This window comes from Phragmites australis, chromosome 2 (genome assembly GCF_958298935.1).
Source record: "Phragmites australis chromosome 2, lpPhrAust1.1, whole genome shotgun sequence".
NCBI lineage: Eukaryota > Viridiplantae > Streptophyta > Magnoliopsida > Poales > Poaceae > Phragmites > Phragmites australis.
Window position 1 is genome coordinate 1,049,431 of NC_084922.1, and position 71,623 is coordinate 1,121,053.

General features: G+C 45.0%; 4 protein-coding genes across 5 annotated transcripts; 2 read left to right on the forward strand and 2 right to left on the reverse strand.

The window, feature by feature from the left end:
- Positions 1 to 4,355: 4,355 nt before the first annotated feature.
- On the reverse strand, positions 4,356 to 7,742 carry LOC133892606 (indole-3-pyruvate monooxygenase YUCCA4-like). Its single transcript, XM_062333485.1, has 4 exons — positions 6,918 to 7,742; positions 5,463 to 5,711; positions 5,239 to 5,361; positions 4,356 to 5,042 (listed from the first exon to the last, which is right to left on the reverse strand). Exons 1-4 carry the CDS (start codon positions 7,656 to 7,658, stop codon positions 4,794 to 4,796), a joined length of 1,362 nt encoding a protein of 453 aa, XP_062189469.1. The 5' UTR covers positions 7,659 to 7,742; the 3' UTR covers positions 4,356 to 4,793.
- A 20,283-nt stretch (positions 7,743 to 28,025) lies between these two features.
- LOC133892613 (uncharacterized) lies at positions 28,026 to 29,988 on the forward strand. Its single transcript, XM_062333497.1, has 5 exons — positions 28,026 to 28,287; positions 28,429 to 28,543; positions 29,243 to 29,307; positions 29,383 to 29,469; positions 29,552 to 29,988. The coding sequence occupies exons 1-5, from the start codon at positions 28,153 to 28,155 to the stop codon at positions 29,789 to 29,791; spliced, it is 642 nt and encodes a 213-aa protein (XP_062189481.1). The 5' UTR covers positions 28,026 to 28,152; the 3' UTR covers positions 29,792 to 29,988.
- Positions 29,989 to 32,559: 2,571 nt separating this feature from the next.
- On the reverse strand, positions 32,560 to 37,140 carry LOC133892622 (mitochondrial carrier protein MTM1-like). Of its 2 annotated transcripts, none has more exons than XM_062333517.1 (10): positions 36,653 to 37,140; positions 36,383 to 36,424; positions 35,677 to 35,805; positions 35,532 to 35,591; positions 35,074 to 35,244; positions 34,772 to 34,871; positions 34,463 to 34,554; positions 34,195 to 34,344; positions 33,975 to 34,030; positions 32,560 to 33,473 (listed from the first exon to the last, which is right to left on the reverse strand). In XM_062333517.1, exons 1-10 carry the CDS (start codon positions 37,079 to 37,081, stop codon positions 33,341 to 33,343), a joined length of 1,362 nt encoding a protein of 453 aa, XP_062189501.1. In that variant the 5' UTR covers positions 37,082 to 37,140; the 3' UTR covers positions 32,560 to 33,340. The 2 variants fall into 2 exon arrangements, with proteins under 2 accessions (XP_062189501.1, XP_062189492.1); XM_062333508.1 differs by having other exon boundaries at positions 32,563 to 33,473; positions 33,975 to 34,033; positions 36,653 to 37,136.
- A 19,947-nt stretch (positions 37,141 to 57,087) lies between these two features.
- LOC133910276 (plastid division protein PDV1-like) lies at positions 57,088 to 57,698 on the forward strand. Its single transcript, XM_062352787.1, has one exon. It carries the CDS (start codon positions 57,088 to 57,090, stop codon positions 57,607 to 57,609), a length of 522 nt encoding a protein of 173 aa, XP_062208771.1. The 3' UTR covers positions 57,610 to 57,698.
- Positions 57,699 to 71,623: the final 13,925 nt, after the last annotated feature.

Here is a 71,623-nt window from a genome sequence, read left to right on the forward strand (position 1 = left end):
TCGCAAATCACAGCCCATCAGCCACCAGGCCGAGCACGATCCGATGATCCCAATACATGGACCGCGTCGTGCGGCTCCCCGGTGAAACGATGGGGGACCGATGAGACTTTTGACGCCAGCTAGCCGCCGAAACGCGAAAGCTGACGCCGCCGCCGCCGCACCAAAAATGCCCCCGCTTCCACGCGAAAACGCGAGCTTTTTCATCATTTCAGGTTGCGATCTCGACATGAACGCGATGGCGTGCGTTCGTTCGTTCGGTAGGCCATGCACAGACGCACTAGTAAGTTGCGTGCGCACATACCTGCGTACCGGCAGACACGAGCCCGTCCGGGCATCAGGGCGGCCGCGTCGTTGCCGCCCGCTGTGGCTGCTGGCCACTACGGCGTCGTCCCTGGATCTCGCTCCAGCTCCGGGGATGCACGTCCAGAGTGGGATTCTTTTCCTGAATCTGACATGGTTGCTGCCTAAATCCGAACGAACAGTACTGTTTGCGCTCACTCGATCGACACTCTTGTAGGACAAACCTCTACTGCGTCATCAGTATGTACCACTCGTCCTTGTGCGTGTGCTAGTGTAGCTGTTCGTGGAGGGTACGTACGTCACGTCCTCGTCAAGCAGGGGCGGTGGAGAGCTGGATCAGATCGGAGAGAGATGGAGGGTACTAGCTAGTGTAGGAGCATTGACCCTGAATTTCAGAAAGGACCTAAATGCGTGTAACAACTTCTAGAATTCATTATAGAAGTACTAGCAATCTGCACTAGCAGAGCAGGCCGAGGTATGCTTTCCATGCCATAACCTGACGTGACAGTGCGACACACCTGCGCACTGCATGCAGTGGGCCGGCCGGCCAGGTAGCCTAGCTAACTGTCCGCTGCAGGAAAAGGCACAGCGCGTGCATGTCTAGCTGCAGGACATTTCACAGCTTTGCAGGTTCTATTACTCATAGTCTGCCACTTCTCTCGAATATGCTGCGCATCATTATATTAAAAAAGGTAAAATTAGTATTTCTTACAAGGCAGTTAGGCAGCCACATATGAGCTGAACAACGCGAAGTACACTTGCACTCACATAAAAAGGATCCAGAGGTTGTACTTTATAAGAAGAGACACAACCGTTTGTACAAAAGACCGACGGGATTACTCGCAACGCAAGCTACCAAGATGACGCGCTCCGGCCAAGGCCAAGCTCCACAAGGTGAACTCCTGCTTTCCTTGGGGTCCCATTCGCACTCTCCTCCTTTATCCACATGGCATTACAGGACAGGAACAAGCTGCTCTCTGCGTAGCGTAGGTCCAGCAACCGTGACGCGTGCCTGCTGTTCCAGACGGGCCTACCGATCCAGTCCATCAACGTCGGCCAACGTGTCTCAAGCCCTCAGGCGAGCCGGCAGTCACAAGCTGAGCCAGTACTTGTTGGAAGATGCGCTTACAGCTAGAGCACGCATCGATGCGATGAGATGCTGCGATAATGCGTGCGCCGGGAGTGCGCGCAAGTGTCGCCCGCGCGCGCCACTGGAGGTGCCGGTGTCAGGTCGGCCCGCCATGCATTCTCTCTCCATCCTCGGTCACTACGCTTAGCTTCTAGCTGCTGAATCATGGAATCGATCGATGGAATTCGCGTTCCGTTTGTTCCCTCCTCTCTCGGCCACTGTTCATGGGTGTCAGCGTTCGATCGGGACCGCCACTCGCATGCACACTAGCTTGGTCCCTTCCCCGTGCTCGATCCATCGATGCTCCTTTTCTCAATCATTCAGGGCTCGGGTTCTCACAATTATGCATGGACAAATCAAAGACAGATTCCACGGCATGCAGATGCAAGTACTATTACTCTCTTCTATATATGCGAAACGATGCATGGCCAGTCAACTTCTAAGTACTACTACTTCACCTGCGACGGCGATGCATGGATTCCACCCGTCCATGCAGATGGAGATATGTATAGTGCGGCTCGTTGTCGCTTCAGAATCGAGTGCTCATGAAGTTTTTGACTTACCTCGTCTGCAGAAGAAGAACAAGCTTGCACGAATGTGCCCTATCCAGTTACTGGATCGATGTTACTTCTAGTGCCGATCTTAATCTAGATAAGGCTGGCTAGCTTCTTTTTTGCAAGGAGTCTGCAACTAGCGTGCTTTATCCATCCACAGTGATAACGGGTTTATACTACGGACGGATGCATTGCAGTCATGGAATTGAAATGCCTGATATTTTCCTGACCATGACTGTTGGCTCGCCACAAATATAGGAAGTGTCAAGGTTAATATGCTGCCGTGTCATCTTCCCCGGAACGAACGAAGCATCAAGCAGCTAGCTGTTGGCCCCCTGACGGGACTGATTAAAAGTACGTAGACCATCACTTCACTAAAATAAGATCCAAGAGAAGGAGACTTTTAGCCTCCTCATCCTGCATTCTGGGATGCCCCTCTTCGTATGCATGGTTCACTTGACCTCATGCACTGCATCTAGTTGGAAATGGGCTTGGCTCCTGGTCATCATTTCTTCTGAAACCAACAACTCATACTGAACATCATATACTGCCACGACCAAAGCATAGTCCTAAAAAATTGAAAAACAGTATGTAACTGCACAGGTACGTAACAGAAAAAAAGCTCATGAAATTATGCTAACATTGCTTCATCATGCAAGCCAAATACAACATGGGGTGCCACACCACCATGCTGCCACCCTCTTCTCTGAGCTTGCTCCCCTTGCAAAGTGGAAAGTAACTAAGGGGGCAAAAGTGACACTATAAAAAAACACATAAGTGTCGGTTCAAAAACATCATTAGTATCGGTTTCTGAACCGGCACTGAAAAGGTTCTAGAGCCCAACTCGAGAGCCGGCTCGGCCGCCGCTCGACGCTCCGCTGCCGGCAGTAAACAGATCAACTATCTCATCATCCAAATCCATACAATCAAATCCTCCGGCAGCGACGGTGGAGCCGCGCACCTCGCCGAGCGCGCTATGGCCCCGCCGCACGTGTTGGTGTAGAGCAGTCGGTCCTGGCTCCGGCGCCGCATATTGTCCGTCGCTCCGAGGATGTGGTCGAGGTACGCCAGGAGCAGCTTGTCCCTGTCCCCGCGATGGATGTGGAGCGTGAACCGGCGCTTCTCCTCTGGCGAGACCGAAGGTGAAGGAGGAGGCATTGAGCGGGCGCAACAGGATGAGTCGCGCCCCGGCTGCCGGCGCGGCGGTGCTACTGAGGTACAGTTGCACGGCGTCGTAGATCTCGTTGGTGTTCATCCCGTCCATCTGCGTGACGTCGAAGTAGCAATAGGGTGAGAAGGCCCGCATGACCCTCCCTAGCAGACGCACCACCGCTGCCCGCAGCTCCGTCGAGAACACCGCGTGCAGGACCCCTGCAGGAACGCGAACGCGCCCATCAGCGGCCGGGCCCGGGGAGGGACGGCTGGGGCCGAGAGCCTGGGGAGGGAGGGAGGAAGAGAGAGGGAGCCCGGGGAGGGAGAGGAGGATAAGGGAGAGCGAGAGCCGAATGTGAGGATGTGTGGTGGAGGAAAGAGATAAGGCTGAGGAGCGGAGCCGGACGTGAGGAGACTTGAGCCAAAATTGCAGCGGACCAAAATTTTGGTTTCGGACACTTATCAGTGCCGGTTCCAATTATGAATCGGCACTGATAGTCTGTTTCAATGCCGGTTTGTGGCTAGAACCGGTACTAAAATGAACTATCAGTGCCGGTTCTTAGCGCCTCACACATTGTTCGCACGCGGAAAATTAAGAACCGGTATTGATACACTTTCTGTCGTGGTTACGACTAAATCGGCACTGATAAACCCCTACTTTTGACCCATTCTATAGTAGTGTGGAGATATGAAATGGAATCATGGCTCCACAAAAAGCTATGGAGCAGGGTTTGCACACACTAAAGTATGTATGCGCGCAAGCTCAGGAATATTTTCCTGAGTAGAATAAGTACTAGTGGAGTATATATGTGTGTACATGATCAGGGACAGCACACAACAGTGACGCAGACGACTTCAACTAGGACATGGCATAGGTCTGAGAAACATCTTTGCATTTTATTCCTCTCTCAGCCGGTACCTGATGATTGAATGCAGATCCATGGGCTAACGTCACAAAGAGGTACGGTGTCTGATGGTGCTAGTGGCGGTGGTCCCTTAGAATACATAGTGATCGATCTAGAATGACGGACATATAATTATGAGCATTATACACAAAGAAAATGCCAAGTGTAATTTGAGATACGCATAAGAAAGACCACACTAAAATTATAGGTAACCATGCATGGATATTGAAGGATGGACACGCACCCTATCAACTTATTATCGGGAAAAAAAACCATATACTTTATTTGATATTTTAGATTGTCCCTGAGAAACATTGCTTAGTGAGGGCAGCTGTCACCCAACGAACCAGGGTGGATTCGCACCTCCAACATATTAATAATAGGTGAACATATCTACTCTTAGTCGAGTTTTAGAGAAAATAAGAATAAAAATAACACTTACATGACATACATGCATCATTTGCCAAAATAGTAAAATAAATATTATTTCATGAAAAAAAGGACGGAAGATAAAGAAATTAGCCCTCTCAAGTGCATGCCCTATTCCTATAAAGTTAGGGCAAAACTAAAATGCAACGAATGAATAACTATAGGATGGCTTATTTACATTATGGAAATAACGAGGAAAAAAATTCTACATGTACTAACCTAATTCAACTATACAGGTGTGCTGATAAATAAGCTAGCCTATTTTTTTAATTTCTAGCGTATCTATCAGTTAGAATGAAACATAAAGTAGACTAGTACACATATTCACAAAAAATTCAAATTAGAGGAGAAGGGGGCTTCATTCATTGGCTCTTCTGACATCATTTTCATCTTGTGCCTTCCATAGCCTATGTCACGCCAACGCTGCACAATGTCATCTACAACCTTGGTGGCGTCCATGGACACGCCCAGGAGGCCACGCCTCGAGAACCCAACAGCATAGAGGCCACGCTCCCCTTTCCATCCATTTGGTTTTTGTGGAAATCCATTTTTCTCCGAGAAGAATTCTTTCTCCTATGTATAAATAAACAAATTAAAGCTGATTAGATTGATATATAATTTCCACTATGCAACTATATGTACACATTTTCATTTAATTAACTACAGCACGTTCTCTTTTAACTCGATAATATACCACCAATTGCAACGGAGCCCATGGCATACGACAAAGAAAAGTGACATGTGCATGATATATTTATACTATATATACCTTTAACCAATATGGCACATTGCTTTTATAACCAGTGGCAAGGATGACAGCGTCAAAGTCTTCGATCCTGCCGTCAACGAACTCCACGCCATGCCCTAGGAAACGTTGTATTGCTGGGAACACCTGACAAATGCACAACAAACAATAGCACGAGGCTATCCAATTAGGGAAAAAGTTAAGTATAATCACAACAACATCTAATAAAGAGATTACTTAACAATTACTTTGATATCTCCAGACTTGATCTTAGCTATGGTTCCCACATCGAGCACCGGCGTTTTCCCGGAGACTCTCTTGAGCTCCATTGGGCCAAGGCTAGGACGAGTGATGCCGAGGGGCGCCAAGTCACCAAACACGAGGCGTGCCAGGAGGAGGAGGATCCGATCGACCGTCTGAATAGGTAGCCACCTGAGGAGCCACGCAGACAGCCCAAAAGTGGAGCACCCCATGATCTCCCTAGGCAGGACGTGCACCTGGAAGGATCACAAAAGATATCATCAGGTTTCCTCTATTTCAGAACGGAGCTGAGGTTGGTAGTGCACCAATTACAGTTACAATCAGTTGAAGAAATGATCATCTGTAAACTATAAACTAACACCGAAAGGGGAAGCAAATCAAAGTGGCTCTAGCTTGTTTTTTTGTCTGTGACACGGATTCAAGATAAACGAAGTAAGCAAAAGTGGGGAAAAAAAAGGCAGGTCTTGGGGCCCAAACACTTGGAGGCTGCCTTTCGCTGATATCTTGTTAGTTGCAAGCGCTGGCTTAGGTTGTAGCACTACAACTTTGCAAAGTGCGTGGGATCAACAACTTGGTGCAGCTTCCATATGCATATGCTTATCGGCATCAAAGTAGTTTGCGTAATGGTTAGTAAATCACATTCCAATAAGGAAAAAAAAGGGAGCACAAATATAGATCGAATAGTATATACATAAAGCATATAAGAGGGGCCAATCCCGACGACGCGAGTTTCTTGCTAGCCGTTAATAACATTCCAAACGGCTTATCAGTAGTACTCTAATTTATATGGCTAACGTACTGAAGCGGTTTGGAAATTCATACTGCTCTGGAGAAAATCTAGGTGGTATTGTTTTTCTGTTATCCTTGAAAAGGATCAAGCGCATGCTCATGAATCCCAAGAAAGTTCCTTAGAGAATCACAACGTCTTTCTTGGCATGGCATGGGCTCTAGGTAGCCTGTGTGCTTTTTTTTTTTACTGGAATAGAAAAAGAAAAGTGAGGTTAACACATGCAGTGAGATCAGAAACGGACTAGAAAATTATTGCGCTTCGAGAAGTGTATGAACACGTGAGGTAAGTGTGATGCCAACTAAGATCAAGCACTTGGTTATAATAATTACAGGTTTATGCGGCATTGTAACATGAACAAAAAGAAGAAGAAAAGTTGCACCGATGGAAAAGATGCAAATATCATCTTTGCTTAATCTGTTCATTTTGTGCGTGCATCTTTTCGCTAATGTTAGTATTAGCAAAACAAAACCTCAAATTATCGAATTCTTTCGCTAGTGATCATGCACAATTATTACTTAAATCCATATTCCATCTGAGCCAACCAAGGAATAAATTAAAGATGAAAAGTACCAGAAAATAGAGAATCACAAACATCGGAGACACGAAAACAAACGAAAGAGAAAACGATCATATCGATGACAACTTCTCTCACCCTGTCACGCACAACCATGGAGGTCTGCACATTGTGGTTGGAGAGGTCGAGGGACACCTCCATGCCGGAGTTGCCGCAACCGACGACGAGCACCTTCTTGCCTTTGTAGCCCTCGCCGCTGCGGTAGTCGCTGGAGTGCATGACCTGGCCCTTGAAGGTCTCGATGCCGTCGATCTCCGGCATGACAGGCTCGGCGTTCTCGCCGGTGGCGACGACTAGCCATTTGGACCGGTGCTCCGTTGTGGTGGTGCTCAGGACGGCCTCCTCGCCGTCGATTTCCGCCGTGATGACCTTCTCGGTGCGCACCCTCCAGAACTCCCCGTCGTACTCGGCGCTGACGACGGCCTGCCCGAACATCGGGAGGATGCCGTACGTGCGGCGATAGTCCTCGAGGTAGTCGAGGAACTGCTCCCTGGTCGGGTACGTGGGGAAGCTTGGCGGGAAGGGCATGAGCGGCAGCTCGCAGAAGCGCTTGGGCAGGTGCAGCCGCAGCCTGCGGTACGTGCGGTGGCGCCACAGCGAGGCGATACAGTCGTGCCGCTCCAGCACCAGGTACGGCACGCCGTTCACCGCGAGGGCCGCCGCCACAGCCAGCCCCGCCGGTCCTGCGCCCACGATCAGCGGCCCCGGGATCGGTTCACCGACGGTGAAGTCGCCGGTGGTCGTGGCCCTCGCCGCGCTGCGGGGGCTGTACAGCGGGTCGTGCGCGCTCTTCCCCTCGGTCTCGGCGAAGCGGTTCATCTCTCTTCACACACACGTACGTGCGAACTGAACGATGCGCGCGCGAATTGGATCTACTAGTACTACTCAGCTGGCTAAGCGGCGAGTGCAACGATACCTCCACCGAACCTCCTAAAATCCCTCATGCTCCTTTCGGATCGGCTCAAATAGTACCTATCTACAACTGCACCAACAAACGAGCATACACACACCACAACGAGCGAGATGCGATCGCGGCCCCGTTATTAAGGATGAAAACGGTTCCGAAACCATCGGTAAAACCTCAACCACTTTCATTTTCATATTTTCTCTCAGAAGTAAATACAATAATGAAAGTATCAGAAACAAATGCAACATCAGTATTATAGAAAAAAATCTAAAACGATATTATAGACATAAACATGCTGATATTGATCGAGAATCAATAATTTAGAATAGAAAAACATGAACTACGGCAGTACAATACCATATATTTGATCCACATTTCACAAATTACAGACATCATAAAAGATAAACGAAAATACACATGCTTTAGCACTACTACAGAACATGCTATAAGTAGCGTCCTATCAGTACCTGTTGTAAAAAATCATGACTGAAGATGTATCAGTGCCGGTTCTTAATCTCCCGCGCGCAAAAAATAAGTGAGCCGCTAAGAACCGGCAATGATACGGACGGACCTGAAATTTCTATCAAATGGCGTATTGGCTCGCGTCCGTCACTCAGTCACGAGCTCAAACAGCAGCACTCACAGCTGTGCATCAAAAAAAAAAAAGCTCAACCTTATCTCTTCCACCATCTCTCACTCTCTCTTCCTCTCGTTTCTCCTCTCTCTCTCATCTCTCCTCTGTGCGCTGCAGAACGGTGCAGTCCCGTTGCCTGTAGCTTCGATCCTCTTCTTGGTGGATGCCCGGGCCCTAGGAGAGGTGAAACGCTACTGGAGGAGATCGGCCAGGAGAGGTGCGCCACCGCCTCCGCCATCGGGGAGGTCAGCCTCGACCACGAGTTTGACGAGTTCATGGTACGCCATGCATCACCCGCGCGCGTGCACACACACTTGCTTTAGTTCTTGCGCACCTTGCTCTAGATCTGTGTGATTTGTTTTTTTTTCTCTGGTTCTGTTGTTCAGATGCTACTACTTTTGAGAGTTGCAAGGAGCTGAAGTCCATTTGAGGTTCAAGAACAGGGCAGCGATGGAGAGCTACCATCGGGTGCTGGCTCTGCTCTCCCAGCAACAGGACCCGACCTTGCTTAAGAGCATAGCTGCAGTAGACTAGTAGAGCTCATGCATCTTGTTTGTTCGCGCTGGTTTGCGCTGTAGTGTAGTGTTTTGTGTTCGAATATGGATGAGAGATGAGTCGATTTGATTGTATTATTGTGTTTGAGATGTGTTCTTATGTTTGAGATGAGTCGAGCGCGGCAATACAGAGCGCCGTCGGTGGTGCGGTCAGAGCTGGCGCGGTGGTACTAGTAGCCGAGCCGGCTCGTCGAGTTGGCTCATTTTCTTTCTTTTTTGGTTCCCGATGCACTTTCACGCCCACGAATCGACAGTGATGCTGAGTTTCTGTTCCGGTTCCAGAACTGGCACCGATAGTCATAGTCACTGACTATTAGTGCTGAGTAAAGAGTGCCGGTTGAAAAAACGGCACTGAAGCTGTTTTTGAACCGGCACTCTTATGCCTTTTTGTAGTAGTGTAATTTATAAGAGAGAATAGATAAGTACTTATGTTTAACACAAAACAAGTTTTCACAAAGCATCTCAAAGCATAACAAAGCATCATCACCACAGGATTCACAAGTTCTAACGAAGTTCATGACCACAGATGTTGTAGATGACGTGAACATACCATTTACACTAACACTTGCAGCTTCACTTGCACTTGCAGCAGGCATCACTTTGTTCTGACCAGTTCCTATCAAACAAAAATAACTATGAATCACATGTGTACTATGCAATCAAATGCGAATGATCAGCTACAGAATGACTAAGAGTTCACCATTACTGAATTGATCAGGTATAGATCAGCACCATTACTGAATATGCACAAGTGATCGGGGGATTAACTATCAAACACAAGAACCAAATCTATACTACTAAAGGCATTTCATAAGCACATTCATTCTGAGGACAAATTCTTAAATTGCAACTGAAATGCTGCCCAGTAGATCCAAGGAGTCACCAACATTTTAAGATTTTCCATCATTATTATTTGCAATAAGCTACAACCTACAGCATCTGAACAAAAAGACATCAAATAAAATTCTCGTAATGTATCAGACATTTGTATTCTTGTATATTTTCTCAAACCATGGATCCTCATGATAAAATCCAAAAGAGGTCGATCCATCCGACAATGGCAATTGTCAAGTTATTTGTAGACTGCAATTAAGTAGAAGAGATGTTCAGCTTACCTGCATTGCTCGTGGCCGGCGCGTTCGGAATGATGGGCAAGTCGAGAGGCGCAGGTGGTTCCTTGAGTCCTCGACATGGGTCTTCTCCACCCAGTGTCATCCTCGCGGGCCGGCATCCACGTCGGAAGGCGGTGATGAGTTAGAGCCGCTAGTGCATCAGAAGGCGACTGTCTGACTCAGAGTGAGTGCATGAAGTCGAGGCGGCCAGGCAGCGTCGACTGGGCAGAGCTGCGGAGGTGCCAAGGCCGAGGAGAGACAGCGTGCTGGTGCGGGCATGCAGTGGCTGGAACCCTAGGCGTCATTGAACTAGGAAGAGATGCGTCTGGCCATCTAGTGGTCTGGGCGTCTGGATGTCTGGGACCGGGAGCGGCTGAAACTAGGCCAGAATGGCGTGCAAAGTGTTGGAAGGCCATCTGGTAGGGAATTGGGCTAACTTCAGTGGGCCAACCATGACAAGAGAGACATAGATTGTAGATTGGGCTACAAACGGATAAATATCAGCAGAAATTTTTGACCCAAAACGGGAAAACTCGAAAACGATTGGAAAGGCCCAAAACTGTTTTTGTATCATCTCCTCTATCTTTTACTGTTTTCGTTTCCTCGGAATATCGTTTACGGGTTGCTTCTATCGGAAATTGTTGAAAATAAGCTCCAATTAATTAAGAATTATTAATTTTATTTACCGTTTCATTTTCATCCTTACTCATTATCCGCTACTCCCTCCTCTCCGTCTAGTGGTTAATCAGGAGGTAGCTACACTACTACAGAACAGCATATCACTGCCAGCTAACAACTCATGTCACCGTCAGTTTTGGAACCAGCAGTGGACAAACAATAATAATAGTCTGAGCACTATCAGTAGCGGGTTGCCAACCGACAGTGATGCCTCTTCTAGCCGATGAGCTGGCCTGTCTAGCCTCTTTTTATGCACCTGTTCCGGTCGGAGTCTTTGAAAAAAGATTCACATGACCACCAACCGCAGTCTTAGACCAACATGGAAGGGATGCTCTGTTTGGAAACAGAGCTCTAGAGGCAACACCTTTGGAGGCAACGCCTCCTTTGGTGCTGTCGACCTCGAGTGGCTATCATGTGGTCACCCTGCTCGATTTAGGTACGACTTGGATGGATTAGATCTAAACAACCTTCAAAATCATGCAACCCCTGACAAAGATGTTTCAGTAGAAAGGGTCACGTGATAGGACCACAAATACTCATGAGTAGAGGGACGCATCTACCACCAAAAGAGCAACAGTTTTTTTACTAAAATACATAACTCAGCAAGGGGGGAGCACAACGTTCCCCGACATCCTCGGAGCCATATGTGGTAGCCACGCTTCGTACCACACTCTGGTTGAGAAAGCGTTCCGATAAGGATTTTATTGGTCCACGACCCTTCAAGATGCTTGCGAGCTGGTGAAATAGTGCAGGTCATGTCAGAACCATGGTTGGCATACCAAACTGCTGGCACAAGCACAACAAACCATACCACTCTCTTGTCCTTTCACTGTCTGGGGGCTTGTTATTGTGGGAACATTCCCTAAAAGCCCCAGGCGGTTTTGAATTCCTGTTCGTGGTAGTCTTCAAATTCACTAAGAGGATCGAGGCTAAGCCTGTCAAGAAATTTGTCGCCACAGCAGCGATTAGGTTCACACGAGCAGTGATAGTGCGATTTGCCCATCCAAACTGCATAATTACGAATAAACGGGACTCAATTCTCCCATTGGAGAATGCACGTCAGTTGCCTCAAATGACCAACTACTCGCGCGATGACCAGGAATCGCGGCGAGAGGACAATACAAGCCCGAGCGAAGAATCCCGTAAACATGCTCAAAATTCGGGTAACCCGATACTAACAGGATCTCATGCGCTGCCATGACCATAGGGTGCTAGAGCGGCCACTGGTCATACATAACCTCGACCTCAGACGAGTCCAGGAATAGAGCATGTCATAAAAGGCTCATCCCCAAAGGGGAGGGGTCCTACAAATTGGTCTGCATTTCCTGACCTAACACGGTCAACTTAGCCACAGAAGCCGGCCACAAATTACACAAACTCGTGGAACACAAGTTCTATATTTAAGGTTGCTAGAAGACAAGCCTATTTTTCTATTTTGTATGATCATCTGGACTAGCAGAAAACATGGTTTGTGAGTTTTTTTTAAATTAAAAAACCAGACACTGTTTTGCAGGATAACCCGAGTATGAACAGTCTCACAAAATTGTAAGTTTTTTTCCGATTCATAGGCTTGACCAGACGGTCGGGGGCTAGAGCTTTTAGGTTTTGTAGTTTGTTTTTATGCAGCGTACAAGTTTTTTTCTACCCGATCCATCATATCGATTGAGTGTGAGTCAAAATTTGTTGTTCGCGCAGTGTCAAAGGTATAGGCGTCCAAGGGATGATGACCACGAGGCCACAAGTTCTAGATCGGATCGAGCGTTGGTCACCCCCAAAGGGCTTGTCGTGCTAAGGGCCATCCTAAGCACCATGAACCTTGCTAGCAAGCACCCCGAACCTACTCGCCACTTGAACACATGAGAAATTTACATGAAGACTAGTCCTTTCATTACAAAGTGACCACTCGGGCAGTTCCCAGGGGATATTTCTAAACAGTATATTCAGTATACATGGGACCCAAAAATATAGGGCAGTGGTTTGAACTGAACAGACAAAAGAAGGGAGCGGACTACAGGCAGATACGAATCGGCAAGGTCATGGAGCTCCTCTGTGGTCTTCATGGATCCTCCAAAATCCCCAGAGACCGACGAGATAAGGTAAATATCCGGAAAATGCTTGTGGATGCAGGCTAGGGCAAGACAGGCGCGGGTGGTTCTGACATCCAACAAGTGGTCACCCACCGTCACGCGTAAATTGTCCTCAAGGCCACTCGCCTCCTCGGAGGTCACCAAAAACCAGTCGATGTGACCAGTCACTGTGTCTCCGAGAGTGGGGCAAACCTGAACATCAGCGATCTACAGCAGTGAGTCGAAGGGTGCAAAAGCACGACTCAAGCAATCATAGAAATATACTTGCTGCTGGTCAGTGTCTCAAGTTATCTGCTCTAGGTCTCTCCATGCTGCGAACAGCTCCTCCCGATAAGATAGTCAAGGAACAAGTCACAACCTATGTAGGAGTCGGCTGATCGAGCCTCACTTTGCCAACCGAGGACTACACATGAATAAAGAGTGGTAGGACTGGTGCACCTCTGAGATCCATCTGCAAGATCTCTCGCTCGACCACAAACCCAAGCTTGCACTTAGCCATAACTTCCCAGACTACGCTGGTGAACAAGGCCATCGGTCGACGTGGTTGGGGGCTCTGTGCGGGTAAGTGGGCTAGTCAGTCTTGGCCGCACTCCATCTACAGGCGTGGTCGGGGGCTTGGAGCGACGAGGAGGCTTGGTCAACTGGATTTTACAACCACAACACTGGTGCAGTCTAATCAGAGAAGTTAAAAGTGTCATTCAGATATATTACAAAACCTAAGATATAGTCTAGTCTTTACTCCTCGGTGGCCTCCACCTGAAAAACAGACTCCACGTAATCCACTGCTCCTCAGCACTACTCCTGCAGCCTCTCCTCCACTTCTGGTCCGATGACCGCAGCCCCCTCCTAAATGAGGTCGAGGTTGAAGTTGGGATCGCGGCTGCGGTAGCACCGGAGAATGCACCCTGCCACGTCCCTCACTGCCTGCGCCACATCCTCCACGCCCCTCGCCGCCAGAATACCCGAGAGCTTGAAAAACTTCTCCAAGAGAACCTTAATACTGTAGGCAAAGGCCTGGGCTGTGTGCTGGTCCTTCGACTTGATGGCCCTTAACCCGAGGCTCTCCAAGGGATCCTTCAGCGCCTTCAAGGCCTCTTGGAGAATGTCGTGGTTGGTGCGCTCATCCTCCTTAAATTGGGATTGCTTGGTGGCAAACACGGCCTTTTCTCGCTGGAGCTCAAAATACTTTTGCTAAAGCAAGAGACCTGCCTCCTTTTCTTTGGCTAGTTACCTCTCCAGTTCGGCGCATCGGCTAGTTGCCTCTTCCTTGTCCTCAATCAGCTTGTGGATAGAGGCCAGGAAGCGGGCGACCAGAGAAAGCAGGCCAGAGGTTGGAAAGGGCTCCACGACCGGTTCTGAAAGCTTGGGAGCTATGACTAGTGCTCCCGGTGTTGATGTTGTTGCAGGCAGGGGAACTGGAACACCGTGCTAAAATGCTGATACGGGGGGATTATGATTGGGGCCGTAGGTGTGGTCGAGTAACTGCATCAACAACAGAATTACAGAATCAGGAAGGAAAAGGAAACTCAATGCGCCTGCGCCTAACCAGAGAAGTTACCATGATGATGGAGACCTAAGCACGAGTCTGTTCCTTGCAAAGCCGTTGGACCAGCTAGTCAGGGGAGACAGTTCTGCCAACGAGTCACTGGTGCTCGACGTCCCACAAACACATTTGAATGTCTATGCGGTTGATGAATCGTCCATCGGTCTCTTCCTTGTGGACGCTTGGCCACCGGTAGCCTAACCGCTCCGAGTCTGGTCAGGGCGTGCCTGGTCAAAAGGAGTCTGGTTGGAACGATGCTGGCTGACCCTCGACTGATCGGCGCCACTCGCGATCGCTACCCTACTCTGTGCAATCTGGTCATGTCCACGACCAGTCGAGCTGACATCGCGAATAGAGTGGTGGTCGTCCAAGGCGGTGCTGGGCGGTGGAGAGGGCATGCGAGCATCAAGATCAATCTCCCGGGCAACTTCTGTAACCTCGTCAATTACCAGACACAATACATCAACCTTGGGAAGATTCTGCGATAACACAAACCGTGAAACCCTAATCCCGGAGAAGATTTGGAGATAGAACTCCTAAGAAAATATCAAGCATACCAGTTTGATCTGAGCCCTCCCCGACGGAAGGAGATCGCACAACAGAGGAGCATTGCATGGAGGGCCACCTTTCATCGTGGCCATCGCCATTAGTAATTTGACCCGCAAGTCAACGACGTCATCAAGGAGATCTGGATGAGGGGAATATTAAGACACCGCATGACCAGCAATGAGCGCCATGAGGACTACTGTGACGTTACCTGTGGGGCTCTCCCAGGTGGCGTCGTCACTTCTGGTGTACTGATAGACCAGATGTGCTCTCCTCGACAAGTGGCACAACCGGCGCTTGATGAAGTCGCGAACGACATCTGATCCCGATAGCCTGACATTCGCAAGCTATTTTATCCGAGCGGTGAGGGTCAGTAGTTCTGGAGTCGATGTAGGGGAGTTCCCCTAATTCTCGTTGAAACATGCCAGCGCATCCGGCACGCAGAGGTTATCCAAGGAATCTTTGTTCGAGATGTAGAACTATTCCTCCCTCCAGCCCGACCATGACAACTTGAGGCTCAACTCAATGTAGGAGCCTACAACACCGTCACGGAGATGAAAGTCACAGCTTTTGGTACCTATCTTGGTATGTAACCTGGCCGTGTAGAAGTACCTGAAAAGGTCAAGACATGGCTCGACCCTAATAAAATTCTCGCACAAATGAGCGAAGACGCTTAGCATGATGATGTAATTGGGGTTGAGGTGGGGGTGGTAGATGCCATAGAATGAGATGACGGTGGTGAAGAATTCGGAGAAGGAAGGAACGAGGCCCGCCAGGAAAAATGAGGCGAACATTACAATCTCCCCATGGCGGGGAGAAGGGACATCCCACCAGGGCGGTACCAGGAAGACAGGTGGCGCGGGAGCAGGTGACTCTCGTACATCAGCTTCAGCTTTACAGTGGTGCACCTGGACTTGAGGAACTAAGGCTCTTTTTCGGTGCGTGATGCCATAGGAGTTGCGGTAGGAGCATATGTGGAGATGGAGATGATGTGCTCTGAGTGCAAGGGCTTGGGGGCTATGGGGGATGGCAAAAGGATTCATGAGCAAGTTTTGGCTTCCCAATTTATAGGGCCAACGTGATATCCCAACTGTCTCGCGGAGCCCAACCGTTTTATGATTCGAAAGGTCACGCTTGGGGAACTGAAATTCCCTTAGGTTCGACGGAAATCAATGTCTATCTCCCATGATGTTACTCTCTCTCTCTGGAAGTTTAAAACCTCCCATTGGGATGCAGTTTTATGGGCCCACCATGAAAGTGGACTGCGTCACTGGCCACTCCCGGGGTGAACGCTTGTTCACCTGGGGCCCAGGTGGTATGACCAGGTCCACCAACGACCACACGGTAAACCGCTCAGACAACCACATCCGCGAGGGAGTTTAGGGGCTACTGTTGGAGTATTGAGTAAGGGGCATTCTGGCTAATGGATCCCAGGAGGGATATGGCAACCGACAGGGATATTTTCTTAACCTTGATCCATTACACGACAATGTCAAGGCTCGCTCGACCAGCGCAAGGCTTGCGCGATCAGCCTCCTTGCGATGTATTGTGATCCCATGACTAGCCCTTACTGGTCACGGGATGTCCATACCTAACCTGTCTAATCACATTTATTGATTTCTACTCAAGTATTTTCTTTCCCGAGACACCTTTTTCAACGAAGAAAGTCGCGACCGGCACAGATGGACAGTGCCTCATCCCGTAGCATTAAATGCTATAGAGTGGGGTTTTGCGGATCGACTTGGCGCCGCGCGACAAATGGGGCAGGGTCTGCAGAACAATCAGGCAAGTGAATGAGTTCAGCGGTGGACTCGTGGAAGGCTATGATGGAACAACTTGGAAGATAAGCTTGCAGCTCACAGCGAGGGGACAGGGAGGGCTACTGAGGTAAAGTAAAAGTGGTGGCATCCAAGAGGATGGGATGGGCCCCGTAGTACCACCGGCGCAAGGTGCAGTGCGCACGCTCTGCGTGGTGATGACCTGAGAAAAGAATACTTAGCTAGGTATGAGCCTACTAAAAGAGGTCTTCTTGTAAGTTTTTCTTCTCTTGTATATAAAGGAGAAGAAATTCATATGTAACCAGTTCATAAATACTTATAATAAAATACACAAGATATAAGATTGTTATCTTTCAGGAGGCATAACCTAGATAGCCTTGTTGTTCTTAAGTTCATCATACCGTAAGCATCGTTCACACATCTATCGATCGGTACATCTAAAATCATTATCTAGGATTAACCATCGACACAAATATTGTATAAGATTTGAGCATCTAAAATATTATTTTATGGGAGCTACTATTTGTAGGTCTATGCATTTAATTTCAACGTGAAGCTGGAACAATCTCTTGTACACTGATAGAGCTATGTGAGAGTATGACTCCACCCACTGGGCTTTAAATATCTGTTCACACCATTTACACACGCGCAGAGTTCTTTCAGCAGTTTAATATGTAGGCATGTGATAGGGCGTAATGTATGCAAGTGTGGAAGTGTGCGCGAGTGCGCGTCATGCTTGCAATAGCAGAAAAAGAAAAAAAATACATGTGCCTAACTAGTGAGTATTAGCATTAGTCGTTTGAAGAATGTGGTTTGATCACTGTTTGGTTCTGCTCGCACCTTTAATTGCATTTCGCAGGTTGTATATATTGTAGGAACAAAATTGATGACTAGAAGAGTGAATAGACGTCTCAACAATTTTTTTACAAAATCGATAATTTTCTCCTATTTGGATCATCCAACGTACCTCAAAACTCAAGCGAAAGTAAAAATCGAGAGAAATTTTAACAATAAAATCGAGGCAATACAACACTATAGATGTTATATGAAACATATGTTCTATTTAATATCAATCTATATGTCTTATCACTCGAAAGATCACAACTAGCAAAGAAACAAGAAAAGAAGAACACGGTGCAATAAAACTCTCCAAATTGATTATACAGAGACAAGAGAATTCAAGATCCCATCACATAAACGTGTGTATGCGAATTTTATGTCCCTAGTAACTAGAATAATGATCTCACAAGGTGCTGAAATTTCAGCCTAAAAACAAAAACGAAAATCAAAATAGGAAAAAAAAGGCTTGCACACAAGCAGGAACTAAGAGAGGGAAACTAGAAGGAGGGAAATTCAAGCATATGAAACAAAATAAACTTCATTACTCAAAGAGATTATCCCTATTATAAATAGATTATAAAAAATTTTCTCTCAAAATTCTCACCTATTATATAGGTTAAGCACCCATCCTGCTCTCTACTAAAACCCTAACACAATGCTCTTATATGGGTGGCACAAGGGGCACAAATGGCCGGTTCATCCTCTTCCATAGCCCGACCCCTCTATTTATAGGCCTAGGAAACTTAACCCCTAAGTTTTCTAGCTTTTTTACAAAATACCCCAGGACTCTCTTGTAGTACACTTCTACTTACCACTGAGGGTATTTTAATCCATTTTCTTCTTCATTTATCGGACTGTCATGGCACCTTTACGACTTAGCTTCGCCTCGACGCAAGCTTCGCGATGGTGTCACGTACTCCTCTAGTCCTCCCACGGTTTTGAGGTCAAATCGTAAAACCCTAGCCCGCTTCTTAAAGCGTGACTAGCCGCCACTTACTTCCACCTGAAGCAAGTGCTCCGATGATGACGCATGTCTTCCATCTTATGATTTTGACCGCCGACAAGTTTCTCCTGCTCCTGATCCTTTAGGCCACATTGTCACTTGCACCGGTATTCCCTTTGGTTGACTTTGTTAATACATCATTTTTATCCTCCGTTTCATACTTTGCTTGACCTTCATATGTACAGTTAGGATCATCATTGACTCCGTCCGGCTCTCCTTGATCGTCCGGCACCAAGCACCCGCTTAGCCCCAATCATCCGCCGTCGACCGCCAAGCATCCATCACATGCACACCATGAAACAAGCAAACACATTTCTTCACACTCCAAAATATCTCCAGATTAGCACAAAATGAAAAACTTCAACTCAGAGCACATTCTACAGAAAACGTGAACACCAGATGTTCTGGTGTGTTATGCTTCTGAACACTGGACCATCCGGTAAGTGTAACATTATTTGTTTCAGGAAAATTTTGCTTTCTGCAAGAAAAGGTTCGGTGAAAGCTTCTGGTGATCTCATATCTATTACTGGATAATCCGGTATGTACCAATCCTCCGAACCACCCTCTTGCAACATCTCTATAACAAAAGGTCTGGTGCTTTCTCCGGTATTCACAATTACAACATCGGACTATCTGACATATATAATCAGACTTGGCGCCAAAAATCTCCTCCCTGCAGAAAATACTCCGGCGCTCTCAAAGTTCATCACCGGATCATCCAGTGTTTGCTTTCATTTCTACTTCAGCACTGAAAATATTCCGGTGACACCCTTCGGTGTAGCCACCACACTCACTGGACCTTCCGGTGCATTGATCTTCAATTTGTCCCGAAAAATTGCTCTCTGCAAGAAATAGTCTGACGAGTATACACTGCCCACACCGGAACTTCCGGTGAACACCGGAATATACGATATTCAAACCGGAACTTCCAGTGTATGTAATTTTTCTACGTACATAGAAGAATTCACCAATTCCAAACACCAGCTATTTAAATTAGACATGAACAAGAACAAACATCCACAAACACATGTTAACCAAGTTCAAAATATATTAACTGTTGTTAATGTCTCATCACATAAAAACCAAGGCATTTCTCCACTTACATTCTCACATACATACACCCTTTTTTTGTGCAGGTACATTTGGTGTTATTTTGTACAACAAATCGTTTCATCCCACTCTCTAAACACACCCTTCTCTAGCTAGCTCCATCAATCAACGCGGCAGGAGCCCTCCATCTTATAGGCACTTCGAACTTGATCCTAAAATATTCAAAGGAAATATCCAATATCCAGTCGCACCTTAGCTCAAAACAAAAATGTAGATTTTCCATAAAGATGTTATGTTGCTCACCTAATTAACCAAACAGAACACATTATAAAATTAGACAAAATACAATAGCTGAATCATCTTGGACGGGAACCACAGAAGGTGAAGGTGAGTAGTGTACCTTGATACTCGATAGGAGCACTCTACCAAACACTTCAGGCGAGTTATATGTATCTTGATATCATGTACGCTCGATCTTGTTGGGTCCAAAATATAACTAATCAACCATGATCGTACATGATTAACCTCCTGATCTAAAAGCTTCAACGAAGGCAAAGTATCGAATCGGCGATCGAGTCATGTGCATCATTGCATGCAAGATTCTAAAATCTGTTCACACTATAAAAAACTTAAAACTTTGATTCAAAAAGTAGTTCACGTGGACATTTGGTATTGCCCAAGGCCCAATTCATGTAGAAGTCCAAGCTATTGATTGAAAATGCGTAATCGAATCCATATTGAACTCTCCCAGTCTTGTCTAGGTTCTGTAAGGACTAGGTTTCAGAAGAAGAAATGGTTCTGTCAGGATTGTGCTGCTCACCTGGTATGTTTTAGGACCTTAATTATCCACTGTTGCGACCATTTGGTCACCAGACCCCTGAAACATATCAGATAATACAATTGTTTTTTTTTCTTTCTAAAACTGCATTAGGTATAACTCGCACTTACGATAAGCGCATAAGTGTATATGGTCTTGTATTTCTCCTCGCCCTTATGCTGTGAGTTTCATGCATTGTGATTTAAGCAACCAAGCAATAGAAAAATCCCAGTGTGGAGTTCGGTATCACTCGATCAGAACCTTCCATGATCATAAAGAAAGCATCATATTAACATTCAAATTACAATGACTTCACATTAAAAAGTCCTCACAAAAGTGAGATTAGATTAGATGCAAGGTTGCAAAGGCTCTACCAAACTTGAACATCCTATGAGAGGGGAATGTTGAGTATATTGCAATCTCAAAACAATCCCGTACAAACTACGTTATCAAGTTTGACTTGTCACAGGCTCACAGCATCGATTCATCATGCCTTCACGATTTTAAAATCAATGATAAGTAAAAGGTTATTAATCCTCTTTGTTTCGTGCCTAACAAACTTAAAGTTTCGGCCGCGGCCAAATGAAATTCTTACACTTACGTGCCAAAGTGGTCCGATCGATTCGACACCAGGAAAGCATTCATTTGCGTGCCAATTTTACAGTACAGATGACAAAACTGAGCACTTCCATTTAGGAGCTAGCGAAGCAGACTACTTTGGCAGACGAGCACTCGTCTCACCGGTAAGACATAGAGAAAATCTACAATTCACCATTAAATAACTACTGATTCTACGATCTACCATCAAATAAATTCTGTTTACTTCTATACCATCGAATAAATATTTCAGTTCCTTATATGCCATCGGATTCCGATACTACCCTCCGCTATACTGTTCATAAACAGTACCCGAGAATAAAAAAGGTCAAAAAAAATATGTCGATTTTTGTGCACGCTCTATAATTTATAATCAACCCATTTTAACTGTATTCACCTAAAAATACTGTGTAAAATTCAAACTAAAATTTCTCAAAATGAGCTACTTTTGTAATACTGTGCATTACAAAGAACTAATTTTTTCACCGCGGGAGATAATTTTAGAAATTATTACATCACATTAGAGGAATATTAGTAAATTTTCTCAGATTTTTTGTAAATTTTTATGAGGCTTAAAATTGCAAGAAGTTACAAAAGTAGTACATTTTGAAGAATTTTAGTTTAAATTCTATACAAAATTTTTGGGTGAATACAGTTAAAACGGGTTGATTATGAATTATAGAGCGTGCACAAAAATCGACATATTTTTTGTGACTTTTTTATTCACGAGTACTGTCCATACTGTTCATGAACAGTGCAGCGGAGGGTAGTATCGGAAGCCGATGGCATATAAGGAACTAAAACATTTATTCGATGGTATAGAAGTAAACAAAATTTATTCGATGGCGGATTATAGAATCAGTAGTTATTCGATGATAAATTGTAGATTTTTTCTAAGACATAAGGGCGTGTTTTTATCGGTCCGGGTTCGAACTCCGGATCCAAAGAAGAGTACTCCAAGCAAAAAGATCCTGTGCTTAAAAAAAAAGTAGACTATTTTTCGGCCCTCTACCACTTTATGACTTCACTTCAGATTTTTTACAAACTTCACGTACAGCAACTTGAAACTTTGACCTATAGGGTTAAGGAAACAAGGCTTATTATTCGTTTACTTTGAGACAAGTGGTTGCTACAACAGCTTTTCCTATTTGGCGCTAACTAAAAGAAATGGAGACTTTACTAATTAGGCAATTTTTCAATGAATTGGATGAGTGGGAGGGAATAAAGAAGGCATAGATAGATTTTGCAGTTCCGCGCACGAGTTTCTTCCAAATGTTATTTTAAAAGAGCACCTAAGTTCATAAACTGTACATTCGCCCTATACCATGCACGTAGGCTATAGGCTTTGCATGAAGTTCACATCAAAGCAAAATAAGAACTCCTATATGCTTAAGAATGTCATCTGGTTATATTATATTCTTGCTTCCTTCACAAGTACCCTGAGATACAATGGAAAGAATGTGGCGGCTGCCTTTCGTACAATTAATCACGTATTATCTTGTGTTAAATTAAGCTGGGAAAAAGGAATTTGCAATGAGTGACTTAGGTATAGGAGCAAGCAGCCATGCATGGCCCAACCTTATGTAAATACAGCAAACAATAGCGCATCTGCATGCCCAAGATGAATGGAAACATTTAGGGTCTGCTTGGTTCTCTAAATTTCCGTCAGCCTCTATGAGCGAATACATATAATTTTTTTAAAAAAAATATGTTTAGTTACCCGTATCTACTATTTTTTATGTATAAGCGGATACAAATATACGACTTTATTCTGACCGAGCGGCCGCTAATGCAGGTGGGCCTACTTATCAGTATTACAAAATCATTTTCATACGATTAGTCAATCATAATCTCAACTCTTGTATTTACTCATATGATCTCAAATTCAATCAATTAAACAGAAAATTAGCTTATTGCATCCGCTCACGTGACCTCAGATATAAGTAATCAAACACTCTTCTTTTCAATACATATGACTCTACACAACTTGTTTATAAGATATAGCTGTACAAAATCTCGTTCGAGTAACCAAACACATCCTTGTATCTTCTAAGTTGATCCTAATCATTTTGATTGACAATGTAGATTATGTATGATATTGCACTGAAATTATTGTTCACTCCGTTGATATCACTACAGGGTTAGCTCGGGAGCACTTAGTACGTTAAGTATAAGAAGATACACTACTACAGAGTATATCATAAGTAGCGCTCTATCAGTGTCGGTTATGCAAAAATCGCTATCGAAGATGTATCAGTGCCGATTGTTAAACTCCTGCGCGCGAACAATGACTGAGGCACTAAGAACCTGCACTGGTAGTGACTTTTCAGTGCCGGCTCATGCCACAACCAGCACTAATAATGAAGGGACTATCAGTGTTGATTCGTGTCACGAACCGTCACTGATAGTTGATGATAATTGATTTTTCGAAATTCATAACCTTTTCATACTGTGTCGGATGAAGATAAACTTTATATGAAAATTATAGCTTTCGATGAGATCTATAATTTTGTAGTTGATAAGTTTTTATTTGAAGTAATTTAGATGTCAAAATAATCATGATAAACTTTTGACAAGAGGGGTAAAAAAGGAAAATATCTCGTAGTGCTATCAGCAATGAGAGATAGGTGAGATGGTAAGGAATGTACGCACGAGGGAGGAGGTCGCGGCTTTGAATCCAATGGAACGCACATGTACGAAAAAACGTGACGACTACGTGTGCGTGTGAGATAGCTCGGGCCTCGTTTGCTGGTTGGTTGAAAAAAGCAATACTTTTTAGAACGTCGATTTTTTAAACCGACTATCAGTGCTAACACTGATAGTACTTTCAGTGCTGTTTCTAGAACCAGCATTGATAATCGGTGACTATCAGTATCGAGTAATCAGTATAGTTTAAGAATCACTACTGATAACGATTTTGAATCGATATGGATAGTTTATTATGTAGTAGTGGATAGACGCAAAAGAGAAATATGGACCCTGCTTACTGCCTTGATTCATGACAACAATCCGACATGGTCGCTGTACTGCATAGTGCTGAGTGCTGACAAAAAGTAGCTAACGTAAGCGACATTCTACCGTGGCGCCCGCCACACCTACATTAAGCACTGCCACTGCATGAGTCCCCGGCGCAGCTCGACGCCGGCGAGCACCCTGGCCGTCCCACACTTCTCCTGAACTTGCAGCCAGTTTACCAAAGTGCTGCATGCAACCTGATCAGATGCAACGCTACACATATACCTGCACAATCCACAACAATTATATTTTGGACGATGTGTATCTTCCTTGTACAGATCAACTAATAATCCGTGTGGCTGTATCCATCAGACAGTTGATGCTTCTCCTTTGCGAATACAAATATGAAGCTTCCATCATACTGATAGCGAAGCAAATGCCGATAAACTTCTATAACCATACGTTCAAACATCAGAGAAAATGCACTGATCCTGCACATCATTTAACCGACCTCCGTACATACATTAGAGAACTTTATTTATGTGTGTACCTGATGAGAGAAGACGGCCTTCTTAATTTGCGAAAGAGTTAAGCATGGCGAGGCCCCATGCCATGTGCTTAGCCTTTCGATCTGAGTGTAATCGTCTACAGGCTGCTAGGCCTTGTTATAATATATAGTGCTCCTGCACCATTTTCTTTGGTGCGGAGTTTGGCGAAAAGGCTGAGCGGTACCATCAGGGAAACATTATTCTGAGCGTACGTACTTGCTGCACTTGAATGCCGAAGCAATTGCCTGAAAAATGAAAAGCAAATTGAACTTGTTATGTACTCCTATATGAATATGTTACTACAATTTGTAGGTAGGCAGTTTATTAACGTACTGGGAGCTAGCCTTGAGGTGTAGGCAGGATTAAAATTCCACTTCTCGAGAATCAGACGATACAAAGTAAGCTGGAGTTGCATGCATGCAAGGCATCTTTAAGTTCAACCCCACTACAATCAAAGATACTTTTGTAAGGCTTAGACTTTGTACTTAGTATGTTACTTCACTAATTACAATATAAGTGGCCTAGAATCCTAGGGTGTTATAAGTCCTATATATGCATATGCCTATGATGGTATAACATGGGAGAAGAAAGAGCTATAAATAGCCACTTTGGCACTAGGGAGAACTTTGTTTTAGGGCTTTAGCCTACCAAATTGAGATAGTGCAGCACAAAAGAAATGTGGATTTGTAGTAAGCAAGCAAATAGCAATTAATATACGGCCTTACCTTTCACCGTCCGAGGAATCGGACACGAGAAAAGTGAGAGCTAAGTTGGGTGCATATGCATACCAACTGGCATGACATCTTCCACTGATCATATGGGAAGCTTTTGATTTGAAAAGAATGTCTTTTGTTAAATTAAATATATTGCACAAAGAATCCTGATCCCAACAAAATCAAAAACATATTGCCGCAAAGAAGGGCAAACCTACACCTGTCATTTTTCATCATTTGACAGCGATATTTCTCAACTATTACCATAAAGAGTGTGTTACTGAACTATCCCTTGATGGCCACTAGAAGTACTTTGTTATCTCATTATTTGCATGTTAAAGGAGAAGTTAGTCATTTGCAATGGCTTCAAGCTTTTAATAAGTACAGCTGAGTGCATCTTGGATGTAAGAAGCTGGGATTGTTTTCATTATCTTGATTAAATAAAAGCTCCTCTTATCTAAAAAATAAATGTTTTGTTTTGTTTTTGTCGCGACTGCGGTAGCACCGGAAAATGTACTCCGCAGTCGACCTCACCGCCTGCGCCACGTCCTATGCACCTCTCATCGCCAGGGTGGCTGGGAGCTCAGAAAAATTTTCCGCCAGTACCTCGATGGCGTAGGCCCAGGCCCAGGCTGTGTGATTGCCCTTCGGCTCGGTGGGTAGTGCGATCGCCCTTCTTGAGCTGGGAGTGCTCGGCGGAAAGTGCAACCTTCTCTCACTGGAGCTCGCCACACCTTTGCTGCAGCAAGCGCCTGGCCTCCCTTTCTTGGGCCAGCTGTTTCTCCAGCTCGGCACACCTGTTGGCCACCGCTTCCTTCTCTTCGATCAGTCTGCGAACATAAGCAGGGATACGATTGACTAGAGTGAGCAAGTCGGGGGCCGGCACAGACTCCTCGACCGGTGTCACAGGGACCAGAAACGCCGCTGACACTCCAAAGGGCAAAGCCAGAGCTGGCAGAGGCACTGGGACGTCCTGCGGGGGCGTCGAAGGAAGAGTCGTGACGGGAGCTGTAGGGGTTACCACGGGCTGGCAAACAACAAAGTTACTGAATCAGGAAGGAAAGGAAATCCAAAGCATCTATACCTACCCAAAGAAACTTACTGTGGTGGCGGGGAGCTAAGCACAAGTCTAGTCCTCACGAAGCCGCCGGACCGAACGGTCGGGGAAGACAACCCGGCTAGGGTTCCGCTAGTACTCGGGGTCCCGCGAGCACGTTTGAACGCCTCCGCGGTGGACGAGTCCTTCGCCAACCTCTTCCCACATTGCACAGATGCTTGGTCCACGACGGTCTGGTTGCGAGTTCTTTGGACGTACCTAGCTTGGTCGGGGCAGGCCTGGCCTGTTTGGGTCTGGTCGCAGGGTGTCAGGTCATGGCGGGTCTGGTCGGGACGCTGCGAATCGACCTCCTACTAACCGGCACCGCTCGCAGAGCTGTTACCCGCACAATCTCTCTCTCTCTCTCTCTGAGAAAGTCGACAATTGTCAAGGTTTCTCTCCCCCACGATCTCTCTCTCTAGACGGTTAACCTCCGCTCAGGATGTGAATTCCTAAGCCAGACACGGTGGTGGATCAAGTCACCGACCACTCCCTGGGCAAAGCTCTTGTTCACCCAGGGCCCAAGTGGTACGACTGGGTCCGACCACAATATTACGAAAAATAGCTCAGATCATCACATCCGCGAGGGACCTTGTGGGGCTACTATCGATGTAAAGAATATAGGGGGGCCCCATCAGGCAGTATCCACTTTCGTTCTTTGGGCCATGACCCCCACGCGACCAGTTGACGCCAGCGCGATCACGGTCAGGGCCTTTGCAGGATTCCCGGCGACCAGTCCTTACTGGTCACGGGGCAGATACTCGTCTAGATTAGTCAAACCTCATTTAATGCTGCTACTCACGGCGTTTTCCTTTCCCAGACAGTTCACTCCGGCTGATGCGGTATGGTCGGCGCAGAGTTCCCATGTCTCGTCCCGCAAATATTAATTGTTGTGGGACGGGCTTGCAGACATGACAGAGAGTGCAACAGGCGCGTGGGGGAAGCCTGCGATAGGACAGGGCAGGCCAGGCGCTTCGGGCGTGACAAACGGGGGTGCGACCGATGGAAGGCACGGACGCCGCAGGGACCCATAGCAAGCACAACGCATGTATACTTGTAATGATTATTTATATCATTTCTCTAGGCAAGCATGAGTCTTTTTGTTAGGCTCACCTATAAGACTTCTACTCCTTGAATATAAAAGAGATATCTTCTGTAAAGAGGGAGGATGGAGAAGAATACACAGGATGTAGGACTATTACCCTACGGGGTCTGAACCTGGATAATTCTGGTGTTCTTGAGCAATAAACACACAAACCTTCTACAGGCACACCCGGAACGCCAATCATACACCCACTGTCCAGGATACCCCAAAATTATTATTATGGAATTATCCTCGATAGTTTTACCTTCAGAATCACAAACCTGAACAAACATAGGATACATGGGCTAAGAAGTAGGAATGTAAGTGGCTACTCAATGGTGTAACGAAAAAATTCAGGTAAGAACCACCTCACTCTCACCTGAATTTTTATTACTGCTATCATCTACTATAAGTTTAAATTATAGACCTTAGATCTGATGGTTAGAAATACGAGTGATATTTTCTTTTAAATCACCCGAGTGGTATAGACAGGCCAAAAAATACAAAACTTACCTCCTACTAATACGGCAACGCGTGGATAGAAAGGGCCCATCTGATCTGATCTCATCTCACCGTGCGTGACGGCCCTCTTACAGCCCAACTGACCCCCTAAAGGAGCCCATCAGCCCACCGCCGGACTCATCTCGCCGCCTCCATCGACGGAGCCCTAGCTCTCAACTCGACTCGACTCGCTTCGCTTCTCACCGCCGCCGAGCGCCTCGCTGTAGACAAAGCTCCTCCTCGCTCGGTAGTGTACGAGAGGAACAGTAGATGGTGAAGGGGAGGCAGAAGCCGAGGCCGGCCAACGCGCCGGCCGAGGTGGTCTTCGACCCGTCGTCCTCCATCGCCCGCAAGCCCCGCCGCCCCGGGGCGCCGTCGGCAAGCAACGAGTGGCACAGCTTCATGGTTTGTCTCTTGTGTTCTCTCGCGCCTTCCCTCTGAAACTGTATTGGTTTCTTGGAGCACGGTGCTGCAGCTCCTCCTCGTTCACAGTAGAATCCAGTAATTCTGTTTGAGGTATCATAATATTCATCGTCCCCCTTCTAGGGATCGAGTCTTTCGGATATGTACCAGAAGCCAGTTGTAGAGAAATCTGCTGACATGTCTGATGAGGAGCCTGACATTGATATTGGGAAGCTGTTGAAAGACGTTGAGCTCTTTGGTAATTACTCGACTGTTTGTTCTAGTCTCCACAAGTATCTTGTTTATGCTACATATACAAGTCTTGGAAAATGTTTCTTTCTCATGCCTTGTCTGTACCATTGTTGTCATCTAGAGGTGAGGATGATACTGCGCCTTTCCAACTATGTTAAGTTACAGAGAACATTTTGGTCATAACTGGTGATTTGTCGGTACATAATTCATACAAGCTGTCACATTGGTTAATCAAATTCTGAAGTATTTGAAAAAGAAACACTGTTAAATCCTATGCAAGAAGTTTTTGCATCTAAACAAGTTTGACATCTAGTTCCTCAAACCTAGATTGGACTGAATCTGGCATCCTGTTGTGGAGTTAGGAAAAAATACAGCCTTCTGTTAGAATATGACTGTTTTCGCGATGAACTTTGTCTATCAGCTACGAAATGAATGCTGCATTTTGATCCTCTTATTTTCTGGTTTTAAAGTGCTCCAATTTGTTCGTAAAATTCTTTCAATTATAAACTTTTCGTGTTGGTGGAGTGGAATGGCCTCAAACTCATTCCGATGGAAAGAGGAAAAATATATTTCTTAGTTCAATTGTTTGATTTCAATTTATGTGGTTTTTTCATTCTTCAATTCATCTCATCTTTCCTTGAAGGTTTATATTTTGATCCCAAGGATTTAGTAATGTACAAACATTCACTTGTTGATTTGTTTTCAGGCGCGTCTACATGGAAGGAACGGAAGCAAATAGAGAACCGTAGAGTGGTCGGATTGGGTGGGAAGGTAATATCTTTTCTTACCTCTATATATCCTGGGTCGAAAGTTTTCGTTATCTCAATGCGGATGTTTTTTCAACAGGCCATTAAGAAGCACCGTACACCATTAAGTGTGGCGAAGCCAGCTCTGAAGAATCAGAAGAAACGAGAGCAGAGGAAAATTGAAGAGGTATGCTTCTTATTCGTTGACCTCTCCTTCAATTTTTTATTTAGGATGTAAACAACAAGTGACACATGAGCACTTTGTGCAGGAAAAATTACTTGGGATTTTCAGGAAGCGAGATAACAAGAATAGCAAAGCTCAGAAGACTAGACCAGAGGACCGAGTTCTCAGGGCCACGGAAGGGCACTTCAAGAATGGTATACTTGACGTGAAGCATCTTCTGGCGGCACCAAAACCATCGGGCAGGGATGCGCCGGAACCGAAGATGAGAAAGGGCAAGAAGAAGGGGAAAGGTAAACAGAAGGGAGGCAAAGGGAAGAGACGTTGAGGAAAACTCCTTGTAGTCGGTTTTGTATTAAGATAGATGCATGAGGATTATATCCAATATGATCATCTTTATGGCGATACCTTGTAATCAGTTTTGTATGAGACACTTCCTTGTTCTGCTGATATCTTCAAAGTCATCCTTGAAACATAAACGAGGTTATCCTCCAGGCTGCCATTCCACAAAGGCGTATTGTTTCAGTCTTTGTATCCTTTCTGTTCCATTTGTACATGATGCCTGTTGTTTGCAAACTGCCATTTTGGGCCTCCACAATTTGTTTATCTACCTGTCATGTGTGGATGTGCCTGGGACAATATTTGGATTGTCATATTGGATATAATCCAGAGCTATGAAGCGCGGGTGCACAGTAGGAACTTGCTATGGACTGCCGCAGTGCGGCCAGCGATGGCAGTACGCCACCACATCAACCTCAACAGTGCTGCCTTCGGTTGGTGTCCGATCGAGCCATCCTCATTCATTGTATACAAAAATAGCAATCGCTGACTTGAACAAGTCTTCAGCTCCCGCGATTTATTCTTGGTAGCTTCAATTAGCCAGTTCACACGCCAATGGTGCTCCAGCTTCAGAAGCACTCGCCACTGCTGCTTCGCCCAGATTCAGAAGCACGCCTTTGTGCAAAGAAAGCGATGATGATGCCTTGAGCCAAAGGAGGCCGTAACATGTGGTAACTATTACAACTAGATTGCAATATAAAATAGACAATAAACAAATAGATTCAATGATTGTTATTTTCATTGATAGATGTGATATTTATACATGATGAATAGTTATATCCGTTTCGCATATGTTTGTTCATAATGAAATCTAAATACAAATCGCAATATATATTATGTATAGCTTAAAGTTACTCCATGACTTCAAACAGTTAAGTGTATTATGGTATAATTGACTAAATGAGTTCCTTTGACAGAAGAGTTACTCAAACTACAACGATTGCATATATGTGTTTATAATGAAATTCCAATTGAATTTTGTATCATCTCCAAACCACACACGATATAGTATGTAATCATCTTACGATGGAATTTGAGATGAACAATTTAGTTAAAACCAAGTTTTATTTAAGTCTACAACTTAAGCATGTTCCTTCAGAAATATTTATCCATCAGTTTACCAATATCCAAATGATATTCGACAATCATATCCATCAAAATACTTATGGTCATTCAATCCCTAAATATAAATCAAGGTATATTCATACATTAGGTTAATAATGAAAAGATATTGAACCTAAAGTTCTATATCTTAGTGTCATCAAAGCGCTCAAATATCTTGCAAATCGCAACAGAGCTGATATTGCATTTGTAGATAATTTGTTAGCTTAACTAGCGCATCTCTAATAACGCTATTAGGCAAGAGTCAAAGATGATATCTACAAATATCCTTATGGTACCAAAAATCTAGATTTTTCTATCAGAAAAATCAATATATGATGATAGTGAGATATCTATATATTGACTATATAATTGATCCTCATAATGCCAAATTATAGACTGATTTCATAGTGATATAGTCTTCTCATAGGAGTCATCGAAACAAATTCCAGTGGTTACTTTCACCTATCATTCTGAAATATCACATACATATGCATGATTTTGTAGAATGATAATCCACATATAACTATCATGTGGTATTGGTTCTATTGAATCATCAGCCATTATCTATGATGATAATTCGGTATGCGTTGTTCAAATGCAAACAGGTTACATAAAGAGCAATATAACCAAATATATTGCTCCTAAAATATTCTATCCTTATAATAGGGAGATAGAAATCTTGTAAACTAAATCATGCGATAATCTCACTAATTAATTCATCAAGTCTTTACCAATTTTCACATTCCAAAATGTATTCATGGAATTAGAATGCAATGACTACGAGATTTCCAAGATTCAGGAGAGTATCCCTTAATAACAACATGTTCATATTATATTATACTCTTTTCCTTTATAAGTCTCTCCTATACGGTTTCTCATATAAGGTTTTTAATATGGTAATATCTACAAAAGATCATATGCCATATCTCTTATTTTTCTCATCGGTGTTTTTAACGAGGTATCAAAGATCTATCTATTGTTCTCTAAACTCGCTTATGAGTTTTTACTTTTTAAAGGTTTTCTCATATGAGTTTACAAAGAGACAATAATCAATATATGTAGTATTTTTTCTCTTTATTTTCTCACTGGGTTTTAAAGAAGTTTTAACAGCATATCACTATTATTCCTCTACTTTTTTTCAAAAGGTTTTTGAAGATTTTAATATGATCCATAGATCATAATTATTATTCTCTAGCTCACCAAATGAGTTTTCCCTATCTAGTTTTCTCATATGAGCTTACAATGAGACAATAACCAATATATGTCATATTATTTTCTTCATATATTTTTTATTTTATTTTAAAGGAGTTTTAATGGCATATCAACATACGATTTTCTCTTCATATTTTACTACAAAATTTTAGAGGAGTTTTTAATAAAAAAATTTACATTATAGATAATTGATCAAGGTGGAGTGTTAGCATTTGATTACAGTCGGTGATCAATTAACAATAAGGTGTTTTTACCAAAAAGACATGTGCTTTAGTTAAGAGACTTCATACCATTTCATTATACCCATTGGAGAGATACATGTCTCTCTTCAATAGACACGATGAAAATTTCATCGTGTCTATTGAAGAGAGACATATCTCTCCAATAACAATTTTATTTTCTACTCTCTGTACTTTCTATTCGCAATAGAGATGGTGGCGGCCCGAGCGCTGAGACGACTGGTTTCTGAAGCTAGGATCGGGACGCACCGCGCACAGGCCGGTGTTCAGGGTGACGGGAGGATCCGCCACAGTGGGATCGATGCGAGCGAGCGAGCGAGAGCCTGCATTCCTACTTAAATTTAGGTAACATGACAGGTTCCAAGCCTCAACACTGAAACATCATATTTATACCGGGTGCTTTACCAATCTGATTACCAACCAGTAGCTAGCAATTTAAACCTGTCAGATAAACTGATTCGGTAGGGTCGGTCTTGTGTTCTAAATTTGGATTACAAACGCTGGGGAAATCAATTCCGCTTGCTATGCACACGGTTGGAGACAGGTTTCTCTAACCTGCCAAATATTAGTTCTTTGTCACGAACAACAAACTCAGCAAAGTTACCTATTTAGTGTCGAGTTAGTGATCTCTGTGCTTTCTCCTGCAAGGTTGGTCCGTACAATGTCCTTCGCCTAGCGTCTCCTTTACCCGTGACGACAGGATCCTGGCTATAATGGTTTGCCATCTAAAGACCGCATGGAAGAGTGCAGACAGAAAACATAGTTAGTAGTAAAATGATGAACATTTTTTAGCATTTTACCCCCTTTATTAGAACAGAAACATTCCAACCCCGCCTTCCCGATAAGGTAGGCAGGCAATGGTAGAGACTTGCGAGTCATTGACAAAAGTACATAGTGAAATTTCGTTCGAGTAGGTGGAGAAAAAAATTGTTCGTCAAAAGCCTCAGCTGAAGCCCAAATCTACGTAAGAGGAGCTCAAAAGTTCATAACTCTGCATGTTTTCTGTGCATGATGTGCTTGACAACTTCGTAAGAGGAGACAACAATGCCCACGGAAGGTCCTGCGCGTCCCATACGAGGGCCTGCACCTCTGAACAGACCGTTGATACCTTCATTCCTGCAATGAGTGTCACATTGAAAGTGTTATTTGCATTAGATCCTGCTGAAATCTTGCAAGAGGCTGGAGATTTACAGTGACAAAAAGGAATTTCGACCAATAAACGTCAAGGCACCTGTGCTTGAAATGCCTAACAAGATATATGCATTGCTGCATGATACAACTTCAGCTTTGCACCATCACAACAATACTGTTGAAGACAATAAACGTACTGACTTGCACCATAACTAGGACTTCAGAATTTGCTTTGATAACCAAGGTTTTAGCCAATGTTCTATTATAGACAGATCCTTATTCCAATCTTATACAACGAGCGATCACAAGCGAAGCTTACTTTGGCTTTGTAACACTGACATAAAAAGGTTTTCCCTTCAGTTAAGAACTAGCACAGATGCAAAATCTTTGCTTATATACCACAACCACAGCCAGCCAGCATGAGGCCAAACGGATAGCTAGCAATTGAATGTGTGTCACTGTTAATGAAAAAGGTTAGATAGATACCTCCAAACCTCAAGCAATATGCGCCTTGTGTTCATGCTTAATACCCTTTCAGGATCCTTCTGTCAGGAGAATGCAAGATTCAGTAAATTATTAAGTTATTGCCAATAGCCTATTCCAAGCTCTTTGAATGCAAGGACAAACTTAAGTAATGGCAAAAGTTTGAGAGAAACTAAGCTTGGTTCACAAAGTTCTAGATACTAGCCCAGAGCCCTGCACTTGCCTCTATCTGTCTGCGTGTCTTGGCGACATCAAGAGGGCAGGTAGCACCAGCAGAGATAACCCCAGCAACGAAGCCTGCAGAAAAGTTTGCCCCCAATATAACTGCTGCATTGCTTTTGTCAGCAACTAATCCTGTCAAGTGTCTTCTGATCTGTACAGGAAGCATTTGGAAGATGTAAAAAAAAGGTTATCTTAACAGGTCTGATTGAATTGAAAACTGTCTTAAGCCAAAATATAACATAGAAAACTACAGTAGAGTAGTAGCTCACTGGTTCAAGAACTGTCCAGCATATGGCTGAGAAGGGGACATCGCGTGCTAGTTGTGCTCCCAGACCGGTCCATAGGAGGTGGTATCCCCGAACTATTTTTTGATTTTCCAAAATATATAGCTTAATATTTATAACAAACGAGAATATAATGCTGCAATTAAAAGTTTCATATGTATGCATTTGTGCAAACAGTGTAGCTAATATGGTTCACAAGTTGTGATGAACTGTTAGTCTTGAAATATTGTGGTAATATAAATTTATGCTTTGTTAATTGCAAGGTAAGAAACAGTGAAGTAGCATATTACATACCGTTTTCAGGGCTACTGATGCTTTGTCTCGATGAAAGCACACCAAGCAAAGTCCTCCACATTCCAGGGGGTTTGCCACCAACATTTGATTCTTTAAAGGCCTGAATTATAAAACAAGCAAATGTTTGTGTACAAAATGGCATATATAGCAATATGTTGCACCCATAATAATTTTTCAGTTTCTTTTAATGTTTGACAGTCCAAGTATTAGAAGAGTACACAAATTAAGTTCCTTTGTTTGCTATTGAGAAACAGAATTGAAACACAGCTGCACAACCTTGCATAAAAGTTCAAGATGCTGACCTGCATTCGTGTCCTTGCTAACTCAATAGGGGAACAAGTTATGCATGCCAATGATCGTGCAATAGAGCCAGAAATAAGAGGAGCATATGGTCTAAGTTTTGGAAAATTATGGTCTGAATATTCTTCAATCCAATTGCGCAATAAATCGTAAGAAGGCAGATATATTCCAACCTGAAGGAGCACACAGAAAAGAAAATAAATATAATGGTACGTCTGCTGGAAACACAAATACTGGAAAAATATGAAATCCTACATGTCTATAATGTTTACCTAAGTAGAGCACAAGTACAACAGGGCATGCAAACATACAAAATATTCATGATCGGTGAAAGTGTGGTTAAATGAAGTGTTTCAGATGCAATATGTGTGCAGATGCTATATGCCTCATTGTCTGATATTTAGTAATATATTACATTGATATTACAGGGTACAAACAATGTTTGGCTGAAAGGAATTACCGTTGGTATGGCTAATGCTAGGCTTGCACTAGTACCTCTCCATAGTCTAAAAAATCCTTCCTGCAGAAATTAATTAACAATTACAACAGATGATCATTCAAAAAGAGGAAAGCACAATGAAAAGAGATGCTCAATAAGCATTTACCTGTCTAGTGACCTTAGAAAACACATCCATTGTTCCTCTGTACTGAAAGCATTCAGGACTGCAGGATGGGCCTAAACCATTGATTCCACCAGTGCTGCATGATGGATAGCACCTAAAATCTGACCATATCTGAGCAATGTATTTTAGAGAAAATAAATAAATAGATAAGGAATATTTGCATGTGCACAATTCATCCGACAAATGTTTCTGGAGACTACATGACATAAATGTCTTGAATTTTTAGGATTTAGTAACAAACTGGAGAATCAATTTATACACCTGTTGAGAAGAAACAAAAGTTTGATTTTCTGAGAATACTTCAAGTAAAGATCCCCTAAGTAAACGGGGAGTCATATATGCTCTATCCACAATCATTATTGTATCCACACAGATTTTCAAAATTTAAATCGGGATCGGGCCCCAGAACTAGAGTCCTCACAGTTTTCCTTTAAGAAGTGTAACCTGTTTGTCCTTACCATGATTTCTCCATAATGTTCCAGTTTTATTGGATGTCTCCAAAGAGACTCCCTATCATGATTTCTGATTAGCACAATTAATGTAGTGTAGCTCAAAAGTAAGAGGCAGGCACGAAGGCTGGTCGAATGATCAATAAGGACGGGACGGCTTCAGAAAAAAGAAAATTGAGGAAAAGCACCAGGAAAAAGAAAATTGGTTCATCTATTCGGATGAGAAGGGGCACGCTTACCGGATTATAGACTACTCCAGCAGCTTGTGCTTGCAACCTCGTCTGCAGGATAAAACAAGGACTGATTCAACACAAATGCCCGCACGCATTCGAAGCACTAAACACGGCGTCAGGATCTCTCCGCAACACACCCCAATCAATTCACCAATGCCATACATAATTCAGTGATCGATCATCTCGGAAAAGGACGTTAACATGCCACTCTGCTGAGCCAAACGCCCCCGGTCACCGGGTCCTCACAACCACGGGCCAGGGCGGCGCGGTGCGTACCTTGGCGACGTCGAGGGGGTTGACGAGGACGGCGGACACGACGGCGGCGCCGGCCGCCGCGACGGCGCGCTCGGCGAAGCCCAGGTCTCTCTCGGCCGCGGGCGGCGGCGGGGGTGAGGGCTCCGAGGCTTCTTGCTCCATGGCCGTCGGGAAGCAGAGGCGGCTTGACGAGGGGCGAATCAGTAAATTAGCGGTGAAGGGGACGGGCGAGGCGAAGGAAGGGCGCAGAGATCGCGCGGCCGCGGAGGAGTTGGGGAGGAGGGCAAGAGAAGGGCAGGGTGGACGTCGCTCTACCCGACACGATGCCTCTCCTCTGCTCTCCCCGCCTGCAGTTTCCACGGGGACACGTGGCGCTCTTGCAGCGATGTGTTGGCTTTCCTGCGTCTGCTTATGCTGCTCCGGCGACCGGCGTCGCTGCTCCAAGGGCATCACTGCTATTTATTATTAAGATCTCAATGCGCCTTAAAATGACTCCCCGCCGGAGTCGACTTCGTGCCCGCGAATGACAGCCCTCCTCACCCTCACTCGTTCCTGTCAACGAACAAGTATAGGATAGCTAGATTAGCTCTGCTCCTTTCATTTTGTAACCGGCCAGCCACCTCCCCTTCTTTGTAGGATCTGCATGTACTCATATGTGGCTGGCCAGAGCTCTCGCTCCTGTATTTGTAACCCCATCGAGTGCAATCAAGCTGCGGTCATTCTTCCCAAATTACTTTCTTACATGGTATCAGTCGACCATTGATCCCTTTTCTCACCTTCCGCTGCTCACCGGACATGGCGAGTCCCACTGGCTCTATCTCCTCTGCTGGAACTAATCCATTCGCTGCGGGCGCCGAACCTGCTCCTCCTCCAGCCTCCACACTTGTCCTCCTCAACATCCACAGCCATGTCCCTATCACCCTTGCCACCGACGACGGCAATTTCCGTCAGTGGCGCTCCTTCTTCGACCTCACATTCAAAAAGTTCGGGCTGATGAATCACATCGACGGCACGGTGGACGCCGCCGCCATGTCTGATGATCCTGAGTGGCTGCAGATTGATGCCTGCATCGTGTCGTGGCTCTATTCCACGGTGTCCAAGGACATCTGGAGTGATGTCTTCAAACCGCGCAACACTGCCTATGTCGCGTGGTCCGCCATCACTGGCCAATTCTTGGACAACAGCCTTCAGCGCGCAGTCTATGCCCAGCAAGAGTTCCATAGCCTCTTCCAGGGCGACATGTCCATCGGCGAGTACTGTGGCCGCCTCAAGCGCCTCGTCGACACGCTCTACGACTGCGGCGCCGCCGTCTCCGACCCGGCTCTCGTTATCAACACGCTGCGCGGGCTGAACAACAAGTTCAGTCAAGCGATTGCCGTGCTCTCCACCATGAAGCCGCCGCCGACGTTCCTATACACCAAGTCCTACTTACTGCAGGAGGAGAACCGCATCAAGCACTCCCTCCAGATGGAGGCTCAGACGGCCCTCCTCGCTGCCCGGGACACCAACTCGACCGCCGCTGTCGCCAAGTCTGCCCCGACCCCACCATCACACTCGCCTGCGCCTGCTGGTGGTGGTGGTGACCGCCGCAAGAAGCGCAAGGCTGACAACCGCAACCGCCAGATCGCGCCTCCTGCGTCCACCTCCGGCACCAGCGGTCCCCATCCTCCGCAGTGGGCGTTGTCGTCGTACAACCCATGGCAAGGGGTGGTCCAGGCGTGGCCACTCAACGCCTGGCGCCCGGGCGTACTCGCGCCTCGCCCAGGTGTCACTCCTCCGTCCGCCATGACGGCTCTCGCCGCGCCCACACCGCAGCCAGACCCAGGCACCATACCGCCAGGGCTCTACACGACGCTCAATGGGATGTCTCTGCACACTCCCAATGGTGGCGGCAGTGACTGGTTCCTCGATACCGGCGCAACCTCGCACATGGCGTCGCACCCTGGTATCCTTTCTTCCCACACACCGTCCTCTGTTCCTCATCACATTGTTGTCGGCAACGGCAGCCACCTGACGGCGTCGTGCACTGGCAACTCCATCATTCCCACTGTTTCTTCCTCATTGCGCCTCAACAATGTTTTGATTGCTCCTCAACTGGTGAAGAACCTTATCTCTGTGCGTGCACTAACTCGTGACAACTCTGTGTCTGTTGAATTTGATCCCTGGGGCTTCACCATCAAGGATCTGCGCACCAGGATGGCTATCCTCCGATGTGACTCGTCTGGAGAACTCTACCCCCTGCGCGGTTCTCAGGGCACGTCCTCTTCGACATCAGCACAGGCGCTCCTTTCTTCGACAGCTGCTGATCTCTGGCACGCCCGACTTGGTCACCCTGGCCGGAACGCGCTTCAGCACCTGTCTCGCTCCATTGGTTTCACCTGTTCCAAGTCCAGTCCACACACTTGTCATGCCTGTCGAATTGGTAAGCACGTGCGGCTGCCATTCCATGAGTCCCAAAATGTTTCTGCTTTCCCTTTCCAACTTTTACATTGCGATGTATGGACCTCGCCCATAATAAGTAACTCAGGCTACAAGTTCTACCTTGTAATTCTTGATGATTTTTCTCATTTTGTGTGGACCTTTCCATTGCGACATAAATCTGACGTTCTCCCCACTATCATGTCCTTCCATGCATTTATCAACACTCAGTTTCAGCGTCAGATTATGTGTGTCCAAACTGACAATGGCAGGGAATTCGATAATTCTGCTTCTCGTTCGTTCTATGCCAAACACGGCATTGTGCTGCGGCTGACATGTCCTTATACGTCCCAGCAGAACGGGCGTGCCGAACGGGCTCTTCGTACTATCAATGACGGCGTCTGAGCCCTCCTGTTCCAGGCTGCCCTACCTCCCGTGTTCTGGCCTGACGCTCTTGCGGCATCCACATACTTGCTCAACCGGCGACCTTGTCGACCTCGCGGCAATGTCACGCCCTATGCCCTTCTCTTTGGTGCTCCACCTGATTACTCTCATTTGCGCGTCTTCGGCTGTCTCTGCTATCCTAACACTGAAGCCACCGCTCCACATAAGCTAGCGCCGCGCTCTGCTCGTTGTGTTTTCCTGGGCTATCCCATTGATCAACGTGGCTACAAGTGCTACAATCCAGAAACCAAACGTGTTCTCATATCGCGTCATGTCTACTTCGACGAAACATGTTTTCCGTTTGCGCAGATTTCTGAGCCAGGATCAGCAGCACCACAGCGACCACTCTGCGTTCCCGATGTGCTCCCTCTGCCAGTGGTGCGTCGCCCTCGCACAACAAACCACCGGCACACGGGTGTGCCACTAGCCTCGACGTCGCCCAAGACTTCGCACGCGCCTGCAACGACTCCACCGCCTGCGGATCCAGCGCCGAGTAACCAGACGGGTTCTCATCCGCCTGAGACTCCGTCCTCCAGTGCGCCCCCGGACTCTGCGGGGCCAGGAACGAGTCTAGCGTCGCCCCGATCTGCGTCAACGCCCCACGACTCGGTCTCTCAAACGGCGGCTCCATCACGGCACCACATGATCACACGCGGGTGCGACGGGATCCGTGTGCCGAACCCAAAGTTCGCGCACGTCGCGACATCCACTTCTCCGACATCTCCGCCGACTTCCGTCCGCGCAGCCCTCCGTGATCCTGAGTGGGTCGCGGCAATGCAGGATGAGTTCAACGCCCTCCAAGCCAATGGAACCTGGACACTAGTGCCTCGACCGCCGAACGCCAACATCATCACCGGCAAGTGGATCTTCAAGAACAAACTACATCCGGATGGAACGCTGGACCGGCGCAAGGCTCGGTGGGTCGTCCGTGGGTTCTCCCAACGCCCAGGGGTCGATTTTCACCAAACCTTCTCGCCGGTAGTAAAGCCGTCCACCATTCGCACAGTTCTTCATCTTGCTGCCACACGGCAGTGGCCAGTGCACCACCTCGACGTCAAGAACGCGTTCCTACACGGTGACTTGGCTGAGAAGGTGTACTGCTACCAACCGGCTGGATTCGTCGACGAGCTGCATCCTGATCACGTCTGCCTCCTTGTTAAGTCTCTATACGGACTCAAACAGGCACCGAGGGTGTGGTTTGAGCGTCTGGGCAACTACCTCCGCTACATTGGTTTTGCTTCGACGGGCTCTGACACATCGCTGTTCGTCTACAAGCAAGGCACTGCCATGGCCTATCTCCTGGTCTACGTGGACGACATCATCCTGACCGCGTCCACAACGTCGCTGCTTCAACATATCGTCCAACAACTCTGTCGAGAGTTCGCCATCAAACACCTCGGCGACCTGCGCTTCTTCCTTGGTGTTCAGGTTCGTCGTGACGCCACTGGCTTCTCCCTATCCCAGGCTCAGTACACGGAGGACATCTTGGAGCGAGCGGGCATGGCCAATTGCAAGCCCGCTTCCACTCCAGTCGACGTCAAGCAAAAGCTGTCCGCTGCTGCTGGTGAACCAGCCGCTGATGGAGCGTTCTACCGGAGCATCACAGGAGCATTGCAGTACTTGACTCTTACGCGACCGGACATCGCCTATGCGGTCAATCAAGCTTGCCTGTACATGCACTCCCCTCGTGCTGCTCACTGGAACCTCGTCAAGAGAATTCTCCGGTATCTTCGTGGCTCTGTAAGTGACGGCCTCTTCATCTCCGCTTCATAATCGACTGAGCTCACAGCGTACTCCGATGCCGACTGGGCCGGATGCCCGGACACCAGACGATCGACGTCGGGCTACTGCGTGTTCCTTGGGGACTCGCTTGTCTCGTGGTCCTCAAAGAGACAACCGACCGTCTCCAGGTCAAGTGCGGAAGCTGAGTACAGGGCGGTGGCCAATGCCGCTGCAGAATGTTGCTGGCTACGGAACTTACTCAACGAGCTTCATGTTCAAGTCGGGAAGGCCACTGTCATCTATTGTGACAACATATCAGCTGTATATCTATCTCAGAATCCAGTCCATCATCGACGAACGAAGCACGTGGAGCTGGACATTCACTTTGTCAGGGAGAAGGTAGCACTTGGCCAATTCCGAGTTTTGCATATTTCAACTCGGCATCAGCTAGCTGACATCATGACCAAGGGATTGACAACAACTTTGTTTACAGAGTTTAAGTCCAGTTTATGCATTCGGACAACCGATGCTCAAACTGCGGGGGGGGTGTCAACGAACAAGTATAGGATAGCTAGATTAGCTCTGCTCCTTTCATTTTGTAACCGGCCAGCCACCTCCCCTTCTTTGTAGGATCTGCATGTACTCATACGTGGCTGGCCAGAGCTCTCGCTCCTGTATTTGTAACCCCATCGAGTGCAATCAAGCTGCGGTCATTCTTCCCAAATTACTTTCTTACAGTTCCCGCCGTTGCACGTCTCCACGGGAACCGCAAACAAAGATAATCAATACATGCATGGTTCTCCATAACTGTTTTGAGAGATGAAGATTTTGATATGTGATAAAAATAACATTACAGGCTAATCATCTTCACTCAAGGAAGTGATCACAATGAATTAGAAGATGTCCTGATATGAATACTTTTTATGATAATATCGCTGACGCTTTATTTACTATGTGAGAATAGATTATTAATAAGAGAACATTTGTAATATTTTATTATTTAAGGTCTAATCTCAAGCTTAAAGATCGGTCATAGCAATATGAACCTTAAGTCTAGTGATATATAAGGCGGAGTCTTAAGACCGCCTTTTGGCTTACTACCTTTTTGCACAAATTACAGGTGCCCTGACGAACAATGATTTGATTATCCGAAAGTCGCTAATCGAGTAGTGTAGCTTGACTTGATACTAGCAATCTGACCGAACATGGGTTCCCAATCTTCTGGACAGAAACAAATACTCCCTCTGGATGCAAATGTAAGTTGTTTTAACCTCCTCAACTATTCTCTAAATATAAGTTATTCTCGAATTTCTATGCATTTTTTCCCTCTTTTTTTCCCGTCTTACCCTTGTTTAATAAATGCTACCACTTTCACAATTGAATGAGTTATCTTTTTCAATGCAGAATAAATACCATTTGATCTACTTTCTTAATTCTTATGCATAAGTCTAAAACAACCTATATTTGCAATCGGAACAAGTATGACTTTACTTGGAATCTAGACCAGGAATATATACTTATATAGTATTGTACTTGCTAGAGATAGCTGAGACAAGATTTACAAGAACAAGCAGCACCCGCACACAAAAACTTGCACATTTGCTCATCATGTTTGTTGTCGGAACAAAAGAAGACCATCACAGGCAACGCGCAAGATGCACTGGATCATCGTCGTTCATCAGTCAAGCAACGGAGCAGAAATAATGATTAGACAAACCTGCCTATTCATGCGGTTGTTCCAGACACTAGTTAAAACGAATGATCGACAACTGAGGATGGTGTCTTGTTATTGCAATTTGAAACGGCACAATGGCCATTCAGGTCCATCACATTCATCCCAGTTTTGGTCAAACTGCGTCGATTAGAGTACATGACATTTCCGCTCAACAGATTAGAAATCTGTCAGAATAAGTCACCTCGAATGAGTTGAAAAAGACACATCTAACTCCACATTAATATTCGTAATCTTATCGAGCACGCCCATGTTGGCTAAGTGCTGACAAAAGAACTGATATCATTGAAAATGTTTTTGACTAATATTCAGGGCTTTGACTCGCTCTTTGGTGCTTCAGCAGGGGCGGTGGAGCTTGGTTCAGCCAGCGAAAATTTCTTCACTCTCTGCATTTTAACGAAACAGCAAAGGATATAGAGAACCTCATCAGCACACCTATCAGTATGTGCAATCAACTTTGCATAACAAAAGGAATCAAAGATAGTTCCAAAGTGAAATACATCGAGTATCAATTCTGTATTTATAAACAAGTTATTTCAGCCCTTGTAACTTCCCAAGCTTAATCTATCTTTGACCAACACTCACCTACTCATCTCCACTTTCCAACCAAAGAGAATTCAACATGCGAAGGGTTGTAAACATGGCATGTGACAATGTTAGAACCACTTTGATACTTTGATTGGATAAGAGATGATGATCATCTAATGCCTGCATTAAACTACGAGGATGTTCATTTTGCTTGGAATAGCACAGGAGCAGCTGTCAAACTTTCTATCAACAAATTTGACTTGTAATGGGCAGAAAAATGGTAATGCTCCCTACAAATTTGGTACTCCCAGGGTGTTTGGACTGGCGCTCTATTCAGAGAAGTCTGAAGAGGTTAATCGCTTGCATAACATACTTCCAGCTCTTACTGCAGACAGGAAACGCTATAGAAGATGGACACGGTAAAACAGCTCTACAGATTACAGAATGAAGCCCTTTCGGACTCTCGGCTAATATGCTAAAGCTGAAGTCAGCATGTATGAACAGTTTTGGTCGTTGACTTAGTTACTTGACACTTCATTCCTTTAGCATTGTCTGTATACTTGTCCAGTCTACAAACTAACGGTAGTTAGGGTCTTGTTTGTTTTAGTTTTAGTTTCAGATTGTGAAATTGTGATTGCACAATCTGCAATTGTGCCAAACACCTAGATTCTAGTTCTAGATTACAATAATCTGACCCCCAGATTGTAACAATACAACAATTTAGAACCCCCCCCCCCCAGCTTCCACAGATTGTGAAAGTCACAATTACCAAACTAGATATTGGACTTGGTGTGAAATTACCCGTCGATGCCATTTGCCTAATCCCCATCGAGCGCCCCCTTCCACCCCCCGCTCGTGAAACCCTCCTAACCTTAAACCCAACTGTGCCAAACACCTACCCGTGAAGCTCTCTCAACCCTAGGCCACGGCTCACCGTGGCCTCAAATCCCCATCGCCCGCCGCCCCTCCCCGCTGCCAGACCCCTCTCTCCTCTGTCGAGGTGCCTCCAGCACCCCTCTTTCCTCCCGCCACCCCTCCCTGCCGGCCCCTGACACACAGGTCGAAGTCGATGGCCGCCTCCCTCCCAGCCGAGGTGCCTCCCCGCTGGAGTTGCCTTCTTGCCCGCGTCTGACAACCGCCTCCCTCCTAGCCAAGGCGCCTCCCGACCGGAGTCGATTTTGTGCCCGCGACTGACGGCCCTCCTCGCCATCACTCGTCCCCGCCGTCGCACGTCTCCGCGGGTACCCGCAAACAAAAATAATCATTGCATGCATGGCTCTCATAACTTCATTAGAGATAGTGCTTTGAGGGGTGAAGATTTTAAGATGTATGATGAAGATGAAAACTTCATTCCAGGCCAATCATCTTCATCTCAAGGAAGTGATTACAATGAATTAGGAGATGAAACTCCTGACATGAATGCCTTTCGTGATAGTATCGCTGACGCTTTATTTGCTATGAGAGTAGATTGTTAATAAGAGGTCATTTGTAAGGACAAAAGTACTTTTGTATGAATGATGTATTATTTGCTATTTCAATTTGCGAATTCGTATTTAAAAATATGAAAAACAACGTACAAAATGATAAACAAAAAATATGCACTCACAACAGCTAGGGGTATTACAAACAATTGCACAACAAAAACAGCAATCCAATCCTCCCACAATTCAGGATGCCAAACAGCTTCAGCTTTTTACAATCTAGCTTCTTACAATCCAACTTATAAAAATCTATAATCTCCAAGCTGCTTTTCACAATCTACAGCTAAAACAAGCAGACCCTTATCATACCATTATCCAGGGATATGCAAAACAGAATGTAAACTATAAGCATATTACACTTGCGCGTGTTTTTACAGAGGGTTGGGATAGTATACGCTTTCAACGTCTACAGAGGGGTGATACGTTAATTTTTTTTTTAATTTTTAGAGGCAGTTTCATTTTCCATAAAAACTTATATGGAAACTATATTTGGTTTGTTTTCAAGGCTAGATAGAAGGATTTCACTGTGAACTACCCACGTGCAGTTAAATTCCATACAAGTGATACATTAAGTTTTTATGGAAAACGAAACTGCCTCTAAAATTTTTTTTAAAAAATCTTTGGTTGATGCTGAAGAACATTATTTTGACTAAAGATAATTTGGTTAAAAGAGGATGGAAGGGGAGTCAACAATGTCAGTGTTGTGGAGTGATGAACCAATAGATCATTTATTCTTTGAGTGCCCAATGGCTAAGTTCATATGGTTTGTGATGCAATGTGCATTTGATTTTGCTAGTACGCCTATTTCTTTGCACTAATGTTTTATGAATGGTTGCGGAATTTCACAAAAAAAAACATAAAATGCTTGTGATTGTTGGATGTGCAACCATATTCTGGTCTGTATGGAAAGCTCGCAACACAGCATGCTTTGAACGCAAATTACCCCAAGATCCAACTGCTATAATCTTTTCAGATTGCCATTGGAATGATCTTTGGTCAGCTTTGCAGAAACATGAGAAATAGGAGGTGATACGTGAAGGTGCTATAAACTCAGAAGCATGATGACGAAGATAACCAAAGTGCAAGCTAGACGGAATGGGGAACGAAGGGCGATTACGGCAAGTTGAAGCTGGAGTAAACAAGAAAAGAAAAAACGATGACAGGAAGTTCTATTTTGGATGTGATGTTGGTTCCTGTGTGAACAAATCTATCATGAGCAGTGGTGGCTCTTTTGCGACTAAGTCTTTCTGGTTGGCGTCAACTAGGTTACAATTAGCTCCTTGTAGTTGTTGTTTTGGCATGATGCCTTTCCATTTTTCGTTCCATATTTTTCAGTTATGAATTTGTTGTTACAAGACACCTGGTGAGTTTGGTTTCATTAATTGAAATCGGGGTTCATCCCCACGTGTAAAAAAACTGTAAGCATATCATCGAACACAAGTACTCGTCCCTCAAGAAATTTTAAGCACATCATCTCGTATAAGGCAGAAAATAATTTAGCCAAGTCACTTGAGCTGGAACAACTTAACGATGGATGATATTTGCCTTTCAAAGGTGCCGAGGGCAATGCTTTTAGGATTGGGAGAAGAGAAGGAAAGAAGAGAGGCGAGCAGCACCTTCTGGGCGATGCAGTCCCGGAGGGCGTCGAGGAGGGCGAGGCACCTGTCGCGGTCGTAGGGGGCCGCCGCAGCGCAGTTGAGAAGCTCCAATGCCTCCTGCGCGCAGACCGGCCGCGGCGTGGTCGTCTCCATGCCGATCCAGTCAAGAGCCAACCACCAATCACCGACGGGGAGCGGAGTAGAGCTAGTGAGGGTTTACCTTGCCTAGAGAGCTCGCTGCAGCTGCCTCTTGGCGTGCTACTCTGTGCTTTAGAAGGGGCGACCGCGGCGGCAGGGAGAGGGGACAAGAACAAACGGCTGCGGCTGCGGCTTGGGCGAGAAGAAAGAAAAGAAAACCAGCGGCGGCCGGCGGCCGGGCGGCCGTTGATAGAGTGGAAATTGGAAAGCTCTCGACGAGTTTCCTTTCCAAATTGCGCTCAGCCCGGGCGTTGTGGGCTGTACATTCCACGGGCTGGGCTAAATTGGCTAGGCACATTCATCATACTGAGCCTGCCTGACGGCCCGGACCTCCGTCCGGTCTTTATTAGATAGAAAATTCTCCTTTTAACTATTGTTTAAATCGGTTTGTTCTCTTGAATCGTAAAACCAAATATATTATCTCTTTTAACTATTCAAATCGCTATAATTTAACTCTTAACTGGTTTGTATAATGGTTTCATCCTAAATGGCGATAACTCAGCATGCTCTGTTAGCAGCGTTTCGCTGACGTGACAAAAAAATCATAAAAATCACAAAAATTTCTAAAAATACTAGAGACAATTTAAGATCTTCTTTGAAAAAAAAATAATGTCATTTGAATCATATTTTATGGAGAGGAAGCTTGGAAAAAAAAGAAAAGGCATACTTTAAAAAGCATGCAGCTCATTTATTAACTCACGTCAAGGAAAATATTAACATGTAAATAAATATTTTTTGTGTGTAGGGTGTACTTAAAAGGATCTATAAAATTATTTTCACTTTATTTAGAGTTTTATTAATTTTTTCATAATTTTTACAATGTTCACAAGCATAAAGTGAACATGTTAAGAAAAAGTGTTGCAATTAACTTTTTCATGATTAATATTTTTTTTCTACACAAAACATTGTTTAAGTAAACTAATAAAAGTGGTTTCACTAATTTCGGGGGTGTGATGGATTAGTTATGAATTAATCTAGTTGCAACATATTTACTCAATTTTGCAAGTTACAATAACTATTTCATGATTTCATGTATTTTAGAAGATAGAGGATCATGTAATAAGACTAAAAAAATTGGTTTATGATTTTTGGATTAGCAAATAATTAACTATGTATTTAACTAGGTTTAGCAAATAAATTTTCTCACAGAAAATATATAACTTTTCATGAGTATAAATATTTTTATCATGTAGATCGTGTTAAAATAAAACAAACAAAATTTGTTTCACTTGATTTGAAGCTCAGATCAATTAGTTATTGATTTTACAAGAAAACTAATAAAAACCAACATGTTCACTTTATTCTTGTGAACTTTGTAAAAAATATAGAAAAATTAATAAAACTCTAAATAAAGTGAAACTAATTTTATAGATTCTCTTAGGTATACTCTACACATAAAAAAATATGTGTTTGCATGTTAATATTTTTCTCGACGTGAGTTAATAATTGAGCTGCACGCCTTTTAAAGCACACATTTTCTTTTTTTTTTCAAGCTTCATCTCCATGAAATATGATGCAAATAGCATTATTTTTTTAAAAAAATCACATAAGGTCTTAGAATTGTCTTTAGTATTTTTAGATTTTTTATTTTTATGAATCTTTTGATGCCATGTTAGCAAAACACAGCCAACAGTGCAGGCTAAGTTGTCTTCACGTAGGATAAAACCACTATCAAAACCAGTTAAGAAGTTAAATTACAATGGTTTAAATAGTTAGAGGAGGTGTGATATCTGATTTTATGGTTTTGGAGGGGGAGGGACAAACAAACTCAAGCAATGCTTGAGGGAGCCAATATAGATTTTTTTCCCTATTAGATTAGATATTGCTACGGAAACTGAATTATATGAGATATTGATGTCAAAGGACACTCATATAACTCATAAATACACTTCACCATACATATGCACTCACATAACGTCTACTGAAGATTAAATATACAAACTTAAATATTGACAAAGCCACTACAAGCGTCTCGCTGTTGACGGACACATCGTCTACCGCTTAACGAAAAATCTACCTTAACAAGACATACAAGAAATAAACCTAAAATTTAATCCCTAATAGATAAGATATACAACTAACTCCATTGGCCATCCAAACTAATACTGTGTTCTCATTTGTTATGAGTTTTTGGTTCCATAGTAAGGCTCCCATCGATTTTGTGCCCCCTTCCGGATCCAACACAACAAGTTTATGAAGGATGAGTTTCGAATTTGAGAATATATTTCGCAAAACACAGGAAGTTTCACCAAACTTTTTTTCTCTGACATCCCCCACCCTCTTAGGCCACCGCTCTTGTTCGCGCGATTTGCCGGTTTGATATGTGTTCGACGCAGGTTGCTTTGTGTGTCGAGCTCGCGTTTGCGAATTTGTTCGATTTACATTGTTGCAGTGGTAACTGGTTGGTATGATGTTCAAGTGCATTGGGTAGGAACTCAGTATGGGTAGAAAATCCAGTAAATACAAGTGTTGTTTGTTGAAACTTAAACCATGGAAGGATATAGGTAGAGTTACAGTGTGATTTTTTGGAAGAGGGACATCTCCTCGGATAAAATGCAAATAGACAGATATGCAAGTAGTTCGATAGTTGGTATGTATTGTATATTGTGATGATATAGCAGTTGCATGGTTCAAAAAAACCAATATGCCAGTCGAGTTTTTCACTGAAAGCTAGATAATTCATGCGTAAAATTGGATTGATTTACTCAATATGGTGCGGTACAATATATAGCTCAAACCACCGGTGGATAAACATGGAAGGCTAGCACCAGTTGGGTGAGATTGACACACACGCGTGAGGAGCCGTGGCTGTCGCGCATGCAAGGCAGCGCAAGGCGATCTGCAGGTTCGGCATGCAAGGTATGGACAGGAGCTGGCATGCAAGGCAGGTCCAGTATGGATAGAAGGAAATCTGCAGGAGCTGGCCGAGATGCTCGCTAACACCCCCCTGTAGTCAGTACGTCGGCACGGCAGACGTTCAGACTGGAGCGAAAATCGGTGAAGACGGATGTCGGTAGCCCCTTGGTGAAGATGTCGGCGAACTGAGACGTAGTCGGCACATGGAGAACCCGAACATCACCGACGGCAACCCGCTTGCGGACGAAGTGGAGATCAATCTCCACATGCTTGGTACGTTGGTGTTGGACGGGGTTCGTCGACAAGTACACGGCGTTGCCATTGTCGCAGTAGACCAGCGTAGCTTGAGGAAGAGGGTTGTGGAGCTCCTGAAGAAGCTGACGAAGCCAGGCGGTCTCGGCAACGCCATTAGCCACAACGCAGTACTCGGCCTCCGCGCTGGACCGAGAGATAGTCTGCTGCCGCTTCGAAGACCACGAGACCAGGTTGGCCCCTAAGAAGACAGCATAGCCCGAAGTGGACTTGCTTGTATCGGGGCAGCCGGCCCAGTCGGCGTCGGAGTAGACAACGAGCTCGTCAGGTGCAGAGCGGCGGAGAAGAAGGTCGTGGTCGACTGTCCCGCGAAGGTAGCACAAAATGCGCTTCACAGCAACGAGATGGTGCTCCCAAGGATCATGCATGTATAAGCAGACTTGTTGAATGGCGTAGGAGATGTCCGGGCGGGTGAAAGTCGGATACTGCAGAGCGCCGGCCAAGCTACGATAGTGAGTCGGATCACTGACAGGAGACCCAATGGTACTAGACATCTTGGGCTGAGTATCAACCGGCGTGGTGCAAGGTTTGCAATCAGTCATGCCTGCACGCTCCAAGATGTCCAATGCATACTGTCGTTGAGAGAGGAACAATCTGGACATGTACTTTTGGACGGAGATCCCCAAAAAGTGATGTAAAGCTCCCAGATCCTTCATGGCAAACTCGCGCTGAAGAGCCGTGATGGTCTGACGTAGCAGAGCCGAGGAGGAGGCTATCAGCACGATGTCATCGACATAAAGCAGGAGGTACACTGTGCCGGTGCCGCGATGAAAAATAAAAAAGTGAGGTATCTGACTTGGCCTCCACGAAGCCCAATCTGAGTAGATAGGTGGCGAAGCAGCTAACCAGGCACGCGGGGCCTGCTTGAGACCATAGAGGGACTTGTTGAGACGGAAGACCCAGTCAGGATGCGACGAATTAGCGAAACATGTTGGCTGGGAGCAGCATACTGTCGTGGAGAGGGTGCCATGGAGGAACGCATTCTTGACATCGAGCTGATGGATGGGCCAGTCATGAGACAAAGCGATGGATAGCACGGTGCGAACGGTAACCGGCTTCACAACTGGACTGAAGGTCTCGTCATAGTCGACGCCGGGCCACTGGGTGAAGCCACGGAGAACCCAGCGAGCCTTGTGGCGATCCAGGGAGCCGTCTTCACAGAACTTGTGCTTGAAACCCATTTGCCGGTCACGATGTTAACACCGAGAGGCCGAACGAACAAGGTCCCAGGTGTGGTTTGCCTGGAGGGCGTCGAATTCCTCAGTCATCGCAGCACGCCAGCTGACGTCGGCGAGCGCGCTGTGGTAAGTCTTCGACAGTGGTGACATGGTGGCCGCTTGAAGCAGAAGTGGATCAGATGCCACCCGAAACCCCGCCTTCCCACGTGTTATCATGCTGTGTGCAATGGCGACGGGAGGGACGGCTGTAGCGGAGCGAAGACCGATGCGTGTCGCGACTAGCCGGGGCGGCGCCGCTTGAGGTGACACACTGTCGGGAGAGGGCGTGTCGGTTGCGCGTGGCGTGCTGGCTGGAGAAGTCGGGGCCGCGCATGGCGCGTTGGCTGGAGATGCCAAAGTCACGTGTGGTGCGCTGGCTGGAGTCGCCGGGGCCACGCGTGACGCGCTGGCTGGAGATGCCGAGGCCGCGCGTGGCACGCTGGCTGGGGGCGTCGAGGCCGCACGTGGCGCACGTGCTATAGACGGTGGGACCGCCGAGCTGAGTGGTGATGGGACAAACATGGTGCGCAGTGTGGGCGCGACATGGGAGGCCGCGACTGCCACTGTGGACGTAGCGTCGGTTGTCGCGGGCACGGAGCGGTGAAGTCCTGCAGAAAATAGCGGTCGAGGCGGGCCAATAGGCGCCGACTGATCCGCAAAGTCAGAGGGAAAATCGAGGTCGCTAGGAAGCGGTTTGTTGGCGCCCGAAAGGGGAAACCGCGTCTCATCGAAGACGACATGCCTGGAAATGATGACTCTATTAGAGGCAAGGTTGAGACAACGGTAACCCTTGTGTTCGGACGAGTATCCCAGGAAGACGCATAGAGACGTATCAGTTGAGGTCTTTCCTTCCTGTGCCCTACCGCTTCCGCAAATCAAATCCTAACCCGCTCTGATACTATGAAAGCTAGATAATTCATGCGTAAAATTGAATTGATTTACTCAATATGGTGCGGTACAATATATAGCTTAAACCACCGGTGGATAAACATGGAAGGCTAGCACCGGTTGGGCGAGATTGACGCACACGCGTGAGGAGCCGCGGCAGTCGCGCATGCAAGGCAGCGCGAGGCGATCTGCAGGTCCGGCATGCAAGGTATGGACGGGAGCTGGCATGCAAGGCAGATCCGGTATGGACAGAAGGAAATCTGCAGAAGCTTGCCGAGATGCTCGCTAACATTCACCAATAGTCCAATTTTTAGCCAGACCTTGTTTACACCTGCACAAGATAATAAGTGATCCGAGTTCATGGGAATTTTGGATGAGAATGCGCACAGGGTTTGAGGCCTTGGGTCTTGGGTGCATAAGCTCGTTGGGTCTTGGGTGCATAAGCTCGTTGGGTTGAGTTATCCAAAGCAACATTACGGTCAAATACCGCTAAAAGAACATTACTCTACGTTCAAATATCTTTATTCATCTCAAAGTAGGAACCATGTATTTATAAACTCATATTAAGATGGCTTCTTCACATTCTCAGAAGCAGTACACATATTCATTAAAGAAGTTAGACCTGGTGGCTTCTGCATGCTAATAAAACTCAAAAAAGAAAAGGGACCTATTGAGCTTAAGTGAATGACCATACAGCCTTGTTTGTCTTGGACAAGAGTGCAAGTGTACTTTTACTGATCGAGGACATTTGAACTTGCATCTATTCCACTATTGCCTGCACTGTTGGTTAGGGCACATGTATTATCTAGTTAGATTAAAAGTTGATAGTTTGCTCCGTGATTGTCTTTAAAGTTTCTGTGCTAGGGAATGAGATGTTCCATGTTGCAGTAGTGAAACAAGTATATGTTCTCAGTAGGTCTATATTGCAGCATTTTTTCGTGTATGTCTGAAATATCACAAGTGGACATCTAGATTACAGTTTGAGCATGCAAGTTTATATGTAGAAAGTTTATTTTTGAGATATAGAGTCCAGTAGTATCTGAAAAAGTCATCGATTATTTTAGTGAACTAGTAGCTCGATGTGTACTTGATTGTTTGCCTGATAATGCTCACAAACTATTTATTGAATTTCATAATGGATGCAACATGCTTGGGGTTTCTTTATTGAAAGATCCTTAGGGCTAAACTTAAAATGAAAATCAAATCATGTTGGTTGGCTATTCAGATTGACACTGTGCATGAAAATGGTGTATGCGTAGTTTAGTGGCTAAGGACAATGTAGATGTCTAGGGAAGCTCCATGTAACTCCAAACAAGATCTGCTGATTGCAGTTTTTGGTAGCATAATGATTTTGAAGTCGACAGCTAACACATCATTTGACACTCCAACCCAAGCTGGAGACTGTAAAGGAGCGATTCCCATATAAAAGTTTGACAAGCTCTCTAGTTGGACCTCTTAAAAGTTGGTGGTGTTTACTTAACGCACGTACCAAATAATATAGCTTGCTTTATCGTGTAGGAATGCCGACAACTTTACTGGTGTTGCCATTATTTACTGTTGTCTATCATCATGTGAAGTCACTCCTTATTACATATGGATGTTGATAATTTTTGCTGGTGTTGCCGTTGTTTACTGTTGTTGTTTTTCTTTATAACTAGCGAGGAGGCCCGCGCAAATTGCGCGGCTAGATAAGATTTTTCTCTTAGAATATATCGCCAAGGTTAAATGAATATTTTTTAAAATTGTAATTGTAGCATAAGTAGTATCAATAATCAGAACACTTAGTTTTTCATGCATAGATTGTATATTATTTTGGCGTAAATATTATATGTGGACTTATAATATAGGAATGTTATTCATTCCTATAACAATCTGCAGTCACTCATATTGCACAATAACAATGTGACTGGGAGTATTATGGAGACATTTAAAGGAAGCAAGAACCTCACAGAGCTGAACTTGCTAGGTAATTCCTCTTCAACCGCTAATTCCTCATGTGGTTGCTGCATATCATTGTTTTGCAGGTTCCTAGTTTTTGTTTTCTTTCTCTTTTCAAATTTTTTAGTCTTTTTGCAGTGCCTGCAAATACATGAAATTATGTTATTGTTTTTCAGTGACCATCGTTATGATGCAAGCACTACATATAGTACTGGTACAAACTTCATGCAGCACTTAACAATAGTATGAACCAACGTTGATAAAGATTTTTGTTGGCCGTTATGATGATGTTATGACTGTAGGTATGTTGAAATATTTAGTTTTCAAGTTTATTGCTAACAGATATTAATTTATGAATATTTGAAATTGTTACCTTTTTTGTTTGAGATTGATGATGCCTTTTGTGTTTCCCCGATGAAAATTAATCAGAACATCTCTTTGTACACAATGTTTTTTTTTTTGGCCGTATCTTCACTTGGACATTCTATGTCGTTGATCAGCACCTTTAATCCTTTTTTGTTCGTGACTCTAGATAACGCCACATATAGTTGTTCATGGTAGAATACCTGTTTAAGTAAATATAGCCCGACTTTGTTTAGTGACTGGCCTTGGCTCTTATTGATTGTCATTGCGAAGCAGACTGATAAAGGATATTGTTTTCTTTTCAGCATGAAAGGCCACTTAGAATCGTTTGGTGACATGATGATTCGAGGTATGTATACTTTATCGTCCACATGTGTTTCTGTAATTATTTTTACCTCGATGTATTTATTTCCAAGTTGAGTGATTGCCATTCTTGTTCCATTGCATAAACCTACTGACTGGTTGATGTTTCGAAGGAGCATCACCGGCAAGCCAACTTTCAGCTTCAGCTCATGGTTTGGTATTCCACAGAACTTCAAGCTGTTGAGAAATTCCGTAGGGTACATATGCTCCATTTCGTTACTGTTTGATGTTGCTTCGCAAACGGTGTCGGAGCTATGGTATGTTACTTCTTCACCTTCTATTTGGCTCATAATGTACTCATTTATCTACTCGTCTGTTTCATTTCTTGGGCATAGTATGGCTCTTTCTTCTAGCATGTCAGGCGATGGGATTCCTTAATGACGACAAAGAATAGATAGAATGCATCAATGAGGCAGCTAACTGGGCAACCGGAACACAGCTACGCCAGCTATTCACCACCATTGAAATTCAGTTTATTTGCAAAACTGAATTTCAATATGTTTGCCAGATGGTGGTGGTGCAGCCAGGTTGATTCCGACAAAAAACTTGGACATAGGTGAGATTCAAAAAAACCGGCACAAAAACCAATCTGACAAAAATAATCTGACTGATTCTTCTGCAATGCAAAACCAGTGCAGGTCAATGAAAACTCAGCAAGGAAGCGAAACTTTCAGATACTTCCGTAATAACCAATAAGGGTCGACGAAGATTACAAATACCTAGCAAGAAACCTGCAGCACCAATGCAGGTTGACGGAGAAATAAAAGCAATGCAGAATTTTGTCATATCTTTTAATAATATATAGGCCTCTCAACCAAACATCCTTCCAACCATATCATACTCTGAAACCGATTCGAATACATGTCTACCGTCAAACAAAATTAGCACGATCGAACTTGGACTCTTTGTTTACACATTTTCCTTACCGTCAAAAAAGAAAGCAACAGAACTTGGACTCTGAAACTAATTCAGTTACATGTGCTTACCGTCAAAAAAGAAATCAACATCGAACTTGGACTCTTTGATCACAAAAATTTGTGATCTAGATCTTAATCTTTTTCTTTTTTTAAACTCTTCGGATAAATTTAGACCGTTGGATGTTCATAACAATGAGCGGTTAGATCTTTTTCTTTTTTTTTCTGATTAACGTGGTAATTTTGTGGTATTAAGAGCGTACGTGGAAGCTCCTTTTGCACCTCAAATATTAAGATAATAGATAGATAGATTGTTCTCATCAACATTTCTAGGTACTTTAACAGTTTGAGCTGCAGAGCTTTCCAATTCCATGAACCAACTTTCCTGCATTGTCTTGTAGAATACACTATGATAGTGTTTGGTTTAAGGAGTGGTAACGCAAATCAAAATGGAATCACGGGTGGGATCAGTGATTACGGTCTTTGTTTGGTTTCATAATGTAACAGTATTAGATACCAATTTTGATAGAAAATATCAACATCAAGAAAAACGTGTCCGAGGCCTACTGCTCCCGACGCCAGAGCACGAGGCGGCCGCAGGCGTTGGCCTGCGCGAGCACCAGCGACGTGGCCAGTGGCCACTTGCGCTCCACTTCATGTCGAAGACACCAGTGCCTCCACCGAGTGCAGCAAATGGAGCCGCCAGGAAGTGTCCGCCATATCGGCATCGACTAAGAGAATAGCGACACAGTGCTACCCAGTCTTGCTCCTGCCCCGCTCTGGAAGAACTCCGCCGCGTTGGTGTCCCACTGAGGTAGCATGACACCAAGTCCATCCCAATCCATCCCTATGGCACGGCGACAAGAGTCGATCTCATCCTCCTAAGATCCTTCCACCGTCGTTCCAAATAATGGCCTTGTAGAAGAACGCATCTGTGAAGAGAGGGAAGAAGAGACTGCTAAGGTTCTTGCCGGAGAGAGGCAACACGCTAGTCGCCGGCGGAGCTCCTCAAGCAGGGAAGGCAAATGGGACGGGCTGCTCACGTGCAGGAGGACTGGCAGAATCAGAGGGAGCGATTGCTGAGGCTCTCGCTAGAGAGGTAGTGCACCGGTCGCTGGCAGAGCTCCTCGTGTAGGGGAACGAGGAGGGCGGAGCTGCTCATGCTTAGGAGGAGGACGGGAGAATGAAAGGGGACAGGTGTTTGAGTCTTCTATCGGTGACGGTATCGTGAAGGAATCGGATGTGAACGGCCTGATATCCAAATTATCCAATTACACGGTAACAGATTGTAGGCCACATCGAACCAAACGCATCTAACGTTATCGCTTACCCTCTGTGATCTGATTACGTTACAAAATGGTGAACCAAACGCTGCCTATGTTGTTTGTGCAAAAGAGTTATCATCCAAGCCTAACTGTCCTTATTAGTTCTTGGGCTATCGCAATGAACTGCCATGATTGATGCTTTATTACGTGAGTCCAACCATGCATTTTACTCTTTTGCAGGCTGTGCAGTCACAGCAACAAGCTGAACGAGATATTGCCCTAGCAAGGTTGGAGCAAAGTCGCATCATGATTGCAAGAAGACTAAAAGAGCATCGTGGGAAAAATCACGAAGTCATAGATGAGGCATCCAAATTTGCCCACAATGTCTACCAAGATGTTTTGCCTTCTCTACCAGTAAACAAGCCTGAGAAGTGTGCTGACAGTTCTAATAACATGGTGAAAGGTTCAAATTTCTTGGGGAGGATGGTGTCTTCTAGTCTTGTTTTAGCTGGGAACAGTTTCAATATCAAAAATTTGGGTGGTATATTAGGGAATAGTGCAGTGTTAGCTATTGGCATGCTTACGCTGCTGCAGCTGCATTGGATGGCTTCTGGAGAACAAAGTCCATCAGTTAGTAGCTACAGCTACAGGAAGGTCAATCAAGAGAGTTCATCGCGGTTGGGGACATCTCTACGAAGTAGTACAATGAACCATCTTGATGGGTCATTAGGCAAAGGTTGAGGGCGTATGCCTCGTCTTATTTGTTGCTTGTACAATATTTGCTAGGATGTATTGTAGTAAAGGTTATTCTCCCGTGTTGTTTGTTCTCTGGGCAACCAACGAATGAACGAATTGTCAGTCTAGACGCAGATCAACTTAGGTGAGTAGACCTCTATTGTTTTTTTCAATTGATTGTAACTGTGCACTGTACCCCTGTAGGTAACAAAACATCAATTCTTGTTGGTACATTCTATGTTGTTTGCTCGTCGTGGTTGCTTGCCTACATTTGCAAATCTGACGCTGCCTTTCTCAGGAGTTTGGCAGTTCGATATCTTTTGTTTGATCCATTACACTGTCACCTTGTTTCTTCATTGCGCGCCTGTTGTCTGCTTCTTTAATCTACTCCCAATCTTGAAGATGTTTCTACTGAACTAAGGTTGCTCAAAGGTATTTTTGCACCCTGTAAGACATTCCTAATCTTTAACCAGTTGTTTGTCATGCTATGCGTCCGACTCATGCTTGTTTTTCCGCTTGGAATCGCTTGGATAAGGCCGGGGTTCTTTATCTCCCCGGGCACGGGCACAGCTGAATGGGCCCTGGTGAACTCACACACGCATGAGTTGGGTCGGAATCTCGGCACATCCAAATGAAGCCTCAGGTAAAGAGTGACGACTTTCAACCTACAAATCTTTCTCAGGTGCATACTTAACTCTTGACCTCAATTCCTGAAGTTTCTAGTAAGAGCACTGAGCGTTCATATTGTCCTTGAAGGGAAAGAAAACTAAAGTGCAAAGAAACGTCTCCCAGCTTTATCCTCTGAAACGGGCACAGACTAGCAGCACGTACCAACAACAGTAGCAGCAGCAGCAACCACGCCTGCCCGAATATGGATCTTGTGGTTGGTTTTTGTACGCGAATACACAGCACCGATTTCACTGCACGGCTTCCTTGACTTGCCAAAAAAGGCCAACCAATTCCAGAGCTAAGCACTGCATTCAAGGACACGGGGAGATTGTACCACACAAGCAGACACTGTACTTTGCTTTTTCTCTCCCCAGCTGTGTGCCATGGTCCTGCACTGCGCTGCGCCGAGCATGCTCACCCTCTTGCTCGGCCGGGCAGAATTAGGGGTGGTCCTGTGCGGCAGTGGAGGTTTGTGCGGTAGACTGTTTCTGCTTGCTCGGCCCCTGGGCAGCCCTGCAAAGATCCATGGTCCTCCTTTTTTCTCTATCACTTCTCAGACCACCACCGCCCAATGAGGCTTCATCATTTCCATTCGTTCATTTCCTTTTCCTTATAGGGAGGAGGGGAGCATAGCCGTAACCGAAATCCTGTTTGAGACCACCAAGGTTTCTGCAGGAGTTACACTACTTTGAGTAAAAAAAAATCCGAAACAAATCAGCAGGAGCACAGCTCCTTCATTTAAGAAGGATGAGATTTACAAGTTTCGGTTACTAGAAATTGCATAGAAAAACCAAATAAACACCTCCCAGCATCTACAAAGGTAGCCTAAACTAGCTCTGGCGCGCCACAGGCCGCCTTCCTCAAAAGAATTTCATCCATCATCACGCTGAAAACTTTGAGTAAGTATCAAAAGCTGCATTACCAAGCATAGGAATCTTTCATTATCTTAATATTTGAGGAGAAAAAAGCCACCACGTTCATTTTCAAGGCTGTGTTACCATGTTAATATGAAAAACAAGATTTAGATCACTCATTATTATGAACATCTAACGGTCTAGATTAGTAATATTTAACTTTTTGTCACTCTATCAGAGTGGCAATTACTAGCTGAGGATGACAAATGAGGCCTCATGAGCCTATGATAGTAGGTCCAGTGATAAATTTGTCACTCTACCGGATGACAGGGTGATAAAAAATTAAATGCCCCTCCAGATTAAACCAAAAATCCATATCAAATACGATTAATAAATAGGTAAATTAGGAATTAAAAGATATGAAAAATTACTGGTTCGATTTCCATACAGGTTGAGAAGCAAAAACATCTAAATAAAGAGCCCAAATAATAACGGTCTAGATTAAACACAAAAGTCCATATCAAATACGATTAACAAATAGGTAAATTCGGAATTAAAAGGTATAGAAAATTAGTAATTCGATTTTCATACAGTTTGAGAAACAAAACATTTAGATAAAGAGTCCAAACAAAATAAAATTAATAATAATTTAAATTGGGGTTATAATAGAAAAAAGAAAGATTCATATCAAATATAGTCTTAGAAAACAATCAAATACCTAAATAAATATTCAATGTAACAATTAATCAATAGCTAAAATTCATAATGAAAATTAATGAAATTTTTTAAATTTTTTTACTAAGATAATAGATTAAGTAGCACCTTGTAGCTCAAGATCATCGCATATTTTTATTTTTGTCGAGATGCCTACACCCGACACACAATTATGACAGTTGATCAAAATATATACGAATCGAACCAATATATATATATACGATTTAGATATAAGTTTAAAATATAAATAATTTTCTTTTCCACTAATAATTTTTTTGCTATATATTTTTCTAATTTTATATGTTTTATAACTAAATGACACTAACCTCGTAAAATAGCTAAAGAGACTATTTTTTTTAATCAAATGTTATATAATAAAATATTACAGTGCGACTAATCTGCTATTAGGGTGAGCCTACTTTCTAGTTTCACATGAATTTTCAAACTAAAGGATGATTGTACCCAAGGCCGAAGCTTTCTTGTTTTGAACGAAGTTCAGCAAATATCTGCCGTTGCCAAAAAGTGCTGCTACCAGCCTAGAGCAGCCTGCTAGGTAGTTATACAAGGCTGACCCGTCCGGCCGGCCGATACGTAGGTACGGCCAAATCCTTGCCGCGCCTTGCGCCTGTGCCGTCGCTATCGCTGTCCGAAAGGCGACAGCACGGGGTCATACCCACATCGATCCCCGCGAGATACGGTGGCCTCCAACACCGACGTCCGGCCAACGGCATGATCCCCTGTCGCCGTCGGCACCGCACGGGACAGGTCTTGCCGATCTGCCGTGCGCCGGCGACGGTGACGGCGTTCGTGGCTGCCGTGGGCTCTGTCGCACTACCCCCGCCTTTTCTTTTTTCTTTTTCGCGAATGGGTGGAGATTATATTAAAAAAGCAAAACAGTACATCCCCTTTTGTAGTTAGAAGAAAATGCATAAAGGCACATTAGAGTTCCTGTTCTTCTTCCTCCTGAGGTCCGGCCAGCTCTCCCTGACGCCATGGCGCAACAGAACAGGCAAATAAGTCCGGGCAGGGATAATAATCCATCTAATCCATGGCTCAAAGAAAGCCTCTCAAAGCAACTCTAACACTCACGCTATTATACACTCTATCTTCAAAGTAGCGCGTGCAACTCTAAAACCAATCTCCAACAGAAACAATAACTCACATGCTATTTAAAATACCCTCCGCATCGTCTTGTCTATACGTTAAATCTAGAGTATCCTGCACAGGCCGCTATCTGGCGACCACAGACTTTGAAGAGAGACAAGAGAGGTCAGCATCCAATTAATTAGTTTTTGCTTTAAAAATTTATTTATTCTCGCCTCTTAGGTAAATTCAAAAGGAGATTTTGTAGAGCTTCTAAAATTATAATAATTTTTTTATCCATTTTAACTGGTTTCCACTTAAAATATCGTACAGATTTTAAATAAAAATCCTCCAAATTTAACTATTTTTTACTTTGCTTGAATTTTTAGGGCATAAATTTAATTCCCAAAAATTACGAAAAATTGATGAATATTCATATAAAATAATGTGCTAATTTTTAAAATTATTGACAATCCTAAGTTACATAGTGTTTTGTGAGTTCCTTAACAACACATCAATTTCGCATTAAGTTCTAAATTATTCGTAATTTGTTGTAAAATTCTCTCTCTTTTTTAATAGTTGCTCAAAGTTTTAAATGAGATTTCACATTGTCGTTATAAAATATAGTCATTACAAATATATTACTAATTATATAATATTATTAAAAATAGAAGAGAATATGGAGAATGAAATATGTATACGTTGTTAAAGTAGTTGAGTAATACATAGAGATAAACTTTATACATGATAAAAGATATGGTGTCTCGAGTTGCTCTTACACAGTACACACTAATCAAGAAGAACACTTCGCAAATTTCGAGATCATGCGGTCACGATAACGTCTATCGCTGCCACAAATCTCTCCAGTACAGCTGCAAGTACCCTGTAACGCGCGGAAGCAAAGCTGGTAGCTATGCATGGGTGCCTGCATTTCGGGTTCATTGCACGCCTGCTTTGCGCAGAACGGGCCTCTAATCTATTCTGGCGAAAGCCGCGAAGTCCTCTTTCTTTCCAGCTGATGCTCTGCGCGCAGCTGCTCGCAGGCATAGGCTGGAAGACAGAGCCCAAAGCGATGGAAAAGCAGGACGAAACACTGCAGTGGTCACTGTAAAATTCAGGATTCACTCCATGCGTTTCGAGTAGCTCTTGCCCATGGTCTCACTGTCACTGCTCGCTGCTCTGTTGGGCTGGTACCATCTTGAGTTGACACTGTTGTAGGGTTCAATCAAACAGCACCTATGGAGTGATGCCACCTCAACTCTACTAGGTTGTCACTCACCAGGAATTCAATGAAGATATTCCCACAAGTACTGCCATGACGTTGGTACTGCAATGGACAATCTACGCCATCGTATCTGCAAAGTTGACGGCCAAAATCTAATATAAAGTTCCAGGAATACCCCATCATCTTCTAAGTTCTACCTCGTCTCCCTCGCGACGGCCTTGAGGTCCATTGACCATCGGGCAACTCCTGGCTGCCAAAGGATGCAGTGCAAGCATGCTGCACACTTGCACCCCAGCTGCTAGAGGAGAGAGAGGGAGGGATCTCAGTATCGTACAATGAATCCATGTAACCAGAAAGGACAAGCCCTGTCTGCGTTTTATCACCAATAGTTCCTCACATGGTGAAAAAGTACAAAAAAGAAATCCTGGTGAGACAGTTAACCTGTTTCTGCAATTGCATTGAATTGGCTGGCCAGAGTGGTAGTAAAAAAGCATGGTAAAGAAACAGCACCAAAGAAGCACCAATCTTCCATCTTGTGTGCGTCAACATGAGAGAAGTCAGACATGCATGATAGTCTGCATATGCAATGCAAGTGGCCAATTCAAGCAGACACACCTTCCCCAACCCCCACAGCAAGAGCGAAACAGGAAATGTGGAAAAAAATGGAACAAGAAAGGTGAAAGGTGACAATGCAGCGCAGCAACTCCCTGCAACTTGGCCTATTCAGAAGAATGGTACTCGAATTTTGAAACTTTGAATAATGCCATCGTAACTTTGCAATACACTGAAAACTGTCATATTAGCCACTTTAAAACGTTTTGGTCCGAATACCAGTGCGTATATCCATTCGTTCACGAATACGGATCATATTGCCCTCACTATTTCTCTTATCCCTTTCGATCGGCACAGCTCAGTCTCAGTCCCACATCTTCTTCCCTCGAGCATCGCGTTCTCCCGCCCTGACCACGTCGGCGATAAGCGGCTCCCCGGTTCCGACAGCTCACTCACCCCTCTCTCTCTCTAGCTCCTCACCCACCTCTGCAACCTCGGGTTCTCCCGCACCGACCTAGCCGCTGAGAATACCCCTTGTTCTAGTTCATGAGGCCCAACTGCCGCCGCCTCCGCTCCGCCGCTTGTGCTGCTCGGGTAGCTATGAATTCAGGGAGCCCTAAATGTCCCCTCAAATCTCATCCCACATCGCTCTCCATGTAAGTAACCACAACCCTAGCTCTTGAATCACTTGTGCTGTTGATTTATGTGCTTGTATCGCCTGTTCTTGCTTCTATTGTCACCTGATAGCAGTTCTATGCGCCTTTTTATTCTTTTTTTTTTGTTGGATTCGTTGTGATCGTTGTAGGTTGAACTGAAGGAACATTTTGAGGGTAGATCTAGTCGTGGAGGGATATAATCTGGTACAATCGGACGGTAGGGCACAGTTCTTCCCACTGTGATGAAGCAGTTACAGGCTCTTACCAAAACCATTGGGAGAAACAAGATTGTGTGGACCAATGAACATGAAGCAGAGGTTAGTTTTCTAGATGAAATATTTGTCAAGAGGAACATTGTCAATCTTGAACAATTTACATGTAGTTGCAGAGTTTGGTAAGTTTCACGGAAGCCATGCATCCATGCATTGGCCTTCATTTGTAACATTAGAGGTGCTGAGATCCATACATATGTTAATGGTTACTATTCTGTAGAGAAATTCAAGGCAGCATATGCTGGATCCATTCCATCTATTACAGATAAGACGCAGTGAATAAAATATTGATCTCGGTTTCAAAGTGTACCCTTCTTTGTAGCAAGCAGTTGCTAGTAGGCCAAGAGTACAGAGGATTAGGGGTTGTCTTGAACCTGGAAAGAAGCTAGTGAAGTGCAAGAGGTGTGGAGGACTTGGGCACATGCAAAAGACATACAAACATCCTATTCCTGCTAACACGGTAGAGCCATCTACAAAGAAGAGGTAATGATGCTAACATGTCTCATCCATCTAACATGTTGTACTTGTAGAGCCATATAACATATTGTACTTGCAGAAACACAATGAAGGTTGCAGCAGATCCAGAGAAGCAAAAGAAGACTACAACAGCTACAAGGAAGCAAAAGCAGGCAAAATGAAAGGCCAAGACCCCAGTGAAGGCTGTAGCAAAAGGGAAGGCCAAGACCCTTGTGAAGAAGAATGCAGCTAAAGGAAAGAAAGGCAACAACGCACCATTTGCTCCTATTGTTGCTCCAGTAGTGCAACCTACACTTGGTACAAAGAGGAGCCTTCTTCATTGGCTCAGGAACCACTAGTGCAGCCTGCACTCAATGAATTAGTCGTTGTCTTTATTATCACTGTGAACCATCATTTTGTGTTGTCATTGTTGTGACTATGAATAATCAGTTCCTCTTGTCATTGTTGTGAATGCGAACAATCAGTTTCTCTTGTCATTTTTTGACTGCTTAAATCAGTTGTGAACATATGTGGCTTATCTGAGTTCTGCGAACAATCAGTTTCTCTTGTCATTGTTGTGACTGTGAACAATCAGTTTGTCTTATCATTTTTGTGACTGCTTAAATCAGTTGTGAACATATTTGGCTTGAACATCCCTGATATTAGACCTCCCTTGTACATATCCATACCAACATCACTGCATTGAAAGACTAGATTGCACATATCCATACCAACATCATTTTATTGAAAGACTAATGTACATCATTTCATTTCACTTTGACAAATAACCTGCATTGAAAGACTAGATTGTTCATAACCATGTGCCAGTGTACATCATTTCCCCTTGGTAAATAAAACTACAACCAATACAAACATGCAGACTACAAAACATACACCTAACACGACTAGTTTGTTGACAACCCACACAATCTCATTGCTAATGTGTTTCATATCACATAGAACTTGTACAAATTTTGCATTCTGGTTCTTCAGTTCTTCAAGCACTTGTACCATATCGTTGTCATTCAGCTTATGTTGACAACTATCATAATCTCCATGGACCAACCACCTATTCTCCTCCATCCTTGGAGCAAACATCTCCTTCCTTGCTGTCATGAGCTCCTTCGATGCAACAAGCTTAATGTATTCCTCCTCCCATTTGTAGAAGTCACAGGGAGAGTAAGGATTGTCTTATAATCAACAAAATGAGAGAGCACAAATCAAATCTAAATAACCAACCCAATCCAATGAAAGAGGGTACTGAAACTCACCTTGTTCTGACACTTGTAGAAGACTCGACCTAGATTTCGCTTGCTTCGGCTTGTCAGTTTGAAGATGGCTATCTTGCATGTGGGGCAATCGATTAAGGGAACATTTGTGCTACCAATTCCTATGCCGTAGCTCGAACCAGCAAAGGATTTCGCTAGGCTCCATTCTCCCTCTCTCCAACTCATCTCTCCAACAACCGGCAAACAGTGGATGTGACGCGTCTAGGGTTTGGGGCCAGCTAGGGGACAAGTAGAGGCCACAACGCTAGGGTTTGGGGCTTCAGAGGGGAAAGAGAGCAGACATGAGTTGGAGAAAGAGAGGGGGGATGTAAAAGACGAGGCGGCGCTGGATGCAAGGAAGATGACGCCGCAGTCGTATGGGAGGAGGCGGTGCGGTCCGATTTTGACAAGCAGAAGTGGGTGAGGAGCTAGAGAGAGGGGGGCGAGTGAGCTGTCGGAACCGGGGAGCCGGCAGCTTGTCGCGGGCATGGTCAGGGCGGGAGAACACGATGCTCGAGGGGAGAAGAGGAGGACGGCGATGTGGACAGAGACTAAGCTGTGCCGATCGAAAGGGATAAGAGATTTGAGTGAGGGGCAATATCGTTCGTATTTGTGTACGAATAGATATACGTACTGGTATTCGGGCCAAAACATTTTAAAACGGCCAGTATGATATTTTTCAGTGTATTGCAAAGTTGCGGTGTCATTCTTCGAAGTTTCAAAATTCGAGTACCATTCTTCTGAATAGGCCAAGTTACAATGGCATAAATCCAATTAAAAAAAAAACTCCCTGCTTCCTGGGCTGTTGGTCCTTTGGGGTTGGGATGCCAAATAGAAGAGACATTCATTCATTCATGTGAAACAAGCCTAGGTGAGTGCCTACTCCCCGCAAAAGGTCATTGCTGCTTGCACTGTGAAAGGGACAGATACAACTGGTGAATGTAGGGGGTGAGAGAGCCAAGAAACCTTTACAAGAGTGCTTGCAGTTATTGGAAAGCTACCCTACATTGCGCAGAAACAGCAATCTTCCAAACCAGAATGTGTGTGTGAGAGAGAGAGAGAATTCAAAAGATCCAAGTGAGCATCATATGCTTGGCTTCTTCTGTTCCTGCTTGCTTACCTGGTTTTGGAGGGAGCTCTTCTGATCTTAGCTGCTCACTCACACAAAAATCTTAGCTGATTCCTTCATTACTTCTCATTTGAACACCATCTCTGCTAGCAGAAATGCAAACTTTTACTGATGAATATGACTTCAAAATGTATCAGTGAAAACAGAATGGCATTATATGCAAATTTTGTTCAAAGAAAAACAGAAAGTACTTGCAACAGAGAGTGAAGTGCAGTGTTCTAAAAAGACCCACAAAGGACCCTGTTCGAATCACAGAGGACCACAAAATGGCGAGCTATAAGGCTGTAACTTCCCTGTTTTTAACCTGGAACGGTGGTTATAACGTTCCGATTTCAAAGCTTTCGACTTTGAAGATGCCTCAGGACTGGTCAAACAGACTCTAGCTTCTGTCTTGGTGAGCTAAGTTGCGTGAGGAAGATGGATTAGTCCGTTCTTGTTTGGAGCCTTGCTCTTTGTTTTGCAAGAGATCAGCATGCATCAGGCTGTGTACTTACATTCTGTAAGATACCATGGCAGTGGCACACATATTCCTTGGACAAGCTGGAAAATGCAAAGCCATGTAGCAGCAGAAGCACAATCCATTGATTTCTCATTGACAGAACAGAAACTATAAAGAGACATTTTTCAAAGATCCAGTTCTGACTATTGACTAGAAAATAGAAGTATATACCAAATTCTATTTGTACAGAAATTATTGACCCATATATAGCCGGTGAAGATGTCTATGTACACTCCATTTTGCTTTATCCGGCAATAACTGTAGTCTGACCTCCATCTACATGTATAGCTTTGCTGAGGTTAGATGCGATGAAGGTGCTAAGATTTTTCCTGAAAAGTCACAAAGACAAGCCTATTTGGGCATCTTCTAGCACCAGCTGGGAATTTTCAAGCTGAAACAAGGCAGATTTGTTAATATGATATGATAGATGATGATGTGTGCTCATCTCTTTTTGCGGCAAGAACTTTAGCAGACCTTTTTCTAGCACCTTACATGTTCAAAAAAGCTCAACTGTTTTGCTCCTCCCATCAGCATCACCAGATACTAGCTTGTTTCTAGCTAATCTGAAAAATCAGCACCATATGATATACATAGCCTAGTAGTGTCACCTCGTGAGAGAGAGAGAGAGAAAACAATGGCCTCTTTGAGTGTTTTTAGGAGGGTTACAAGGACCACCACCAAATTGCCGCAATTACGTGGTCCATGTCCTGCATACCAACAAACGCATGCAGTAGTCGTTCCTCTTTTCAAGATATTTCGGCACCTGATTAGTACATCGTCCCGAGCTTTTCAGACATAGCTGGTCCATTGAAACGATGTTACAGCTTCATTAACTAGGCAGCTCACAATTTATCACGTGTTCTGTAGAAAGAAATGCGTGTAATTTACTCCACGCATACAGGGCCAAAAACTCTTATTGTACGCAGTACAGTGGAATTTAGTCTCTCACGTAATCACTTAGGAAAACGCGATAAGCTGTAGATTAACTCTAATTCCGTCGTAAATAAGTTGTACCAGCGAGTGGATAAACTGAAGAAAAAATACAGGTACCAATCGAGATGGGGACTGTACAGGACCACACATGCATAGTCAAATAAGATAGCTCCAGGAGATTATGACTCAGAATGATGAGGTCTCTTGCTATTTGATGTTATCTCCGCAAAGGCTCCAAAGAAAGTGATAGAGATATACAAAAGAAGTTTCCTTTGAAGTGCATGCTTGATCTGAGTGACTCGCCTTTGCAGGAGGAGGAATTCAGAGCTACCTTTCTTTTAGCAGACATGATTGATTTTCAAGTGCTGGAACACAAATTCTGTTATGCCATTTATCGGAGCCTGCCAGATGCTTATACAGTTATATGTAGAGCTCGGAATCTACTCCATCAATGGCCTTGAGTTCTGGTTCACGAAATCAAGGGCAGCCCGCAGCCCGATCGAAGCGTCGTCTGTTGTGTGCCCCGTCCCGTGACCGCTGTATCTCACGGCGCAGCCACGCACCGGCGTCGGTCGGCGTGGCTCCACACCACGGCACGCCGGCATGGCCGAAAAAGCCAAGCGCGGCAACGCCGCAGCACACGTGCACCACGCATGACCTCACCAGTTTGGTGCCGTGAAATAGACGCACGTACGCGCACGTTCGGCTGAGCGCGGCGTCTCGCCGTCTCCTATTTTAATCGCAGCCACGGCCGGCCGGCCGGCCGGCGGTGGAGTAAAGCCCCGGATAATCATGAAAGGCCAACAAACCGACTCCGCTGCAGATCACATGCACTCTGAAGCTGTGATCTGATGGTCGCACACCCTCGTTCTGGAATCTTTGAAGTTTCAATGCTGGATGCGTTTCGGTTGAAATTGTTCAGTTTGACAATTGGATTTTTGGAGACTATTGGGCTTGACAACGTCGGAGATACAGTATGCTGGTAGGATCCAGTTAGGCCGTTTCTCCCGTCAACGCAGGACGACAGAGATACTACGTCTGAGGTGCAGTTTCACAATTGACAGCAGCTGGGCGGGCAGGGCAGGGCAGGGCAGCGCGTGCTGTGGCCAGGCTTTCATTTGACACATGCATGCGGTCCAGTCCAGCACGGGTGGGCACGGGGGCCGCCCCGTTTCGGCTGCCGGGCGGGGAGAACGTGCCGAGGGGCGCGACAAAACGACTGCCCCGAGCCAAGGCAGCGCTGTCCCTGTCCCTGTCCCTGCCCTCTTCTTTAACCGCGGCCGGCCGGCCGGCTTCATCGTTGCTTTGCTTTGCTTGTTCGTGCCGCATCCGGCAACCGTCCATGCAACGCACGCACTGGCACTGGCACAGGCACAGGCACAGCGGCCCGGCCCCTGATGCGGCCGTACCACGTACACGCGACGAGATATGCATGCACCATTTGCGCTTTTGAAAGGACGAGCACACTGCCAATCCGATCCTAGTTTCATCCCTCCGATGGGAGGCCAAAATGATTCAAACACGAGGGCCGGGCATGCAGAGGCAGAGCATGTATTCCTACTGGCCTGTTCCTGGTACAAACTCCGAGTTTTTTTTTCCTCTTCTTTGGTGCTTCCTTTTAAGCGAGCGTGCCTACTTAGGACGTGCTAAATCGAGCTAGGAATAGGATTGCAGTAGTGATGGGGAATTATATTAGGCTGAATCATAACCGCGACCTTCTGAGTTCTTTGCAGGGCTTCTCACCCAATGGGGACAGCTTCTGACTAGGAATAGCATGCCTCTCTCTATCATCTCATCACACCTGACCAAATCGAGGCGTTGTCTGGTGTTAAAGTGAGATAGATATATATTCAGGTACATTAGCGTGCGTAGCATTACCTAAAGCGAGACAAGAAAATCAAGCTGAATGGGGACAAGTACAGGCTATAACCGACTGGTATGTTACTCTAAGTATCCTCATGATAGCTTAACTGCTCTACATGATCCCCCTATCTCTCTCTATATATATATGCTCTAGTGCCTTTTTTCCAAGCTCCAATCTAGATTGGTAGAGAAATATCTCCGGATATTAATTCGTACCATGTCACTCGCGCACAATAAAGCTGACGGATCACACACGATGCCACGAACTGTTGACAAAAACATTCCAGAGACAAAAGTCGCTTTCTGGCAACATCCACATCACGCTTCTCTTCAGCAGATTTTCGTACTGAAATCCTACATTTGCTGGTAATATCGAGTTTTACCAACAAATCTGTACCACCATAAAAAAGAAAAGAGAGCAGCTTTTGACAGCACGCGACTAAAATGCTGGAAATCCACGGGACAGGGAGGCGCATTGCCTTTGTCGCCGGATCCAGGCAGACAGCAATAACCTTAACACACATGGCTGGAGCCTGGAGATGGACCCCGAAATTTTAGCCATGTTTGGTATGAACTTCAGCTCACAGTTTTACATCATACCTTAAATTTGTATACTAAGATAAGATGATTAAGTCTTTATTTTGAAATTAAAATAAAAATAAAATAACACATCTAAATATTCTCGGTGTCCCTACAACTTTAATTCTATTAATTTCTAACGTTATAAATACCTAGCTTTAAAATTTATAAATATAAAGCTCTACCAAACATATCTTTGACTCCGAAAACAAATAAAAAGCAAGAGCTGCGTTAGTACAAATCAAGCAACACTAGGCCATACATATAGGACCGGGCGCCGCAGAAGCTATAGCTTGATCCACACTCAAAACCCCAACACACAAACACAGGTAGCTTCGGTCCTCGGAGCACATGTGTGTCGCCCGCCTAAGCAGCAGTGTCGACCCACAACACGCGCGCGCGCGCGCACACCTAGCCGGGCCGGGCCGGCGGACGTGACGGCGACACCGGTTGACGTCTCCCCTCGCCGCCGGGCCACGAGTCAAACAAACCGGGCGCCGGAGCACGTCACGGCAAAGAAAGACGACTCATCGTTTTGTGCTGCTTCGCGAGTGTTTTTCGCGCCGGTGTCTCGGCCGAGTTCCAACGCGGGCGGGCGGCGCTCGGCTCGAAGCCTCGAACATCCTGTGCCGCCCGTTTCTCCGCGCCATCGCTTGCTTGGCACGCAACCGCTGGGCATCACCGTCTGCCCGTTAAATTTTCGACAAGACAAACTGAGGCAACCTGTCCTGTGCTGCTGCTGGGGAGAGGAGGGAAATTCCGAGCGTTGGGAGGCACACCTCGCTTCCAAAGGACAGAGGCGCAGAGAGAGGCAATCCACCAATAGACCAGCGAGCGAGACGGTGAGAAACACGAGACAGAAGAGGAACGAGGAGAGAGAGAGAGAGAGGACGGGACAGACGGGCCTTCCAGGACAACCAAATCTAAACGCTGCAGTACAGTGGTAGCCATCGTACACTGGCATACGGCTCCAACAGTGAGCTAGTAGTGTACTGTTGAAGAAATCAAGGATGCAAGTGGATAGGACGTGATAGCTATTTTGACGAAAAACTTTCAGGGGCCAACCCGTCAGCGGGAGACGAGGGGGAGTGCATGGATTTACGGCCGGAGCACCTAAAAATGTCCGGAACAAAGACCATCAGCAAGCAGGTCGGTAAGCGAGAGGAGTGGCCACGCTGGATCCTTTATAACTCCCGTAGCGAGTAAACGGCACGTCCAAGCCGCTAAAACCATCTTTTTTGACGCGCGTGTCGACCCCGATAAAGACG

Excerpts from the sequence above, each read along its gene's own strand:
- LOC133892606 (XM_062333485.1), bottom strand. The coding sequence starts at position 7,658 with ATGAACCGCTTCGCCGAGACCGAGGGGAAGAGCGCGCACGACCCGCTG. Across the intron at positions 5,712-6,917 it reads CCATGGTTGTGCGTGACAGG|GTGCACGTCCTGCCTAGGGA; the intron begins GTGAGAGAAGTT and ends TGATCCTTCCAG. Across the intron at positions 5,043-5,238 it reads ATGTGCCATATTGGTTAAAG|GAGAAAGAATTCTTCTCGGA; the intron begins GTATATATAGTA and ends ATTTATACATAG.
- LOC133892613 (XM_062333497.1), top strand. The coding sequence starts at position 28,153 with ATGGTGAAGGGGAGGCAGAAGCCGAGGCCGGCCAACGCGCCGGCCGAG. Across the intron at positions 29,308-29,382 it reads TGGTCGGATTGGGTGGGAAG|GCCATTAAGAAGCACCGTAC; the intron begins GTAATATCTTTT and ends TTTTTTCAACAG. Across the intron at positions 29,470-29,551 it reads AGCAGAGGAAAATTGAAGAG|GAAAAATTACTTGGGATTTT; the intron begins GTATGCTTCTTA and ends CACTTTGTGCAG.
- LOC133892622 (XM_062333508.1), bottom strand. The coding sequence starts at position 37,081 with ATGCCCTTGGAGCAGCGACGCCGGTCGCCGGAGCAGCATAAGCAGACG. Across the intron at positions 35,806-36,382 it reads CTGGAGTAGTCTATAATCCG|ATATGGTCAGATTTTAGGTG; the intron begins GTAAGCGTGCCC and ends TACATTGCTCAG. Across the intron at positions 35,592-35,676 it reads TTTCTAAGGTCACTAGACAG|GAAGGATTTTTTAGACTATG; the intron begins GTAAATGCTTAT and ends TAATTTCTGCAG.
- LOC133910276 (XM_062352787.1), top strand. The coding sequence starts at position 57,088 with ATGCATTTTACTCTTTTGCAGGCTGTGCAGTCACAGCAACAAGCTGAA.